At 38.4% G+C, this 61,747-nt stretch overlaps 1 protein-coding gene and 1 long non-coding RNA gene across 2 annotated transcripts; both read left to right on the top strand.

The window, feature by feature from the left end:
* Window positions 1-18,022: 18,022 nt before the first annotated feature.
* Window positions 18,023-55,159, top strand: HIKESHI (heat shock protein nuclear import factor hikeshi). Its single transcript, XM_019955099.2, has 5 exons — window positions 18,023-18,263; window positions 20,440-20,677; window positions 47,547-47,698; window positions 53,816-53,934; window positions 54,932-55,159. Exons 1-5 carry the CDS (start codon window positions 18,234-18,236, stop codon window positions 54,984-54,986), a joined length of 594 nt encoding a protein of 197 aa, XP_019810658.1. The 5' UTR covers window positions 18,023-18,233; the 3' UTR covers window positions 54,987-55,159.
* Window positions 47,705-53,551, top strand: LOC139180703 (uncharacterized). The gene is made up of 2 exons (XR_011564951.1): window positions 47,705-51,590; window positions 53,078-53,551. It is a non-coding gene; the product is annotated as an uncharacterized lncRNA (long non-coding RNA).
* Window positions 55,160-61,747: the final 6,588 nt, after the last annotated feature.

Below are 61,747 nucleotides of genomic sequence, written 5' to 3'. Positions count from 1 at the left end.
AGCTGCTCTGCAGCACGTGGAATATTCCCAGACCACAGATGGAACCCATGTCCCCTTATTGGCAGGCGAATTCTTAACCACTGGACCACCAGGGAAGTCCACAACGTCACTTTTTAAACTGCTAAAATTTTGCATAAAAAAATATTTATCTTTCTGAAAGACTAATTGCAAAGCAAGGTTTCATAATCCCAGCTCTGAGTAGCTTACCTATGTCACTGCATTGTTTGCCTCAAGTCCCGGAATAAAGCTGGTTGCCACAGTGATTGTTAACTCTTGCAAGTCAAAACCCTTTGTGAAGCACCCTCTAAAATAATAATTTATTACCTTTGCCTTAAAGTGTGAACTCCTAGTAGACAGGAGAGAATCACTTATGAATAACTTAAATGGCCAGGTGTGCAAAGCATTTCATTAATCAGGTCACTGTATTAACTTGTGCCCTGCGATGGTTGCCACATGCTGGTCTGTGGAAAGAGTGTGTGCACCAGACTCATTACAGAGTATATGACTTATCTCTGAGTCTCAACTTGAGAGAGTCAAATTCAGTATTTAAAAAAAAGAACAACTCACCCAGGTGATCCTGATACACAGATTGTGCTTACCTTAAGCCAGCCCCCCACAACTTTCCATAGTCATCTGAAACTTTCTCATGTGGCTAACCAGTACCTCCCAGACGCGTGTTCAGGGTTACTGGTGGGAATGGAGGGGAATTGTTAACAGTTCTGCTGTCTGCCGAGTCACCTCTGTGTCTGGGATTTAGCACTGTTTCTGTCCCAGGTCTCAGACTGGGACCTGACTCGGCTTCCTGCTAGGACTCCCCTCTTTCTATAGCCTTTCTCTCTAGCCTTATGGGCCACAGCCAAGATCAGGACATCCAAGAAAGCAGCTGTAAATAGGCTGGAGGTTGGCAGGGACAGTTCAAGGCCCCACGTAGACGGGTCTCTCTCTTCTCCGGGGCCAGGGTCCCCACTTAGCCAATGCCCTTTCTCTTTTCTTCTGGTGGCCTTGAAAGGCTTGGGCAGAGGCTTTCCAGGAAGTCAAGTTGTTTTCTGCATTCGATTAAATGTTTATAAAGAATTTCTACCTCCCTGAGTCACTGCCTGTCTTCTACTTCCCTTCATATTATCTCTTGTTGAAGCTCTCATTTTAGCATCCCACAGAAATGCATGCACTGTTGTGTTTCCCTATGTTATGAAATCAGTGCTAGAGAAAGAGCTATTGAAACACACAAGTGTTTCCTTAGTTTTTGAATCTCAATCTCAACACACTGGCTCATAGTAGACATTCAACAAAATTCGAAATGAATGAAAAATGAGCTAAACTTCTCTGGTGATCCAGTGGTAGAGAATCCACCTACCAATGCAGGGCACAGGGGTTTGATCTCTGGTCCAGGAAGACTCCACATGTCATGGGACAACTAAGCCTGTGAGCCACAAATACTGAGCCTATGCACTGCAAGTAATGGAGCTAGTTCACTGAGAGCCCCTGTTTCATAACCAGAGAAGCCACTGCAATGAGAAGCCCACGTACCACAGCTGGAGGGTGGCCCCCCTCACGCCAAGAAAGACCCAGTGCAGCCAAAAAATAAGAAGTAAAAAAATGTTTAATGTTGAAAGAAAAACCAAAACCCAAGAAAAATGAGCTAAGAAATCTTTGCTTAAGTGAATTTCTAATGGGTTTCAGGCATATGGGCTACAAACACACACACTCACAAACACACACTCAGTTTATGAACAGAGACATGAACACCACTAAGCCTTTGTAAAGCTGTCCTGGGGAAAAAAAAAAAAAAAGAAGATTTGTGCATCACTGGCCTTAATATTCTTAACCCCTAGCACATACAATGCCTGGCTTCTATTTTCTTTAGCAATGTTTTCCAAATTTTAACATGCATCAGAATCATCGGGAAGGTTTGGTAAATCCCACATTGCTGAGCCCCATCCCAGAGTGTCTTATTCGGTAGGTTTGGGGTGGGGGCCAGAGAGTTTGCATTTTTAAAAGGATCATGAGTCTGTTGATGCTGTTGGCCCAGGGACCACACTTTGAAAACCACTGAATTTTCCATCATAGTAGCTGTACTATTAGTTGAGTACTGACCATCTTATTCCCTACCATGTACTATGCTAAGTTCCTTATATGAATTATTTTACTTACCATTCAACAACTTCATGAAGAATAAACTATTGTCCCAATTTTACAAATGAGGAATCGGAGGAGTAACGTTGTTAAATGCTTTGCCGCAGTGTTGTAAGTGGCAGGCAGGGCTGAGATGTGAACTAATTTCTAACTCCAGGGCCCCTGGTTATAGGCATGATGACAGACAACATAGTTTATGTGTTTTAAGTAAATATCCGACAATGTGCAGACCAGTAATTCCTCAGACGGATGCCAAGTCATATCTACCCCTGGACAGCTACCAAACACCAGCTCTACTGGAGCAAGGGGCCTGATCACCCTTGTTCCTTTTTTCCTTTTTTATATCTAGAGCCTAGAAACAAACTCTCCCATTCTAAGTGCGCAATAAATCGATACGTGTTTAAAAATTAGTGCATATTTAAAGCATCTAGTTCTGGCAAAAAAATCCTTTTCTGAATAAAGGAGGAACATGTTCACCTGTACAGACTGAGTGTTCAGATTCTTGAGTAGTGGTGGTAGGCATTTACTTTACTCCAGCATTAAGACCTCTGAATGGGCTTCCCTGGTGGCTCAGTGGTGAAGAATCTGCCTGAGTGCAGGGAACACGGGTTTGATTCCTGGTCTGGAAAGATCCCACATACCATGAGACAGTTAAGCCCACACACCACAACTACTGAGCCGGGACTCTATAGCCTGACAGCCACAGCTACTGAAGCCCACGTGCCTAGAGCCTGTGCTCTGCAACAAGAGAAACCACTGGAATGAGTTGCGGTGAGCCGCACTAAAGAGGAGCCCCTGCTCACTGCAACTGGAGAAGGCCCGCATGTTGCCACAAAGACCCAGCACAGCCATAAAATAAATACATTTAAAAAGAAATTGTCATTTAAGAAAAAAAAAAAAAAGACCTCTGAACTAGAAAGCTCTAGTATGTATAAGATTACACAGGTTGGTGTTTCTCAAAGGGCAGTTCCCAGACCAGCAGCATTAGCATCACTTGGGAACTTGCCTAGGGGCTGCCAGACTTAGCAATAAGATACAGGATGCCAAATTAAGTTTGAATTTCAGATAAAACAATAAATAATGCAATACTTAGCAACAAGCGTGTGTGTGTTCAGTTTCTTGGTCATGTCCGACTCTGTGACCCCCACGGACTGTACAGACCACCAGGCTCCCCTGTCCCTGGGATTCTCCAGGCAAGAATACTGGAGTGTGTTGCCATTTCCTCCTCCAGGGGATCTTCCCTACCCAGGGATGGAACCCGTGTCTCTTGAGTCTCCTGCGTTGGCAGGTGGGTTCTCTACTACTGCGCCTCCTAGGAAGCCCCACTTACAACATACTTATAATTAAAAGTTATTCACGATTTATCTGAAATTCACATTAAAGATATTGGCAACTCTTAACTGGTTAGAAATTAAAATTGTCTAACTCCAGACCTGCTGAATCAAGTCTGGAAGCCCATCCATCAGTGTTTGAACAAACCCTACAGTTGATTCTGTCAAACTTGAGAGTGAAAACCACTGCTTTGTTGACCTAAAGCAGGCTCAGCCGAATCTGGCCAGCAGTCCTTGGGGTCAAGTTTTCAGGACACAGCCACACCCTTCATTTTACTTATTTTACTTACTGTCTTATGTATATACTTTTAAGTTCCCTGCCCTCTGGGAACTTATATTCTAGTTGTGGGTGGTTGTGTTAATTCTATCCTCAGCTTTAATTAACAACGAAGTCAGCTAAAATTGGGTTAAACAATAAAGGAATGTATTATCTTGCATAACCAGAAGCACAGAAGGAGGGTGTTCTCTGGGGCTGCTTGGTTCCACAAGTCTTGGTGTTACAAGGGCATGTCAGCACAAAGACCTTCCAGCTCAGGAAGCCCAAAACATTTGCTACCTGGCCTTTTACAGAAAAACATTTATTTGACCTTGACCTATTTATTGACCTTGTCAATTTTTCAGTTGACAGAAGCATGTCCTCAGCCTTCTCTAACAGGTGCTGGAAGCTGGGACAGCACAGATGCTGAGGTTCTGAATTTATGGAAAAGTCCCTTCTAAGCTCCCACGCAGGCATTGCTGTGGTCTTTAGCTCCTAGTGGGGAAGCTGGCAGAAGAGGGGTGAGTGAGCAGATAAAGGAGAGTGCCTAGTGCCAGAACACCTGGCTGTGTGCACCCTCTGCTGGAGAGTTGGCAGAATATTCTGGAACACAGACCATCTCAACAAACGTGCAGAGAATCTACTATCCGCACGGTACTGGGGAGCAAACAGTCCTTTTCCTGAAGGGTTCACAGCAGGAATAGTCAGGCTTGGGGACTTCCCTGGTGGTCCAGTGGCTACGCTCCCAATGCAAAGTGCTCGGGTTCGATCCCTGGTCAGGGAACTAGATCCCACATGCTGTGACTAAAGAGATTGCTTGTGCCACAACTAAGACCCAGCACAGCCAAACAAATAAGTAAATATTCAAAAGTATAGTCTCCCTAATTAGATCTTTATGACATCTAATCAAGTGTCAAATGCAGACATACTCAGTGATTATCAATATACTTCCATTTGTTCAGCAAATGAGATGCTTCAGTTCAGTTCAGTTCAGTTGCTCAGTTGTGTCCGACTCTTTGTGACCCCATGAACTGCAGCACACCAGGCCTCCCTGTCCATCACCAACTCCCGGAGTCCACCCAAACCCATGTCCATTGAGTTGGTGATGCCACCCAGCCATCTCATCCTCTGTCATCCCCTTCTCCTCCTGCCCTCAATCTTTCCCAGCATCAGGGTCTTTTCAAATGAGTCAGTTCTTCACATCAGGTGGCCAAAGTATTGGAGTTTCAGCTTCAACATCAGTCTTTCCAAAGAACACCCAGGACTGATCTCCTTTAGGATGGACTGGTTGGATCTCCTTGCTGTCCAAGGGATTCTCAAGAGTCTTCTCCAACACCACGGTTCAAAAGCATCAATTCTTTGGCATGTACTAGAGGGTAGATGCTGAGCTTGTCACCAGAGATACAGCAGCAGGCAAACCAGACACGTGCTCTGCCCTCTTGGAGCTTATATCCTAGTGAGAGTTGTGTTCATTAGAACATCAGCTGTAACAACAAAGTTATTTTTATCTCTTTACTCTGCCTTCTTGATTGTGTTTTTTTCTCAGATTGTTCTTAGGTTGTTTCAAGATGATTGCTCCAACTCCAGGTGTCATTTTCAGATATATCAAACAGAGAGAGAAAGTGACCAACTTTTCGTGTGACTTTCTTAAGACCAAGAAATCTTTCTCAAAAGCTCGCAGCAGACTTCCTCTCAGGTGTTGCTGACCAGAATTGGGTTATAGGATTGACCCTAAAACAGTCACTGCCAAAGGAATGGAAATTTGTCAATTAGATTAAGCAGGGTCTTCTTCTGGGGCTCCTGAGTCTTACAGAGGAGGGGTTCCTGAACCAAACTGTGGTTAACAAGGAAGAAGGGGGGAAATGGATGTTAAACAGATAACTACCAGTATTCATTATAGGGAAGGAAAATTAATCAATAAAAGGTGATTACAGATAGTGACAGAACTCCATAGAAGTTACCTTTTGCTGCATAACAAAACATCTCAAATTTATTTATCTTATGATTCTGTTTGGGCTGAGCTCAGCTGAGTGATTCTTCTGGTCTTGACAGGGTTCACTCCTGTGTCTGATGAGCTTCAAGTCAGGTAGCTCTGCTCCTGGGGTTTGACTGGTTGTTGGCTAAGGTAATGAGGCCAGATGTCTCTTGTTATCCAGTGAGCTATCCTTGGGCTGTTCCTGCAGCAGACTGACAAAGTTCCAAGAACTAGAGCATCCGCTTGCAAATATTTTTTGAGGTGTGGGCATGGAAAGGGCATAACATCACTTCTGTTGTATTCTTTTGCTCAGATCAAGTAAGAAGGCTAAGAGGGTAAACAGACAGACTCTGTCTCTGGAAAGTCATACTGCACGATCATGGACACAGGAAGAGGAACAATTTGTGCTATTTTTGCAATCTACTTGGTTTGGGAAGATCCGCTGGAGGAGGGCATGGCAACCCACTCCAGCGTACTCGCCTGGCGAGTCCCATGGTCAGAGGAGCCTGGCAGGCTACAGTCCACGGCGCTGCAAAGAGTCAGACACAACTGAAGTGACTTAGCATGTACAGATTCACAGGTGAGAAGATGAGTAACAGCAGAAAGCCATTCAGATCTCCCTTCAGGACAGAACTATCACGTGGAAAGTTTTAAACCACCAATATATCTTTTTCTGAGCTGAACTTCTTGTACCATATGATTGGTATTAATGATTTGTTTTAGGCATCACAAGTTCAGAGGCTGTGAGGCTGTTACTGAAAACAATAATGTTAAAGAGGTAGAGGCTCACGGAATATTCACTGATGGTAATTTTAAAGATTATACAGTCCACTTCCTTTTCTCACTTTTATAAAATCAGATTTTGTTATTAATATAATATAGGCATATATACAATTTTAAAAAATCAAATATGGTAAAAACGTTTTTAAGCAAAATACTGTGGTTTTCTGCGCATGATCTATTCCCCAGAAGCAAGCACTTTCAACATTCTTAGCTGCTTCTTCTTGTATTTACCCTGTACCTATATGCAATTGTTGTTCTATCCTGATTCATTCATTAGTTTTGGCATATTTTGACTATGTTAGAAGAGGATTTTAGCTATCCACACGTCCTTTCTTTTTCTCTCATCTTTCTAAAAAATAAATTTACTTTATAAAGCATAATTGATTTACAATGCTGTGCTAATTTCTGTTGTATAGTAAAGTGATTCATATTCATATTATTTTTCCATTGTTCTCCTATCTTCTTAACGTTGTCTAGTTAACCCACATTTGGAGTTTTTATTAAGATAGTGGTAACAGGCTAAATAAGGCTCTCCCCAAATAGCCAGGTCCTAATCCCTAACCCTAAATAGTCAGGACCTGTGGATGTTACTTTATTTGGCAAAAGAGATTTTGCCAATGTGATTAAGCTAAGGATCTTGAGATGGGAGATTATGTTGAATTATTTCATTGGATATTAAATGCCATCACAAGTATCTTTTTAAAAGGGAAGCAGAGTGACATCTGACAGAAGAGGCAATGTGAGGGCTGAAGCAAGAAGCCCCTCTGCTGACTCTAAAAATGGAGAAAGCCAAGAACTCAGCTCAAGGATCTGGATGAGGCAAGAGAACAGATTCTCCCCTAGAGCCTCTGGATGACAACTACAGCCTCGGTGACAACTTGTTTTCAGCCAGGGGAAATTGATTTCAGCCTTCTGACCTCTGGAACAGTAAGAGAATGCTTGCTGCTTTAAGCCAGCAAATTTGTGGCATTTTGTTACAGCAGCCATACAGAACAAATACATTCACGTAGATATTGTTGGGTGCTAAGTCATTTTATTGGCATTGGCCTACATAACTGCCTCTTTTTCGGCTTTAGTATGACTATCTGACTTAGGCTAAGGCTTCCTCCATCCACCAACTCCAGGAAACACCTCTCTCTATAACTTTTCATGTTGTCAGACATGTGAAATAATTGATTCATTTTTTTTCTAACTGAAAAAAAAATCCCTTTCAAGAAATTCCTGAATTGGGTGCTCTGGGCTTTATCTACTGGAACTTATCTTGCCATCACTTTTGAAATTCTCTTTATCCTTCTCCTTAGTGGAATCTCTAGTGTTCTGAATCTGGATCTCGTCTCAGGTCTTCCTCTTTATTGTTTCTTCCCTTGTTTGGGAGGAGAACATCCAGTAACTTACTGAGAAAAGGATATATGGGAGGCAATTTTTTTTTTTTTTTAGATTTTACAGGTCTGAAAATATCTTTCCTTGCATCCATGCTCAGTCGGCTCAGTCATGTCTGGCTCTTTGTGATTCCATGGACCATTGCCTGCCAGGCTCCTCTGTCCATCTAATATTTCAGGCAAGAATACTGGGTGGGTTGCTATTTCCTTCTCCAGGACATCTTTCCTGGCCAGGGATGGAACCCGAAGCTCCTGTGTCTCCTGCATTGTCAGGTAGATTCTTTACCACCGTGCCATCTGGGAAGCCCAGTCTGTCCTATACTTGGATTGTGGTGTTGGAGAAGACTCTTGAGAGTCCCTTGGACTGCAAGGAGATCAACCAGTCCATTCTGAAGGAGATCAGCCCTGAGATTTCTTTGGAAGGAATGATGCTAAAGCTGAAACTCCAGTACTTTGGCCACCTCATGTGAAGAGTTGACTCATTGGAAAAGACTCTGATGCTGGGAGGGATTGGGGGCCGGAGGAGAAGGGGACGACAGAGGATGAGATGGCTGGATGGCATCACTGACTCGATGGACGTGAGTCTGGGTGAACTCCGGGAGTTGGTGATGGACAGGGAGGCCTGGTGTGCTGCGATTCATGGGGTTGCAAAGAGTCGGACAGGACTGAGCGACTGATCTGATCTGATTGAGTTCAATATAGGAAATAATTTGCACTCAGAATAATGAAGGCACTTTTAGCTTTTAGCTTTCAAGGTTGCTACACAGAGGTCAATTCACTTTGGCCTGCAATCATTGTATATAATTTTTTATTTTAGCTTCATGGAATCTCTATTTAGTTCCATGTTCTGAAATTTCATGAGGATGAGCCTTGGTGTGGGTTCTGTTTATATTGGTGGGTAGTCAATGAGCCTTTTTCCTTCTGGAGAGTCATATCCTACAGCTCTGGGATCTTAATAAATAGTATTTATTTGACAATTTACTGTCCAGTGTTTTTTTATTCTTTAAAGAATTCCCACTAAGTCAAATACTGAGCCTCCTATACTGATCTTCTAATTAGATCATTTCTCTCTTTATTTCCGTTTCTTTCATTTTCCTCTCTTCCCTGGATAAGTTCCTTGACCTTATCTTACAACCTTCTAAAATTGAAACACTGTCTTCTTAGCCCTCCTGTTTGTAAGTTCTATGGGGTTCTTTCTTGTTCTCTGACTTTCCTCTTTGATACATTCAGTTCCTGTTTCAGTGACACAGTCTGTTTCTCTCTCTGGATAATACCTACAGGGTTTTATTAAGGTCTTTTTGCTCCTTGTGCTATTTTGTTTCTACTGAACCTGCCCCCCTGCTCCCACTGCCCCAAATATTTATTTACCTTGGTCTTTCTCTTTCATGATAGGGAATTTCCTTATACGTGTGTTGATCCTTAGCGGCATGTTCTATTTATAAATAAAAAATGTGGACAGGCTGTTTACTGGAATGTTTCACTATTTTTAGGCAGTCTGTCAATTTTGTCATTGTAGATTTCAAGATAGCTGTGTCTCTGGGGTGTTCAGTTTTTCCTGAGAAAGATGCTTCAGTCTCCTACCTGGAGTATGTGAGCCTTGATGTCAGTATTTTAGAGTCAGGCAGGGGGAGACCTTCATGGAATCTCCCTGTCCCCACTCCAGGACTAACTTCTTGCTTATAGATACCTTTACATGAGGTTGTTGTTATTTTAATACTATTGTAAATGGTACTGATTTAAAAAATAGTTTTATTGAAATATAATTCACATACCATACAATTCATCTATTTAAGATGTATAATTCAGGGAATTCCCTGGTGGGCCAGAGATTAGACTCAACATTTTCACTGCCACGGGCTCAAGTTTAATCCCTGGTCGGGGAACTAAGATTCCACAAGCGGAGTAATGGGGTCAGAAACAAAAACAAATCCATTTTATCCAACTAACAGTGGTTTAATAAAGAGGAGTTTCTTTAAAATAAAAAAAGTATAATTCAACGGTCTTTAGTATATTCACAGATATATGCAAACATCACTAATGTCGATTTTATTAACAGATCATTTTCATCACCTCAAAAAGTCTAGGGGAGGGTGAACAGGGCAACTGTTCAACAGGCACAGTGTTCTAGTTTTGCGAGATGAGAAAATTCTACAGATCTGATGCAGGACAAGGTTATCAGTTAATACTACTGTAATGTACACTTAAAAATAGTTACGATTGTTTCCTGGTGATGCAGAGGGTAAAGCGTCTGCCTGCAATGCCGGAGACCTCGGTTCGATCTCTGAGTCAGAAAAATGCCCTGGAGAAGGGCATGGCAACCCACTCCAGTCCTCTTGCCAGGAATATTCCATGGACAGAGGAACCTACTAAGCTTTCCTGTTCATGGGAATCACAAAGAGTCGCATACGACTGAGCAACAAACCCATACGCCTTAGCTATTCACCACCATCTCCACATCCACACCTACCCCAGCCAAAAGGAACTGCTAATATACTGTCTTTGTAGATTTCTCTACATACTTCATATGGGTGGAATCATATTTACTATACGAATAATTTTCCGTTGTACAACATACCATATTCTGTTTATCCCTTTAGTCATTGGTGGACATTTGTTTCTACCTTTTGGGTATCATTAATAATGTTGCTATAAGCATTCACATACAAGTTATTTTGTGAACATCTGTTTTCATTTCTCTTGAGTATACACCTAGGAGCAGAATTAATGCTGGCTCTATGTCTAATCGCTTGAGGAACTGTCAATCTGTTTCCCAAAGCAGCTGCACCATCTCATATTCCCACTAGCACTGTATAAGGGTTCCAGATCTGTGCTTCTGACTTTCTGATTCTAGACTTTCAGAGTGTGTGAAGTGTATCTCCCGTGGTTTTTATTTGCATTACTCTAATTACGAGTGGTGTCCAGCATCTTTTCATATGCTCATTGGCTATTTGTATATCTTCCTTGGAGAAATGTCTGTTCAGATGTCTATAGTGAATTGAATAGAGTCCCCCCCACCCCGCCCCTGAATTTATGTCAGTCTGTTAACGGTGAATGTGATCTTTTTGGAACTAGGGTCTTTGCAGATGTAATCAATTTAAGTAAAGGCCATACTGGATTAGGGAGGATTCTAAATATAATGAATGAGGTCTGTATAAGAAGAGACACAAAGACACAGAAGGAGAAACACAATATGAAATGGAGGCAGAGTTTGGAATGAAGGCTTTTAAATCAAGGAATGCCAAAGACTAGTGGCAACTACTTGGCTTCACTCAAAGCTCAGTAAGTAAAGAATCTACCTGCAATGCAGGAGACCTGGGTTCGATTCCTGGGTCGGGGAGATCCCCTGGAGAAGGAAATGGCAATCCACTCCAGTATTCTTGCCTCGAGAATCCTATGGACAGAGGAGCCTGGCAGGCTACAGTCCCTGGGGTTGCAAGAGTCAGACAAGACTTAGCGACTAAATCAAAACCACCACTACTGGCAACCACTAGAAGTTAGAAGAGAGGCATGGAACTGATTCTTCCTCAAGCCTCCACAGGGCACATTGCTCTCCTGACACCCATCATGACTTTCAGACTCCAGAATTGTAAGAGAATACATTTCTGTTGCTTTAAGTTACCTATCTTGTGGTAATTTTTATGGCAGCCCTAGAAAATTAATACAAGATCCTTTGTCCATTTAAAAATTGGGTTGTCTTTTTAAACTGTAAAAGTCCTTTATCTGACCTAGATACAAGTCCCTTATCAGATATACAGTTTGCAAATACTTTATCCAGTTCTGTGGTGGTCTTTTCACATTTTTGATGATTTCTTTGGAAGCACCAGAGTTTTAATTTTTTTTTTTAATTAACTCAATTTTTATGAAATTCAGATGATCTATTTTTTGGCTTTTTGCTCATACTTTTGGTGTTATATCTAAGAATTCTTTGCCAAACCCAAATTAATGAAGATTTACCCCTGTTTTCTTCAAAGAGTTTGATAGTTTTAGTTTTTACATTTAGATCTTTGATCTATTTTGAATTAATTTTTATATATGGCATTAGGAAAGGGTTCAATTTCATTATTTTGCATGTGACTATCCAGTTGTCCCAGAATCTTTGTTGAAAAGACCTTCCTTCCCCAACTGAATGATCTTGGCACTTCTGTTGAAAATCAGTGGACCACAGACATAACCATTTATTTCTGGATGCTCTATTCTATTCCATTGTTTAACACACTGATTTTTGTCCCAATACTGCACTGTCTCCATTATCATTGCTTTGCTATAACTTACGAAATTGGAAAGTGTTAATTCTCCTTTCTCAGATGCTCAGTCATGTCTGACTCTTTGCGACCCCATGGTCTATAGCCCACCAGGCTCCTCTGTCCATGAGATTCTCCAGGCAAGAATACTGGAGCGGGTTGCCATTTTCTTCTCCAGGGGATCTTCCTGACACAGAGATCAAGCCCGCATATCTTACGTCTCCTGCATTGGCAGGTGGATTCTTTACCATTATTGCCATCTGGAAAGCCATTAATCTTCCTAGTTTGTTCTTTTTTGCAAGATAGTTCAGGCTATTCTGGGTCTCTTGCAATTCTTTATAAATTTTAGAATCAAATTGCTAATTTCTACAAAAATAGCTGAGATTCTGATAGAGACTGCATTGAATCTATAGACCAATTTAGGGAATATTGCCATCTTAATAATATTAACTCTGCAGATCCATGAAAATGGGATGTTTCCATTTACTTAGATATTTAATTTCTTATTTTGTTTTTTAGATAGCTTCTGGAATGTTTTACTCTTTTTTTTTTTTTTTTTCTTAGGCCTTTCGGTCACACATGGTTACCAAGAAGCAGGGGCTGGCCGACTGCAACGGTCTCCTGGGGGAGGGGCTGGCGAAGCTCACACCCGCGTAGAGAGGCGGTCGCTACCGAAGCCGTGGCGCATCTCTGTTTTACTCTTTTTGATGCTCCTGTAAGTGGAACTGTCTTATTTTTATGTTTGGATTGTTCATTGCAAGTGTTTATAAATATAATTGAATTTTGTATATTGATCTTATATCTTACAACTTTGTTGAACTTGCTTATTACGTCTAATTGTTTTTTAGTAGATTCCTTAGGATTTTCTATGTACAAAATCATGTCATAAATAGAGATAATTTTATTTCTTAATTCCCAGTCTGGATGCCTTTTATTTCTTTTTCTTGCTTCATTGCTTTAGGTAGAACCTCCAATACAATGTTGAACAGACATGGCTGGAGAAGCCATTTTTGTTTTGTTCCTGATCTTTGGAGGAAAGCATTCAACATTAACCATTAAGTATGATGTTAGCTGTGGGATTTCAAGCTCTTTATCGGCTTGAGGAAGCTGTCTTTTATTCCTAAAAGTTTGTTGAATTTTTATTTTAAGCATGAAAGGGTTTTGGATTGTTACATAAAATTTTAAAGTGACCCTCCTCCATGGGACTGTTAAGAGTTGGGCACGACTGAGTGATTTCACTTTCACTTTTCACTTTCATGTATTGGAGAAGGAAATGGCAACCCACTCCAGTGTTCTTGCCTGGAGAATCCCAGGGACAGAGGAGCCTGGTGGGCTGCCGTCTATTTGGGTCGCACAGAGTCAGACATGACTGAAGTGACTTAGCAGCAGCAGTAGCAGCCTCCCCTGTATGGATGACTTAGTAAGAGATACCCGTCCCTGCATGGCTGATACAGGGATGTATCACCCTCCAACTGGATGTTTTGGAAAGCCACCCCCACTGTGGGTGGCAATCCTACATTAGTGTGAGCTAAGTGCTCCTCTCCCATGGGGTACTCTATTTCAGGACCTAATCTGTACAAGGCAGCCTTGCCCCGCAATCTTTTTTTTTTTTCCAGTATCTGGTTTCCTAGTGCCTGGGGCCTCTCTGATTCAATTTCTTCCGGAGATTTCATACCAATGGCTGAGGTGTTGAAGAGGGTCAGATATAAAACCTGATGTCGATTTTAAGCAATCTACGTGTTTCAGTCTACTGCCTCATTGTTACCCTCTGTGGCCCCTGGTATCTACAATTCCTGAACTTCTTTTGTATTTATTATTATTATTTATCTTTCTCTATAGGTACTTGAGTTTGACCTTCTGCTTTGCTAAGTTACTTTCCACTGATATCTTTGTGACTTGGAGTTACACATGTCTCTTAGTTCAAAGGAGAAGAAGTTTGTGCTTTTATTTCTTGTTCTCCCTGCTTTAGAGAAGAAACTTTCCTTAGAAGAAGAGAAAAATATTTTTGCTCTTGAAATCAGAATTCATTGTCCTCATTCTTAGAAGTATGGAAACCTATCACCTAAAAAGATAAATTACTTCATCCCTAGGCTAGTTAATGGAAAAGGTAAAACCAGAATTCAGTTCCCGACACCCTGTCCAACACTCAATTATGATTTTGTTCTTGGTCCATAGAAGCACATGTAGTCTGAAAGCTGGTAGGTACCTTTGAGGTTCTAGGTCAGTTTTCCCAAGTTTTCTATGAATCTCCTTAACAATATAAGCGGATATCAGCATTGGTTAAAATATCAATGTGAATGGGAGAATTCACTATCCCATGCCTGCCTATTCTTATCTCAGAGAGTTCTGGTTATTGGAAAGATTTTTTTTCCCTCTGAAACACATTTCTTCACTTCTTCTTTCTTTAGTTACTAAGGACTGTTGTATTTAAAAAACAAGGGACTTCCCTGGTGGTTTAGTGGTTAAGACTCAGTGCCTCCATTCGAGGGGGCGTGGCTTCCACCCCTGGTCCAGGAACTAAGATACCCACAGGCTGCGCAGTTGTGACCAAAACATAACAAATAAAAATAATATAATATGGTGAACAGAAGGCTGATTTCATAGTCTGGAGAAAGGATACTAAACTCATTGCCTCTAATTCTTTGTCCAACCCAGAAGTAGACAGTTCACCAGCAAAATGGAGAAAAAGCTCAAATCCCAGATAACAAAGGTTGGGCCAATTAATAAACAGCAACTGTAGTTTACAAAAATCTAACTAGCTCTCAATCAATTAGATAAGATTGTCATGTACGAGAAGGAATGACTAATTACAGGTGAGTCATAGAACGATTTCTGAAGAAAATATTTGAGCCAATTGGAAGGGTCCATAAGAAATTTCCAAGGAAGTATTATAAAACAAGTCACATAAGCACATAAAGGTTAAAAACTACGAGTGGTTAAGAGAATCAAAATACACAGAATACATAGTTACAGTATGTAAAAGAAAAAACCTGGTCTCCTTCCATGCTTCTTCTTTACTTTCACACTACGACCACACTGTTTTTCCTACATCAGGCAGTTCTGTGACACCAGCTCAGTCCTACCATTCAACCCAATCCTGACACACTTGGAGACAGTATCACATCCCACAGGTAAGGGCTCAGCCCCTCAGGCCCCCCCTTCAGATGCCAATCACAAGTAGTTAGTCCCAGGTTACCCACAACTTCTGTTCAACATGGCTACAAAAAAAAAAAAAAAGGTTTCCATACCTTCCTCCCCTTGAATTTGATTATTGACTGGAACAACTCACAGAACTCAGGGAAACACTACTTACATTTACCAATTTACTAACAGGTATGATAAAGAATAAAGATGAACGGCCAGGTGAGTAGATGCCTAAGGCAAGGTTTAGGAGTACAGGATCTTCTGTCCTGGTGGAGTTGGGGTATATATAGCATCCTGGTACATGGACATATTCATCAACCTGGAAGTTCTCCAAACACCATACTACTGGAATTTTATGGAGGCTTCCTCATGTAAGCATGATCCATTAATTCCATTTCCAAACCCTCTCCCCTTTCTACAGAATGGGGGGAGGGGCTGAAAATTCCAAGCTTCTAATCAAGGTTCATGTTTCTGGTGATGAACCACAATCTAGGAGCCACCCAGGAACCTACCCAGAGTTCCTCATTAGAAAAAAAGATGCTCCTAGCACTCATTACTTGGGAATTATAGGAGCCCTGTGTAGGAAACATAAGGTAGAGACCAATATATTAATTTATTATTTCAAAGGGTACAAGATGGATATGAATGCATGAAAAATTAAGAAAAGTAATAACTGATTTTGGATGTGGTGCTTGAGAAGACTCTTTAGAGTCCCTTGGACTATAAGATCAAACTAGTCAATCCTAAAGGAAATCAACCCTGAATATTCATTGGAAGGACTGATGCTGAGGCTGAAGCTCCAATACTTTGGCCACCTGATGCAAAGAGCTGATTCACTGGAAAAGACCCTGATGCTGGAAAAGACTGGGGGGGGGGGGCGGTGACAGAGGATGAGGTGGTTGGATGGCATCACCCACTCAAGGAACATGGGTGTGAACAAACTCTGGAAGATAGAGAAGGACAGCGAAGCATGGCATGCTGCAGTTCATGGGACTGCAAAGAGTCAGACACAACTTGGCAACTGAACAACAACAAATAATCTGGCTGCTACTTTACATGTAATAACCTTTATACGAACCTTATTACTATCTCATTCTATACATGGTGAAAAGGAGGAAAAGGTAGTGTTAGGTTAGCTGGCCTAAGATTATAAACTAATTAATGACAGAGATGGGCTCTGAGTCCAGGCAGTTTGTCTGCCACTCATGAAATAGTCTCATATGAATATGGCCTTCTTATTCTGAAGATTCTGGGACTTCTTAGGTAGAAAGCTGGAGACACTGGTAGAAGGATCCTCTTCTATCTATTAATCTTTGGCTTGGCTATTCAAAGGAGTATCTGAGACAGACAGATGGTCCAAGTCTATGGTGCTGGAGTGTAGACCAGAGGACTACTGTTTCAAATACTCTGATCCTCCACATACAACCTGGGATGAACTTGCTGGTTCCTGGTGGACTAAGCTCAGATATTTCAAGTTGAGCAGAGACCTTCACAAAGGGGATACCTTATCTCCCTATTGGAGAGGAAAGGGAACTGAAGTTTTGAAACACAGAACAGTATTGGTGGCAGTCAGTACTCGACACCGGTTCTTCTGGCTGTGAACCTTTTCTGCAAATGCACAGACAAAACAAGACAAGACATTTTACAACAAAACAGCCTTTAGTTAAGTACTGCCAAGTTCTAAGGGCTTAAACTCATTTAACCCTCACAGCAATCCCAGGAGACAGACACAATTATTCTTATTTTACAAAGATGCCATTAAAGTACAAGGATATTACTATACAACTTGCTTACAATTTTTTTTTTACAGCAAATAAATGGAGAAGCCAAGTGAAGTTGTAAAGAACTACAAAAAAAAAAATGTCAATAAGTACAAAACAGCTGATTAAAAATCAGTAATTTTCAGCTAACATATAGCAGAAAGCTTTATCAAGAGGTTGCCAACAATGGTCCTTCTAGTCAAAGCTATGGTTTTTCCAGTAGTCATGCATGGATGTGAGAGTTGGACTATAAAGAAAGCTGAGCGCCGAAGAATTAATGCTTTTGAACTGCGGTGTTGGAGAAGACTCTTGAGAGTCCCTTGGACTGCAAGGAGATCCAACCAGACCATCCTAAAAGAAATCAGTCCTGAATATTCATTGGAAGGACTGATGCTGAAGCTGAAACTCCAATACTTTGGCCACTTGATGCGAAGAACTGACGCACTGGAAAAAACCCTGATGCTGGGAAAGACTGAAGGTGGGAGGAGAAGGGGATGACAGAGGATGAGATGGTTGGACGGCATCACTGACTCAATGGACGAGTCTGAGTAAGCTCCAGGAGTTGGTGATGGACAGGGAGGCCTGGCATGCTGCAGTCCATGGGGTCGCAAAGAGTCGGACACGACTGAGCAACTGAACTGACTGACTGACTGATAGCAGAAAGAAACTCGGATTTGAATCAGGACTTGGATTTAAATTCCGTCCCTGAGTGCTGTGTGAAGATTTGGGGCTGGTCACTCTGGGCAATTTCCTCGCCCACAAAATGCAGATAATAATAACCAACTCACACGGTTTTTGAAAAGATCCAGAGAAATGATTGTAAAAGCGCAATGTAATCGCTGAAATGTAACACAAACGTGAGCAACACCTCCAGCCTGCTTTGAAACCGCTCATTTGAGTGCGGACCATCAATCCAAAGGGCAAATACCGCGCGCCCCCTTCCCGGAAGCCGACGCAGGGCTTCCTGGGACTTGTAGTCTTAGCCGGAACCGGCCCACCTGTCTAAAGCCCCGGAAGTACTCGTCGCCTGAGAGGCGCTGGTTAGGAAACTGGGGGTTAGAGGTCGCGGAGGCAGAAGGCGTTCCTGCCCCTGTCCTCGTCACTATGTAGCTGAGGGGCAGGAGGCCTATTCCACGTTCTGGAAGGTTCTTGGGCTCGACCACGGCAGTAGCCCCAGGACTTCTAGTCCTTGGCCTCGGATCCTTGCCGGCCGAGGGGAGTCGCCGCCGCCATGTTCGGCTGCTTGGTGGCGGGCAGGCTGGTGAGGAAAGGGTCGGATGGTCTTAGGAAGGGGGCGACACCCCAAGGGCGAGGCCACTGGGAGTGGGGGTGGGGGTGCGCCGGGTTCGGGGAAGACCCCTTCCATCTGCTTTCCGGCGGAGAGCGTGAGCGTGGAGGCTGGGTTTGCGCCCTTCTTTGCCCCCAGCGCTCTTGACAGTAGTCCCAGTATTCACTGCCTCTTCTTGAGTGTGCCTTACTCTAGGCAGCGCACGCCTTTTGTTCACTGCGCTTCATTTCAGCTTTCTTCGTAGCGCTTTTTTGGCACCCCAAACTTAAGCGGTAACTAGTGAGGTGGTGCTTCTCGTTTTCTTTTGCAGTTGAGGAACTTAAGCTCAGTTGGCAGTATAAATACTCGCCTGAGCTCAGAAAGGGAATTCGAGGTAAATTTGATCTAGCCGGTAGTGTCCAGCCTGTCGAAGGTTAAGATGTTCGGTCAGTGTTTAACTTCTGGGTCCCTTTGGAAGGGTTCTAATAAAAAATAGGGTTAACGTAATTTGAAGTTGCTTGGTAGAAATTCGTGAAACTTAATCGGGAGCCGTGCCAGTGATGACTCCAAAATGATGTGAGCAGCGAGTTTCCTTATTGCGTAAAAAAGAGATTGCAAAAAAAAAAAAAAGAGAGAGAGAGAGAGAGAGAGATTGCCTTCCTTAATGAATTGTTAGGTAAATAAGATAAGTACCTGGAATTGTTGAGGAATAATCTGGAGGGTGAATCTTGCTTGCCTTCGTAGAAACCATTCAGATTCATTTCAGACCTGATTATTTTTTCACCAAGAGTTCTTTTTATGTTTTCTCCCTGCTTTGTTAAATGCTGCAGTTTCTTTGTTAAGTTTTTCATCAATTTGTTTTAAACAATGTAGACTGTACACAGTGTAAGGAACTAGAGAGAGAAATTGGACCTGGCTATCCTCAGAAAATTTGTCTGTCCCTTAAATGGCTGAGAGGTGCCTTTTGGCGCTGGTAGGAGATAACACTGGTGAAAAGTTTGGATTGCATCTGCCCTTGATAGGAAAAATGACCAGCCCACCCGCGGAATCTGAGGATGAATTTCATTAATGAATGACCTTTAAAATGTGTGTGATTTTTCCTGAAGAATAGAAAGGCCCTATGGAATTCGTGTTGTTAACTAATTTGCAGGGAATTTAGTTAGCGCAGTGCCTTTGTCTATTTACTTATTACCTCATCTCTGTAATGGATATCCAGGAGGGGTTCGTTGATGGCAACGTTTTTTCACAGCGTTTGACTCTTAATTCTGCAGTCTTTGAACATGTTAATCGAAATAAAGGGTAAAGAGACCTAGAGTACCTCAGCACTTAACAATATTATTCTTTTACTAAAAAAGTCCATCTAATCTAAAATTAGGAAGTCAATTTTCTTTCCTTGAAAACTTTTCTTAAGTAAAAGAGGTCCTTTTTTTTTTTACCTCGGCTTGAGGATTAGACTGTCATAATACATATTTACAGAATGTCTGGTGCTTTTGACAGAGTTGGCATTAAGAAATGTTTATTTTGCTTGAGGATTTGTACGTACCATAATTTTACATGCCTTTAAGATTGTGTGCATGCCAAAAACTGATAAAATTGAATTTAATACTAATATGGGCAGTTTGGTTTATGTTCTTTCTTCCTTTGTTTTATTCTCCGTATTTGAACTGAAGGTTAGTAATTTGGGGGTTACAAATATATTTTAGTGAGTAGGCAAAATGACAAATAGGGAATCTGCAAATAATGAGAATTGACAGTAACTACTTACGGATTGCTTACTCATTTTAATTACCTGGAGTTTCTTTACCTTCAAACTAGAAGATAAGGCTTTCATGGTGTGGTGTTTCATTTTTATAACATTTTGAAGCTGTAGTGATTTATTATTTAAATATAGTCTTTCCTAGGCTCTTCTCAAATAATTTAGTCATGTTTTTAAAAGATTGCATTCATTAAATCATTTTAAGCCTAGATATATATTTTTAGGTTTTCTATTAAAGTTAGCACTCTCTGGTGTATTTGGTAATTCCATAATTAGAGTATCAGATTCACCCAGTGTTAGGCTTGGCATGATGACAGTAGTCAACTGTATCTTTTAACAGGGCTTACAGCAACACTAAAAGGGCTATAGTAACTTATCAAACTATTGAACTAAGGTGAGTTTCTTATTTTCTAGGTGCAAACAGCTGCACAGCAAGTGGCAGAGGATAAATTTGTTTTTGACTTGCCTGATTATGAAAATATCAACCATGTGGTGGTTTTTATGCTGGGAACAGTCCCATTTCCTGAAGGAATGGGAGGCTCTGTCTACTTTTCCTATCCTGATTCAAATGGAATGCCAGTATGGCAACTCCTAGGATTTGTCACGAATGGGAAACCAAGTGCCATCTTCAAAATTTCAGGTCTTAAATCTGGTAAGAATAATACATTAAAGTAGTTGCATAGTTAAACTTTTTTCTTAAATAGCATAGCATAGAATATGGCTTTTTTCACTTTTCATTATATTTTTCTGATTGCTAAAATAATATGTAACATTGTTTAAAAAAAAATCAGATGATACACATTTGAAAAATGGTAAGTGAAGGGACCTCATACTCCCATCCTGTGCCCCTGGAGAGAACCAGTCACTGTGATTCTCTTTATATGGTGTATACCTTTATAAAGAGATGTTTTTGAGTGAGAGGGTGTTTAATGAATAATGAGAGGAATGTTCTCAAATTTGTAGTATATATACATCAGTGTTTAAACAGGTAAACCGAGTAGACTTGTGTAGGAAATACGAGAGTCCTTTTTTTCTATGAAGATTTTTGAATTCTTAGGTTTGATTACCCCTTCAATGTTGTGTTGGTTTTATTGACATTGCAGATGCTAGATCTTAGAGGGACAAATCTTGTTTACATGCTTGAGGTATTTTGTGTAGAAACTGAAAATAGAACTAGGTACATTTACTCCCAATGGATGTCTGGTTCCTTTGAAAGTCTAGATGAAAAGAAACATGGAAAGTCTTAGATTATAAATATATCTTCTCTTAGAAATAGTCTGTAGAGTCTAAGGAAAAGTCGTATTTTAGACAACATGTTTGGACCATTATTTAGACGGTTGAAAAGTAGTTGTGTATGTTTGTATAAAGTGCTTAGAGAATCGGTAAAGGGAGCAACCAAGTAGGCAACCCTTAGTAGGTTGGGGAAAATTTCTGGGCGGAGGTGATATTAAACCCTTTGACAAGATGAGTAGGTGTTTGTCAGGCCTATGAGAGGCCTATTGGGCATTCTTTTCTAGGTGGAGGTAATATGGATATAATGATAAAAGTTTGAAATCGTGGTGTGCTCAGAATGGCACAAGGCATGGGGCATAGGATGCAGGCATGGGTCATGAAAGGCTGAAAAGCTTTTGAATCACACTGACTCATTTGAATTTAATAGGTTAGCGAGTTTTAACATGCTTTGATCACAGACCTATTGGATAGTGTCAAAAAAGTGTGTAATATAAGCATAGTGAAACACTAAAAAAAATTGCATGTACTCTGAAGCCCATGTTTCTCTCCCTCATAAAGACTTGTCCCTGTAGTTGTAGAGGAGCCAGTGAACAATTGAGTAGGAGAATGATAGGGTCAAATTCTGTTTTTACCTTGAGGACTATGAATAATGAACTGGAGCATTTCTGGTCAGATAATGAACTGTTAGCTGCTGTTATTTATTTAGTTGGATTTCTGTGGGGAGAAATGGGAAAGGGTAATATTTACAGCTAAACATGGTTTAGATTGATGGTAAAGACTAACCTCTAGATTTAAGAAACAACGAATTCCTGCAGTCCTTCTGAGTAGGGGTTCCTTGAGATAATTATTCCTAATCCCTAAGGAAGTGGTTCTTAACATGATTCCCCTACCAGCAGCATCAGCCTGTAAACTTGTTGAAAATGGGGATACGTGATAGGACCCCAGACACACCGAATTAGAAGACTTGGCTGGAGTCCAAGTTTTTCAGTAGGTTTCAACCTTCTAAAGTTTGACAGTCATTGTCCTAGGACATCCGTTGTATGTAGTAATTAATGCCTCTTGTAATGTGGTATTGGTTCTGAAAACTCTTTGGGAAAATTAAGAAAATGGTCATTCTAAAATCACTTACTGTGACTGTGCATAAAAATAGACACTCTATAAGTAAGAAAAAATATGGACAACCTAGTACTCTGTAGTGAAATCACTGGATGGTAAATATATAGAGAAACTAATAAAGGAACCAGAGAGAGAAGACAAGTCACTTGTAACTGAACAGCAGTTAGTTTAGCAGATTTATCAACAGCATGAATGAAGGTAAAAGTTCTCTAGATTAGTATTTCAAAGTGCCAAGGAAAAATGACATAACCCTCATTGGTTATTGTCATTGTACAGTGAAGGAGAAATGAACGTTTTCAGGTGGAGATGGAGAGTTTGCTACTGACAGACCATTGCTGAAAGAAGTGCTGTAGGTAGTTGAACTTTGATGGAAGGGAACTTTGATGGAAGGAATCCAGAATGTAGAAGAGGATGAAAGACTCAAAGTTAGCAGAGAAATTGGTAAGCATAGACAAATTGGGACAGTTTGATTATATGAAACAATACAGTAAATAAATGCATAAGAATTGAAGGAGGTAGTAGTCTGAGTAAGCTTTCTGAGGTGCTGTTGTTTAGAAAGAGTAATAAAATTGATTCTACTTTTAAGTAGTTCTGTTAAAATTGTAAGGAAAACTTAAAAAAAGGAAAGAAAAAGAAAATGCATTGTATTGAAAACAAAGCTGTGGAAATAATTTCATATATATCAGTTATCAAAATAAATGTAAACAGAGTAAACTTACCAGAGAAAGCATGGAGACTCTGGGATGGGATTTCTTTTAAAGACAGCAAACAAATAATTATAGTGATGTTTATCAATAATGCATCTAAAATATTCTAATGCAAGGACCCCCACTCCCCTGAAGCTGTCATAGATGTGTTTAAGAAAAATGAGACTAACACAAAAACATTATCAAGGAATAAGAGGTTCATTCCTTAAGAATGAGATCATCACTAGGAAGGCTTAAATATTTCTAGGAAAAAGTATATTTCATGAATTTGTGTATAATATAAAAGACAACCTCAAATATAGAGAACTTTATAATCGGTATTTTTAACACACTTCTCAATACATCAAGTAAAATAGTAAGGAATGAAAATTTGAATGAAGAATTAACAATCTTGGGATGCTATAGAACCCTGAAACTACTAATTAGATCATACACATTTTTTAAGTACACAGAACATTTATGAAATTTGACCTTACAGCAAGTCATGAAGCAAGTTGTAGCTAATGGGAGATTATCACTGTGCAGCCCACAGTGCAGTCTAATTACAAATCAAAAGATAAAGCATTGTCATGTTTAGAAAAATAAAAATATTTTAAAGTAATTAGGTGGGTTGCAGAAGAAATAACTGTGGAAATTAAACTTCTACAGTCAGTCAGTCACTCTGTTGTGTCCGACTCTTTGCGACTCCATGGACTGTAGCACGCCAGGCCTCTACAGAATAAAACATCACATCCCTTGTGGCTCAGCTGGTGAATAATCCGCCTGCAATGTGGGAGACCTGGGTTCAGTCTCTGGGTTGGGAAGATCCCCTGGAGAAGGGAACGGCTACCCACTCCAGTATTCTGGCCTGGAGAATTCCACAGACTGTATAGTCCATGGGGTCGCAAAGAGTCGGACACAACTGGACGAGTCCTTCTTCTTCAAGGTAATACTGAAGAGATTAACTCATAGGCTTAAGTGAGAATATTTGAAAAGAAACGGAAATGAGTGGGCTAAGTGTTTAAGCAAACTAAGAAAGTAGATGCAAAAATGATAGTGCTAAAGAATAGAAATTAATAACAGAAAGCAAAGGAACAGTGGAGGGACTTAATGAAATACAAATCGGATCCTTTGAAAAGACAAATAATGAGCTACTGAAAGGTATATTTAGGGAAAAACACACAGTGTTTTTGAAAATGTGAAAATGGAGACGTAACTATAACTTTAATACAGTTTAGTAAAATTTACAAGAAATTTTATGCCAGTACATTTGAGAACAGTAAAGGAACATATAAAATTGGCTATATTCTAGAAAAATACACTAAACTGACTCAAATTTAAATCATGATGAGATAAAATATCAAAAAAAATTAAAATGAGCAATTAAAAATATACCTTTCCCTTCTACATACCACTATCAGACTGAAAGGGTTAAAAAGTTCAGTTACACCTTTATGAAACAGATTGTTTATATCTTATGTGTTAGAGAACAGGAGAAGAGGCAGTTACCCAGTTTAGATTTTGAAGCTAATAAAACCGCTTTATCAAAAAGGACAAGGAAAATATGAAAGAGGAAATTTGGCCTAAGCCAGTTTATTTATTTGGATATTTATATCTATGTACATATGAAAGTTACAAAGTGAATTCAATAAGGTATCTTTATTTTTAAAACTTGTCATTATGGCACATTTAAGATGTATAAAAACACTTCAGTATTCTTGCCAGGAGAATCCCGTGGACAGAGAAGCCTGGAGGGCTATAGTCTGGGGGGGTGCAAAGTGTTGGATATGACTGAGTGCACACACAGTTCAGCTAACCTGCATATATTTAAAGTGTACCTTTTGATCAATTTTGATATATGTTTACACCTGTAAAACCATTACCACAATCAAGATAATGAATATATCCATCACCCCTAAAAGTTTCCTAGTGCTCCTTTGTAATCCCCTCTCCTATCTCCCCTTCTACCCCAGGAAACTACTGATCTGCTTTCTGTCACTGTAATGTTTCATTTTCTAGAGTTTTCTTTCAGTCAGGACAAAGACTTTTTCAGTCATCCACATTGTAGAGTAACTTGTCACAATAGTAATTCGTTGCTATTTATTGCTGGGTAGTTGTCTGGTATACCACCATTGTGTATCCATTCACTTGTTGATGGACATTTGGATTGTTTCAGTTTTTGGCTTATAAAAGTAAAACTGCTGTGAACATTTGTGTGTAAGTCTGTATGGACATACGGTTTCATTTCTGTTAGCCAGGTAGCTCAGTGGTAAAGAATCTGCCTGCCAGTGCAGGAGATGCAAGAGGTGCAGGTTCGATCCCTGGGTCAGTAAGATCCCTTGGAATAGGAAAGGCAACCCACTCTGATATTCTTGACTGGAGAATTCCATGGAGAGAGGAGCCTGGTGGGCTACAGTCCATGGGGTGGTGAAGAGTTGGACACAACTGAGTGTGTACACACAATACAATACAGATAAATACCTAGGAGTGGAATGACTGGATCATAGGGTACTTCTGTGCTAACTTTTTAAGAAACTGCCAGACTATTTTGCAGCATGATTACTGTTTTACATTTTAGTCTGTAGTGTTTGAAAGTTCTAGTTCCTCCCTGGCCTTGTCCACACATGATCAGTGTTAGGCCTTCTATTTTTTCAGGCTCCAAAATCACTGCAGATGGTGATTGCAGCCATGAAATTAAAAGACACTTACTCCTTGGAAGCAAAGTTATGACTAACCTAGATAGCATATTCAAAAGCAGAGACATTACTTTGCCAACAAAGGTGCATCTAGTCAAGGCTATGGTTTTTCCTGTGGTCATGTACAGATGTGAGAGTTGGACTGTGAAGAAAGCTGAGCGCCGAAGAATTGATGCTTTTGAACTATGGTGCTGGAGAAGACTCTTGAGAGTCCCTTGGACTGCAAGGAGATCCAACCAGTCCATTCTAAAGGAGATCAGTCCTGGGTGTTCATTGGAAGGACTGATGCTGAAGCTGAAACTCCAATGCTTTGGCCACCTCATGCGAAGAGTTGACTCATTGGAAAAGACTCTGATGCTGGGAGGGATTGGGGGCCGGAGGAGAAGGGGACGACAGAGGATGAGATGGCTGGATGGCATCACCAACTCGATGGTCATGAGTTTGGGTGAACTCCGGGAGTTGGTGATGGACAGGGAGGCCTGGAGTGCTGCGATTCATGGGGTCGCAAAGAATCAGACACAACTGAGCGACTGAACTGAACTGAGCTGAATAGTTGTATAATGGTATCCCATTAGGTTTTAAGTTTGCATTTCCTTGATGACTAGTGATATGAGCATTTTTTCAAGTGCTTTGCTGTCTCTGTATCGTCCTTGAAGTGTTTATTCAAATCTGTTTTTGTTTTTTTATAGATGGGGTTGTTTTCATATTATTGAGTTTTGAGAGTTCTGTGTATATTCTTGACACAAGTTATTTATGAGATGTGATTTGAAATTTTTTTTCTGGTTTTTGGTTTGTCTCTTTACAGCATAAGTTGATGGGTTTTTTTGTTTTTGTTTTGTTTACAGATATCTTATTTAATGATTTGTTCCTTTGCATCTTTTTAAAAAATTTACTTGATTGATTTACATAGAGCATGTTTTTAATTTTGGTAAAGTTAGTTTTTTCAATTTTTTCTATTCTGGATTGTGGTTTTGGTGTTGCCTCTAAGAAATCTTTGCCTAATGTGAGGTTATAAAAATTTTGTCCTAGATGTTTTTAGTTTTAGATTTTACATTTATATCTGGGATCCAACTTGAATAAATTTCTGTATGTAGTGCAAAGTACAGATTGAAATTCAATTTTTTTTTATTTTGGCAAGTGCATATCTAACCATTCCAACACCTTTTGTTAAAAAGTGGAAGGAATGACATTTTTCTGCATTCATCTCACTTGGGAGCTCTCAAACTGCTCCATTTTAAGGTAAAGCATAAACTAGTGAATATTTATATTTGTTTGTACAAATATGTATTGATTTAAAAAGGAAAGAGAAATGGAAATAGATACTGTTATATAGTTTGTTTAAACAAATCACTAGTTGGAAAACATGCTAGAAGATTACATGGATACTGGTAAATGTTAATAGTAATAAGCAGCCTAAGTGGAGAAGCAGCTAACTTGGGGTAAGAGAGAGAGAACAGTTTCGGTTTGGGTGTGAAGAGTCTTTGGAACTTGATGCGTGTGTGTGTGTTTGTGCATGTGTGTGCGTGCGTGGTCAGTTGTGTACAGCTCTTTATGACCCCAGGGACTGTAGCCTCCCAGGCTCCTTTGTCCATGGGATTTCCCAGGCAAGAATATAGGAGTGGGTTGCCATTTCCTACATGGTAGCAATGCCTTAAACAAAGTGGTGGGTTTTGTTTGTATAGCAATAGGCTAGGAGAAGGCAATGGCACCCCACTCCAGTACTCTTGCCTGGAAAATCCCAAGGACGGAGGAGCCTGATAGGCTGTAGTTCAGGGGGTCGCTAAGAGTCGGACACGATTAAGTGACTTCACTTTCACTTTTCACTTTCCTGCATTGGAGAAGGAAATGGCAACCCACTCCAGTGTTCTTGCCTGGAGCATCCCAGGGACGGGGGAGCCTGGTGGGCTGCTGTCTATGGGATCGCACAGAGTCGGACACGACTGAGGTGACTTAGCAGTAGTGGTAGCAGTAGGCTAGTAGTCAACCAACTGTTAACCTTTGCATAGCTGGAAAATGCAGACTTACTTTATACCCAGATTCACGCATTGATTAAGGTTAATATTGGCCTTCATCTAGTACACCAGGACCCTTGGTTGTTTTTGAAGACATATTAATTATTAATGGTCAATTGTTGTCACCTTACCCTCACTTCTCTTTGCTCTGTGCCAGCATTTTGAGTTGGAAAGGGATTCAGTGTCTCTTTTTTGTTTATGATCATCACTATATTCCCTGAAGGAGATGCCTTGCGAATAGTGAAAATTGCTTTCTCCTGTCATGCTTTTATTGTCTTCGGCTATCTTTTCCCCTTTTCTCTTGTGACACACAAAAGGTTGAGGGGCAGTGGACATATATTCAGAGATCATAAAAACCCAGACATTTCCTTATTGTGTTATCTCATCCAGTGTAGAGAAAATTCAGCAATCAAAAATTAGTTAATATAATTGCTTTAACCAATTACAGTAATTAGTCAATAGTAATTAGTCAGTGATATTATGATTTCTGTTTGAAATTAAACAGTCCAAAACACAATCCCAAAATAATACCTAATCCATTTCAGGAAAATGGATTTATTTCCATTTTGATAATACAAATAGTTCTTTTACTCTCCTGTCTTTTAAAAAATACATTATTTCTCATCATTTCCAGAACTATAACATGGCTTTTGATAGTTTTAGTTATGAAAACAGAATGAAATTTCAAGGCAATATTTGTACTGAGTAAAGCAGAATGTTTTATTAAAGAGAAATAAAGCAGCTTAAAATACATAGAGACTTAGTGATTATCATAGTTTCATTGAGTTAGACAAGGCTGTGGTCACTGTGATCAGTTTGGTTAGTTTTCTGTGATTGTGGTTTTCATTCTGTCTGCCCTCTGATGGAGAAGGATAAGAGGCTTATGGAAGCTTCCTGATGGGAGAGACTGACTGAGGGGGAAACTGGGTCTTGTTCTGATTGGCGGGGCCATGCTCAGTAAATCTTTAATCCAATTTTCTGTTGATGGGTGGGGCTGTGTTCCCTTCCTGTTGTTTGACTTGAGACCAAACTATGGTGGAGGTAATGAAGATAATGGCAACCTCCTTCAAAAGGTTCCATGCACACACTGCCGCACTCAGCGCCCCCGACCCTGCAGCAGGCCACCGTCGACCCATGCCTCTGGGGAGACTCCTGGATACACGGGCAAGTCTGGGTCAGTCGTTTGTGAAAAGATCAGTTTTCATTCCAATTGCAAAGAAAGGAAATGCCAAAGAATGTTCAAACTACTGCACAATTGCACTCATCTCACACACTAGCAAAGTAATGCTCAAAATTCTCCAAGCCAGGCTTCAACAGTACATGAACTGTGAACTTCCAGATGTTCAAGCTGGATTTAGAAAAGGCAGAGGAACCAGAGATCAAATTGCCAACATCTGTTGGATCATCGAAAAAGCAAAGTGAGTTCCAGAGAAACAACTACTTTTGCTTTACTGACTATGCCAAAGCCTTTGACTGTGTGGATCACAACAAGCTGGAAAATTCTTAAAGAGATGGGAATACCAGACCACCTGACCTGTTTCCTGAGAAATCTGTATGCAGGTCAAGAAGGAACAGTTAGAACTGGACATGGAACAACAGACTGGTTCCAACAGTATTGGAAAGGAGTACATCAAAAGGCTGTATATTGTCACCCTGCTTATTTAACTTATTTGCAGAGTACATCATGTGAAATGCTGGGCTGGATGAAGCACAAGCTGGATTCAAGATTGCTGGGAGAAATATCAATCACCTCAGATATGCAGATGATACCACCCTTATGGCAGAAAATGAAGAAGAACTCAAAAGCCTCTTGATGGAAGTGAAAGAGGAGAGTGAAAAAGTTAGCTTAAAACTCAGCATACAGAAAACTAAGATGATGGCACCAGTCCCATCACTTGGCAAATAGATGGGGAAACAATGAAAACAGTGAGAGAAGACTGTTTTCTTGGGCTTCAAAATCACTGCAGATGGTGACTGCAGCCATGATATGAAAACACACTTGGTCCTTAGAAGAAAAGCTATGACCAACCTAGACAGTATATTAAAAAGCAGAGACATTACTTTGCCGACAAATGTCCATCTAGTCAAGGCTATGGTTTTTCCAGTAGTCATGTGGACATGAGAGTTGGACGGTAAAGAAAGCTGAGCACCGAAGAATTGATGCTTTTGAACTCTGGTATTGGAGAAGACTCTTGAGAGTCCCTTGGACTGCAAAGAGATCCAACCAATCCATCCTAAAGGAAATCAGTCCTGAATATTCATTGAAAGGACTGATGTTGAAGGTGAAACTCCAATACTTTGGGCACCTGATGTGAAGAACTGACTCATTGGAAAAGACCCAGATGCTGGGAAAGATTGAAGGTAGAAGGAGAAGGGTCCATCAGAGGATGAGATGGTTGGATGGCATCACTGACTAGATGGACATGAGTTTGGGTAAACTCCAGGAGTTGGTGATGGACAGGGAGGCCTGGCGTGCTGCTGTTCATGGGGTCACAAAGAGTCAGACACGACTGAGTGACTGAACTGAACTGAGTGATTATCAGCATTAGACAAATGATAAAATGCTGTGGTGGTTCTTTGCTAGTATGTTTGGAAAAGTACTTTTTGGGTGTTTAAAATATTAGAATTCTTAATTTATGCAGAAAAGATTAGACTTTTATATTTGGGAATTGTGTATTACTGCAATTTAAAAATAGGTAGACTTGTAATGGATTTATTTTTTTGAAGCTTTGAGATGCCTTTTATAAACTTTATTACATTGAGCAAATCTAGCTAATTAGCACAGCAGGGTGGAAGAGAGACTTGTTGAAGTAACTTTAGGCAATTGTGATTGAACTGAGAATTTATTAAAGAATCTAGCAGAATTTTTTGGAGTAAGGAGGATAGTTCAAATGAAGCAGATTTCATGTTAAACTTTGGTAGTGTTTGCGGTTCTCTTCTGGATGATGAACAGATTTCTTAATTTTGCATTGAAAGATTTTGGTTGGAGAATGTGAGGAGCAGAGGGCTCTGTTGAGAGAATTTCAGTGGATAGGGGATCTTAAAACCAGTTACTGTGAGTTTTATTTTGATAGAAGATTCTTTGTGACTCTTGGGTTCTGAAAAGGAGTTTACACAATGAATACATTTTTTAGGCTGATGCTGGAACAATCTGAGATAATGATTGAGAATTAGTATGGGACTAAACTCTTAAAATGTAGAAGGGAAGGTTTGATATTAAACGAGAAGAAACTGCCCTTCTTTCTTCTTTCATGGGATCTAGAAATCCTTAAAATAGTAAATAAATAAAAGGCACAAGCTTAGGAAATACAGTTTGGTGGTTAGAGAATTGGGAAAGTTTAAATCAGTCTTGCAATTTTTATCTTTAGATACACTGTGCTTGGTGTTTAGTGTGGAAGAGACATTGAATTAAAAACTTAGTAAAAATTAAGAAATACTGGGAGTATTACATAAAGAAATTGTTTGGTTTATAGGAATTATATGCAAACTCGGATCAGCACATAAAAGGGAGTATTGACAAAAATAAAATTTGTGTGGAACTTAGATTTTAAAAAGTAGTTAGCTATAGGCACTATAGGTCTTTTGCTGTATTATAATTTTTAATTATTAAAAAACTTGGGAAGTATACTAGAAATTGCTTTAGACATTTCCATTAAACAAATTACAGAAGAAAAATACTTGCTTTTGTAAAAACTCTGGTGTATATCTACTTCATCCTTAGCACATACACTTCAAATTGATGACTGCTTTCTTTTAGGTCTCCATATCTGTGTGTGAATATTAAAACCACTCCAAGACAGTATTCATAGGAAGCAGATTAGTGACCTGAGATAATTGAAAATGGCTCAGTGGAAGATTAGCCTGGAGCATGAGCTTGAAGCATGACTAGATTTGGTTGGGATGGAAGTGGGAGGATGGGAAGTTGATTGCATAAGGAGGTCAGCAAAGTTATGAAAGCAGTAGTGTACACCACACCTTCAAGTGACGGGAGGAGACTTTTAAAGGTAGCATGATAGACTTCTACTTGGGAAGTCTCAGATGGGGATGCAGTAAGGTTTAAAGGTAAAGTGAGGCTGTTGTGGGATGGTTATACCATGTGGGGTTTCATTTTTTTTTTTCCTCTGGTAGGAAAGTGTTTGAGCAGGAGAATGGTATTTTAAAAAATGATGTTTTAGGAAAATCATTGTCTGGGATGGCTTGGAAAATTTTGTTGAGATTAGAGCCAGAGCAGCCAATTAGGAAGATTTTATGATGTTGAAAGAATGAAGGAAAGGGTAACATTGAATATCTGCTCATGCAGTGCATTGTCCTGGGCTTTCGTGTGTATTATCTCATTATTCTTTAACAACAACATTTAGAGGTGGATATTATTAGCCTCTGGCTTTCAAGAGACTGGATGTCAGAGAAATTAAATATTTCACTTAGAAATACTGTTAACTTTTAGGCAACAATTGTATGTTATGCAGTACCAAAATAATATTTAACTAATCCACTTTGATTAGTTATGCAGTCCATGGGGTCACAAAGAGTTGGACACGACTGAGCGACTGAACTGAACTGAGTCCTCATTGATGGAAATTTGGATTATTTCCATTTTTTAAAAATTGTTTATAGCAATGCTACAATCAACATTCTTACATATATTTTTGTACATATTTTTTAGCACTATATTTCTGTAGAAGAAACACCTACAAGTGGAACTGAATTCCTGGATTAAAATGGCGTTTTAAATAAATATGTAGGAGGCCTGGAAAAAGTGTACTGGGTGTGGATAACGGATCATTATTGTCTTGGCGGTTGTTAGAGAATCATAAGAAAGGTAGTTGGTACTACAGAAAACTAATAGAGCATATCCTTGCCAAGTATAATAAAAGAATAAGCCATGGAATTTTAGAATAGAAGGTCCTAGAAATAATTTCATCCAATCCTTAAATTTACTGTTGAGACACTTGAGATCTAGAAAGTTTCAAGAGAGTTTCTAAAATTGAGCAGGGATTAGAATCAAAATACCCAGATTTTTATTCACTATTCTAAATGATATAGATCTTTTCACTTTCCAAAGTAAATTTAAGTAGAAACCTACATTCACATTCCTATGCATTGTTTTATATGTATATATAGTTCATATGTTTATAACTGCTGTTTTCTGCCATTTTCACTTAATATTATTTCATGTGGAATTAAATTTTTATGAAACTTTGATGTGCTAAAAAGTATTTACTGTTGAATCTTCTCCTCTCTCTCTTTTTTTTTTTTTTAACCCTCCTTTTCCACCAGTCAGGTACTATAGAGTGAGAAACAGACACACTCTGGTCTTTAGATGGGCTGAAGTGGAAACACAGGATGAGATTTTCATGTGTTTTAAAACAAAAGATGATATGCATTAAAAGGTTTTCAGAAACATGGATGTGAAGTGTATGGTCCTTTTTTCCCTATTTGTTTAAAATAGTAGTATAGAATTACATTTTGTTGATAGGTTATAGTTTACCTATTTATTGTTTACCTTTTTGGCTTTTTCTTGCCCCTCAAATTACTTTAGATTTCCAGTTATTATTGGTATGCTGTGCTGTGCTTAGTTGCTCAGTTGTGTCCGATTCTTTGCGACCCCACGGGCTTTAGCCTATATCCTGCCAGGCTCTTCTGTCCATGGGATTCTCCAGACAAGGATACTAGAGTGGGTTGCCATTCCCTCCTCCAGGGAATCTTTGCAACCCAGGGATTGAACCCAGGTCTCCCACATTGCGGGTGGATTCTTTACTGTCTGAGCCACCAGGGAAACCCAAAAATACTGGAGTGGGTGACCTATTCCTTCTCCAGGGAAACTTGCCAACACAGGAATTGAACCAGGGTCTGCTGCATTACAGGTGGATTCTTTACCAGCTGAGCCACTAGGGAAGCCCTTATTACTGATATATAGAAGTACAATTGTTTAAAAAAAAAAACAAAACAAACAAACAAAAAAAAAAACAGGCTTTTTTAAAGAGCAGTTTTAGGTTTATAACAAAATTGAGAGGGAGGTACATAGATTGCTCATATACCCCTGCTCCCACACATGCTTAGGTCTGTCCTATTATCAGCATCATTAACCAAAATGCTTTTTTCTTTTAACCTACACTGATGCATCATAATCACCCGAAGTCCACAGTTTACCTTAGAGTTCACTCTTCCAGGCTTGGACACATGTTTACGGATATATATCTATAATTATAATGTCATATAGAGTATTTTCACTGCTCTGAAAAATCTTTTGTGCTCTGCCTATGTACCACATTGCCTCACCTCCCCACCGGCAGCCACTGACTTTTTTAAATTGTCTCTAGGTTTGTCTGTTTCAGAATGTCATATAGTTGGCATTATACAAGTGAAATCTTTTCATGCAGATTGGCTTCTTTTGCTTAGTAATAGGCGTTTAAATATAGTTTTTTCATGTCTTTTCATCACTTGATAGCTTATTTTATTTTTAGTGCTAAGTAATACTGCATTAGGGCTTCCCAGGTGGCTAAGTGGTAAATAATCAGCTTGCCAGTGCAGGAGATGCAGGTTCAGTCCCTGGGTGGGGAAGAGCCCCTGGAGGAGTGCATGGAAACCCTCTCCAGTATTCTTGCCTGGAGAATGCCATAGACAGAGGAGCTTGGTGGGCTACAGTCCATGGGGTTGCAAAGAGTCAGACATGACTGAGCACGCATGCGATATTGTCTTGTCTGGATGTACTGTAGTTTATAGTTTCACCTCAGATCAGATCAGATCAGATCAGTCGCTCAGTCGTGTCCGACTCTTTGCGACCCCATGAATCGCAGCACGCCAGGCCTCCCTGTCCATCACCAACTCCTGGAGTTCACTCAGACTCAGGTCCATCAAGTCAGTGATGCCATCCAGCCATCTCATCCTCTGTCGTCCCCTTCTCCTCCGGCCCCCAATCCCTCCCAGCATCAGAGTCTTTTCCAATGAGTCAACTCTTCGCATGAGGTGGCCAAAGTACTGGAGTTCAGCTTTAGCATCATTCCCTCCAAAGAAATCCTAGGGCTGATCTCCTTCAGAATGGCCTGGTTGGATCTCCTTGCAGTCCAAGGGACTCTGAAGAGTCTTCTCCAACACCACAGTTCAAAAGCTTCAATTCTTCGGCGCTCAGCTTTCTTTACAGTCCAACTCTCACATCCATACATGACCACAGGAAAAACCATAGCCTTGACTAGACGAACCTTTGTTGGCAAAACAATGTCTCTGCTTTTGAATATGCTGTCTAGGTTGGTCATAACTTTCCTTCCAAGGACTAACCGTCTTTTAATTTCATGGCTGCAGTCACCATCTGTAGTGATTTTGGAGCCCAGAAAAATAAAGTCTGCCACTGTTTCCACTGTTTCCCCATCTATTTGCCATGAAGTGATGGAACCAGATGCCATGATCTTCGTTTTCTGAATGTTGAGCTTTAAGCCAACTTTTTCACTCTCCACTTTCACTTTCATCAAGAGGCTTTTGAGTTCCTCTTCACTTTCTGCCGTAAGGGTGGTGTCATCTGCATATCTGAGGTTATTGATATTTCTCCCGGCAATCTTGATTCCAGCTTGTGTTTCTTCCAGTCCAGTGTTTCTCATGATGTACTCTGCATATAAGTTAAATAAACAGGGTGACAATATACAGCCTTGATGAACTCCTTTTCCTATTTGGAACCAGTCTGTTGTTCCATGTCCAGTTCTAACTGTTGCTTCCTGACCTGCATACAAATTTCTCAAGAGGCAGATCAGGTGGTCTGGTATTCCCATCTCTTGAAGAATTTTCCACAGTTTATTGTGCTACTGAATGTTATTTTGATTGCTTTCAAATTTGGGCAGTTATGAACAAAGCTACTGTAAATATTCATGTGTAGATTTTTGTATGTTATTTTGATTGCTTTCAAATTTGGGCAGTTATGAATAAAGCTACTGTAAATATTCATGTGTAGATTTTTGTGTATATAGACATTTTCAACTCCTTTGAATACTAAGAAGCATGAATGCTGGATATTATGGTAAGAGTATGTTTGATTTTGTGAGAAACTGCCGCATTCTCTTCTACGTGGCTGCACCAGTTTTCATTTCCACCAGCAGTATATGAGTGCCTGTTGCTCCACGTACTTGCCAGCATTTGGTGGTGTCATATGGTTGGTTGTTTATTGACTTTGTATATTGAAGGATGAAGGAAAGGTTAGCACGTTGAGTATCTTGCTAAAATCCCTTTATTAATAGTTCTGGTTGTATCCTAAAATTTTCAATATAGATGATCGTAACATCAATGAAAAAGACTTTTTACTGCTAACTTTTATGCCTTTTACTTTCTTTTTGTTGGCTATTACATTGTCCAATCCTTTGAACACCATATTGAATAGGAGCAGTAAGAGGGCAGTGGGGCAAGAAAAAGAAAGAAAAGTTGTAACACTCTTCTCTATTCTTCCTCCTTTTGTTTTATGAGTGTCCAAGATTGATAATGAATCGATCCTCTAATCAATATGAAATACCCTGTCTCTCTGGTAATGCTTCTTAAAAAGTCTTCTTAAAGTAATGTCTTAATGTCTACTTTGTTTAAAATTTATAGTTTCTCCAGCTTTCTTAAGATTAGTGTTCACATGCAATGTTTTTCTGTATTTTTATCTTTGACATAAATCTTTGTCTCTTGTAAATAGTATATAGTTAGGCGTGCTTGTTTTTTAGCCTCTTACTATCTCTGCCTTTTAAATAAGGCGGTTAGACCATCAGTACTTAATGTTACTGATATGGTTAGGTTTAAATTTTTATCTGCTAGTTGTTTTTCCTCCTTTTTTGGGAAGGAGGTCTTTTGGATTGAGTATTCTTAAAATTCATATTTCTTCCACTGTTTTTGTTTATACCTTTGTATTTTCTCAGTGGTTCCTCTAGGAATTATGATACGTGTTGTTAACTTTTGACACTGTACCATGAGTTAATACTGACAAAATAAAATCTGTATTTGACAACTCTGAACCTGAATTTGGTCGTTTTCTTTAGGGTGTCATCTCCACTTTTCGTTGCTATGTTAGCCCACTTAGTGAAATTCTGAATATGACAACAAAAACTTTATGGCAAAAATCACATTTTGGAAAAAGCAAAATCACATTTTGGTGATTTATTTTAAATTAAGGATATTTACCTCCATTCTCATTATCTTCATACTGAAGTTCACCATTGCAACTCTTAGTAGCATGTGAGAAAGTCAGATATGGATAATAGGAAGCCAAAAGATCTATGATAAATACTCTACATTATATTTTTTCCCCAAAATTCAGAATTTTCACACCCTTAGAGTTGAATACAGAGACAAAGGATTATCTGCTCACCTTTGCTCTGGACTGAATCTGGTCCAGAGAAGCATTTCATGGTTGGGTCCAGGTTGTACTGGGGATTTTCTCACTGGGCTGCATCCCTGATTTTCTTAATGAGGTTTTTTGGGAGATAGACTACTTTGTCATGTGTGTCCATCTCCTTGACCCAAAAGGTATCTGTAATTAGAGTTAGAAATTTACTTACCACATACATGTAAGTATTTATAGTTGTACAGTATAATGATTATCAGATCTCACAGTACTTTTTGAATATTTTTTACGTTACTTTTGGAAAGCTTTTCTTAAAATGTCTTATATGAGTTCTGAAGTTGGTATCTAGCCTTAGTAGCGTTTATTAAACTGTAAGATGCACCAAAAAACTCAGCATTCATATAGTAGTCAACTGAGTGCTGGTGTTCACTTGTTGCAAACATCTGTTAAAACTTGTAATATATGAATAATGAAATCCATGTAATGTTGACTTTAAGAAGTTTTGGTTCATACTATATAAAGAACATGAGTACAGTATCTTTTAAGATTTAAAATTCTAGTTCTGAACTTGGAAGGTGAAAACAGTTTCTCTTACCAAAAATATGTAACTGAAAAATTTTATATTATGCATATTTATATGTGTTTATATGCATATGTCTGTCAAAGGTAAATATTTGTCGAGCTCTTATACTATTTGAAGAGTTTGTTTAAGCCACATCTACATATTCTTTCATACACATGCTTAAGTTCAACTTAAAACCTTCCTTTTTTCTGTAGGTTAACTATTTTAAAGTGTTTCGAGATACAATGAGGAAGTGGCTCAGTGCCTCAGTCAGGGAGAATCCCAGAGACATCTGCAGTGGAGAATGATGTGGAGAATGGGAAGCAGAAGAGGCCAAGATTGGAAGAGCAGGTGGGGAGCAGGGCACTAGGTCAGACAGAATAAGAACACTGATGTGGAGCTGAAATGTTTTACATTGTGTCTTTAGCACTTTAATATGTGATTGTACTTAACAGAATAAGAAATTGCTGATTAACTCACCTGTGGTATAAAGAGGAATTATATATTTATGTGAATAAAATAGAGTCATGAAGGTGTTAGAGCTTTTTAGAATACTCCGATGAGAGAGAAGGCTGGTATTTTGTGTTTCACACACCTCAACTAGGCACCTTATCATGGGGCTTTACCTTTTTTCTTTTTTGGCTAGGACCCTGCTGTGAGATAGTGTTTGGAATGAAATTCTGAAAGAATCATTTCTGATACTTAAAAAACATTTTTTTTTGCAGTAGGGATTTTTAAAATTTATTTTTAATTGGAGTATGATTGCTTTACAATGTTGTATTGGTTTGTGCCATTCATCAACATGAATCAGCCATAGGTATGTGCAGTAAGAGATTTAAAGCAACTGTATTTTGAAATAATTTCAAAATTAGAGAAAAATTATAAGAATAGTGTAAAGAATTTTTTACATTCTTCTTCTGTATTCATTTGGGCTTCCCTGGTGGTTCAGACAGTAAAGAATCTGTCTGCAGTGTACGAGACTTGGTTTTGATCCCGGGGTTGGGAAGATTCCCTGGAGAAGGAAACAACTACCAACTCTAGTATTCTGGCCTGGAGAATTCCATGGACAGAGGAGCCATATTCATTAATTTTGTTACATTTATGGTTCTCTGGATATTTTTTCCCTGAAAATTTTGAAAATGTTATAGATTTCATACCCCTTTACTCCTAAATACATCAGCATATGTTTCCTAGAGCAAGGATATTCTTTTATAATCACAGTATAATGATCAAATTCAGCAAATTTAACATTAATACAGTACTCTTGTCTGTATTCTGCATTAAAGTTTTGCCAGTTTTCCCAGTAATGCCTTTTATAACACTTTCCTCCTCCCTCTGTCTAGGGTTCAGTCAGTATTGTGCAGTCCATTTAATTGTCACACTTCTACACCATGCTCAGCCTTTGTCTTTAGGCTTAGCACCTAAGAATATCCATGAAAAAAGGCTTAGCATCCATGAAAAAAGGCTTAGCACCAAAGAATTTTCAAGGAATGTTAAAATTAGAGTTTGTTATAAATCATTTGACTTTCTTTATAGTTCTCTTTTGGGGCTTGCTGCTGTATTTTGTTACCGCTTTGGCTTCTTGCATCTAGCTCAGTTGCCAAGAAGAAACGTTTAAACTGATTCTAGTTTTCATTTTAAAATTGGATTGAGCTTGTTAAGGGGATTAGAAAGGACAACCCCGCCCCCCACCTCAAGATACCACTAGGATCAGTCTATTCATATGTAGTAGAACTAGAGCCAGAATGGGAACCTTTTACATCTTGACTTGCTATCTTGAATGCTTATTGGAAAGTAAGTAATGAGTAAAAATCAGTATAGAGTTCATAAGCTTCAGCCTTGGAGCTTACTAGATCTCTTTGAATCCCAGTGCATTACTAGCTGGGTAGTCTTGACCAGGTTCCTTAACCTTAGAGGAGAATTCAGGTCAAATGGGGATAATAACACCTACAGTGCATGTGTTTTGGGGAACATCAGAGATAATGCATAATAGTGCCTGTCCTGATTTTTATGTTTTTATTATACTATAGAAAGACAGCTCTAGGAGGTATCTTAAAAGTCACCCAGATAATGAAACCTGTTGAGAAAGGTTAAGTAATTGTGACTGCTTTATGAGAATGAAAGTGCCTTGAGAGTAGGGGATCTTTTACCGTATGTTCTTTAGAGTGTGTAGAGCACAGAGATGGACTTGGTAAATAGTGATTGTTTAAATACATTTCAGACATCCAAATTCTAGACATACTTCAATGTCAGGTAAATTAACATTTTTATCTGGTTTAAGAGATTTATTGTTGATAAACCTTTGGAAGTCACATAGCTCTTAAAATATGCATTCAGGAAAAATGGTATTTCAGACTTGTCAGACTATCCATAGAAATGAAGCAGAAGTTTTAGGAATATATATTTGTGATTTCTAAATATTTATATTTAATACTAAGATGATTTTCAACAAGCATAATTAGAATGTTTTTCTGTAGCTTTAGCGTATGTCAGATTTCAAATGTCACTTCATAGGAAATTGCTTGTTTCTGCCATAACAGTTTTCTTCAGTCCTCATCTCTTTGCACACCAAAAATACTGCAACTACTGGACTTTTAGTTTCTTTTAGGGGACACTTGTAACTCTTAAATGGATATTTCATGAGTTTTTTTTTTTTTTTTTTTTTTTTGTGGGGGTCTTTCAAAGAACAGAGAAAGCATTTATTTTACTTAATCTGTTTTTTAAGTTCATTCTATCTTACAGTTACCATATGGGTCCATTGGATCATTTTATAAATCTAATACGCATTTGGAGATATTACTGATCTTATTTTGTCTATATTTTGAAACATTTTGCTATTTCATCCAAGGAATTCATTATTCATTAGTTATTCTCAACTATGGGGGAAAAAGGCTGAAATGATAAGAAAAAGGAGGAATGATGGAATTACTTGAAGCTGAGTTTGGCAGACATTTTTGTAAAGCTTAAGATAGTATATATTCTAGGCTTTGTGCACTACAAATGGTCACTGTGACATATTCTTTAAACAGCCCTTTAAACATGTAAACACTCCTTGGGTCAGGAGCTCACATTAGCTGATGGGCTGGGTTTGCATGTGGGCCTTAGTGTGCTACTGCAGTGCCCCTCAGTCAGTCTCCATACCGTATTGCCCAGAGAATTACATCATCTTTCGTGAAGTATAAAGGGAGACTGGAGACACCGTCTTCATTGTCTGCTTTTTGCTTTTATTGGGCAGAATTAGGAATTAATAATTTTTTATGTTTTTAATGGCAAAGAGAAAATTGAAAAGGAACAAATTTTACATTTATTGCATGAATCGGACAGTAAATACAAAGAGGCAAATAGCAGCATTCTAGACTCTTATGATGGTGGTGTGGTTGATCATGTAAGTAAAATCTCAGGACTGAATCTTAAATAAAAGAATGATGATCTCAGTGAATTTTCTTAACTAAAAAATTGATGATTGAACAGTATATTTCCAAGGACCAAAAGAAAATATGATATTCTTACTCATTCAGTCATTCAGCAAGGAGGAATTAATCAGGTAGTATTTTGTGACAAAATCTTGGATGTGTGGTTTGAAGGATAGGTGCTGGTATTCTTTCATCTCTTACATTTGTGCTCCAAATTTGACTGAATACAGTTTGTAAGTGGACATTGCACCTGCTTTGGTTATGGTAATCACTTTGATGTTTGAGTTCCACACAAGTTAAATGAGAAAATCCTTCTTGACTTCATTTTTGCATGTGGTTCTCTACTGAGACATATGAAGATGTTCTGTTCTTAAACAAATTGTGCCAAGCGATGAAAAGTGGATACTGTATAATAATGTGGAACAGAAGAGATTGTGGGGCAAGTGAAATGAACCACCACCAAGCACATCAAAGGCCTACCTCCATCCAAAGGAGGTGATGTATATATAGTGGGATTGGAAGGGAGTCCTCTATTACGAGCTTCTTCAGGAAAACCAAACGATTAATTCCAATGAGTACTGCTCCCAGTTAGAACAACTGAAAACAACACTGGATGGAAAGTGTATGGAATCTGTCAACAGAGGATGCATAATCTTCCATCAGGATAATAAGACCTCGTATTTTTTTGTTGACCAGGCAAAAACTGTTACAGCTTGGCTGGGAAGTTCTGGTTTATCCACCGTGTTCACAGACATTGTTCCTTCAGATTTCCATTTATTTCTGTCTTTACAAAATTCTCTTAATGGAAAAAATTTCAGTCCCCCACCGAAAGACTGTAAAAGGCATCTGGAATAGTTCCTTGCTCAAAAAGATAAAAAATTTCAGGAAGATGGAACATGAAGTTGCCTGAAAAATGGTGGAAGGTACTGGGACAAAACAGTGAATACATGGTTCAATAAAGCTCTTGGTGAAAATGAAAAATATATCTTCTATGTTTACTTAAAAACCTAAAGGAATTTTTTTGCCAACGCAATGCAAAGATGATGAGAAGATAATAAATGTAGAAATGAAAAGTTAATTGGATTATTCTAAATGTTCATAAATCTAAAAATGACAGTGATTTGAAAATTAAAAATCAGAGAAGGTGGCTGTTCTTCAACAAATTATGAGCCATTAAAAATTTCAAGTATTGCACTTTGACAGTACAACTACTAGAAGTAATGATAAGCTTGAACCTAACAGAGGTGTGTTTAAAGTCAGGAGTCAGGTTTATAAATGGACATATTCCACATTTATTAGTGACACTTGATGAACAGTTGTATTCAAAGAATGTGGCTCATTTTGTTTTATTGTAACTTAAATACCAGGCACATGTGGGAAATCTGGAGTGTGTATTTGAGTTTGCTGTGCTTTGTTACTCATTGAAAATTCCAATAAAGTTGTTTTTTACTCTCTATTCTTCCAAACATTTTTTGTGAAATGACTTAAAATGTATGTATTTTTAAAAAGAGTCAATTAGATCCAGATGGTAAATGATGATGACTGTTTTTCCTTGTATACTAACAGTAAAACACTGGTTTCCTATATGATTTCTCCTCTTGAGTTATGCCTTGTTAGGTTAGTGAGGAGAATACTTTGAGAAACAGCCTTAAAAGATTTGTTGCTGCTTTTACTGTTGGAATGTTACTGAGGACTTTATGCAATGTATTTTTTTTTGAAGACCAGATGTTTTACTTTCCCTGCTGTTTTTGCTTTTTAATTTTTTATTATAAGACTCAGTGTCACTGATCATGTTTTTCTTTTGACTTTGGCTATCATGAATTCATACACAGAATTAAGCGCTCACTATTAGTTTGTATTTTATGTTCCAATGTTCTTCCCAGTATTTTATTTTATGGTTTGCAAACAAGAACTTTTGTACTTGGAGGGTATCAACTACTGTGTCAAACCCATTTTGAGAATAAAATCGACTAAAGGAATGGCTTAATTGCACAGTAGATTTCTTTGAAAATATTGATTAAAGATTATTGAAGACTTGGAGTTTTATTTTCCCCCCCTTACATTGTCTTGGTTCCAGAGAGCTTTAAAATGAAAAAGTCAGAATATTTCCTTGGCCCCAGTTTTTACGGTGGATCGTAGACAGCTTTACTTAGGACCCCACTCATTTGTCAAGAGCTTGTATATGATAAGAGATGGAGATTAGAGGTGACAAGGCTTTCTGCTTGGGCACATCACTCCCTGGGTGATTATAACTATGGCAAGTGTATTGAGTCATTTTCCTGAGCCTGATACACAGACAAATAGCAGTGCATTTTCTGGACTTAGCATGATTCTCATCTTAAAACAGTTAAAATGATGGAGAAGGGGATTCCAAAATTATCCCTCCATAAAAGCAACAACACCAATAACAACAAAAAACTGGAAGAAACTCTTAGAATCAACTTTTTCAGGCCCCTGGAAACTGAAACTAACCAAAGGCTTGTCACAACCAGAGGGACGTTTATTAAGAAAAAACACCAAATCTCTGTGAGAACAATAAGCTTTGTGGTGTTTTAATCCACCCTGATCTCAATGCTTTTTCCTCTGCTCAGTGGTAGCCTTGAAAGTAACAGACCATGTTCTTGGTACTGATACCAGAAGGAGCAGAATGGATGTCATTCACAATTAATTGTAATTAACTTATTTAGTTATGTGATTCTTTGAAAGGCAGAATCAAAAGGTTTGCCTTTATGTTGTTAAACTTGGAACTCTTCCACTGCTAGAATGATTTCTTGTAAGGGTTTGTCAAAAATGTTTACAGGTAAATGTAATATTTGCATATATATTACAAATATTTACAGGTCATTGATGCCTGAGGGAGTGTCAACAGTTGGGGCAAACATCAGACTAACCAAGAAGTTTGGAAGGGAAGGCTGTGAATAAGATACTTAGGAAACAAGGGCTTTGAAATTCTCTGACCTGGGAATTCCTAGGAATCTAAATGACCACATGGGTGTCCAGGGCTATGCACATGCTTGGGAAAGATCTAAGAAGGTCCTAAGGTCTCACTGCTGGCCGACCTTGAAGGCATGAGTTTAGAAGCCATGTCTCAACACGTGGAGCCCACCTGCAAAACATGGGGAGAATTTGGTTCCAGGCTTCTAAGGCAATCTCTTCCCATTCACTAGCTGATCATTAAGCTAATAAGGGACTTTAGTAGTCACAATGATAAAAAAGACTTTATAGTATTAGTTCAGAAAAATCATTAAACAAGGAAACAGCTACAACAAAGTGGCAATAAACCTTAAGAAGGAGTGAAACATCTAATTGCTAGAGTTGTCGATTATTCAATGTCTGGTTTTCAACAAAAAGCTATGAAGCATACAAGAAGCTAGCCCCTTTCACAGAAGAAATGACTAGAAACTACCTAGGAAATAGAGACATTGGATGTAATAGTCAAAGACTTTAAGGAAACTTCTCAGACATGCTCAGAGAGCTAAAGGAAATCAGGAGAATGATATATCATCAAGAAGTAAAAATTGAAAAAATTTTTAAAGGAAGTAAAATAAACTATGGAGTGTAAAAGTACAGTAATGGAAATGAAAAATTGACTAGAGGGTTTTAGTAGCAGATTTGAGTAGGCCCCCCAAAATCAGTGAATTTGAAAATAGGTAAAATACCAGTTTTGAAGAGCTGAAAGAAGAATGAAAAATGAACAAAGCTTTAGAGACCTGTGAGACACCGTCAAGCATGTCAGTGTTGGGAGTCCCTGAGGAGGAGGAGAGAAGGGGTGGAAAGAATATTTGAAGAAATATTGCCCTAAAACAGATTTGAGGAAAGCTTTAATCTACACTTACGTAGCTCAACAAACTCAAGTAGGCTTAGCTTTAGGACATGTTAAACTGACTAGAGAAGCAACTCATCATATACGGAGGTCCTTATTAAGTTACAGCTGATTTCTCATCAGAAACATTGAGTCCAGAGGAGTAGGCTGACATATTACAAGTACTGAAAAAAGGTCAATTGAGAATTCTGTAGCTATCAGAAATGAAGGCGAAATAAAGATATTCCCAGATAAACAAATTGAGAGAATCACGACTAGAGGACTAACCCTACAGGAATTGCTAAAGGGGGTCCTTCAAGCTGAAATGAGACCTGAGACATAAATCAGATACATGTTAAGTAAAAACACAGGTAAAGGTAACTAACTACACAGATAATTATAGAAGTCAGTATTAATACATACTTTGTAACTCTGCTCTTCCTGTTTGATATAAAAGACAGTGACATAAAACATTGTCTGCTTATTGATATAGTGGGCTTCTCTGGTAACTCTGGTAAGGAACCTACCTGCCAGTGCAGGAGAATGAGGATTCAATGCATGGGTTGGGAAGATCCCCTGGAGAAGGAAATGACGACCCACTCCAGTATTCTTGCCTGGGAAATCTCATGGATGGAGGAGCCTGATGGGCTGTAGTCCATGGGGTCACAAAAGAGTTGGACATGACTTAACTAACAACACCACAACATAGTCATACTATGTATGAAGATGTAATTAGTGACAATAAACAACATAAGGAAGAGAAGCAGTTACATAGGAGTGAAGTTTTTGTATACTGAATTTTGTATACTGAAATTAAACTATTTTGTATACTGAAATTTAAATTTTGTATACTGAAACTGATATTAATCCAAATTAGAGTTGTTATAAATTAAGATGTTAATTGTAATTGTAGTGCAATCATTTAAAGAATATAATAAAAATTATGATAAGTTAAAATGGTATACTGGCAAGTATCTATTTAACACAAAATTCAACTCTCCAACTAAAAGGCATAGATTTACAGAATGGATTAAAAGACATGATTCAGCTATTGATTCAGAGAGAGAAATGGGTTGGAAGTAAAGGATGAAAAAATATATATGCAAACCGAAATCAAAAAGGGTCAGTCTTTCAAAAAGATGTAACAGTTGCAAACTTGTGTGCACCTAAAAGAGCCTCGGAATATATAAATCAGATATTGACAGAGTGGAAAAGAGAAATAATCAGTTCAGCAGTAATTGAGAACGTCAGTACCTTACTTTAAATATGGACAGAACAGCTAGACAGATCATCAAAGAAATTGAAGACTTGAACAACACTATAAACTTGATTAGATGTAGCAGAACATTCTGTTCAATAGCAGCAGAACAGGCATTCTCAAGTGCCCATGGAACATTTCCTTGACACATTAGGCCACAAAACAAATCTTAGTATATTTTAAAAGATTGCGGAGTATGTTTTCAGACTACATCGATGGAAATAACAGAAGTAAACCTGGAAAATGTACAAATATGAGGAAATTAAGAAAAATACTGAAAATACCTTCAACCAGTCGCATTTAGTGAAGTGTGTGTATGTATTTTTAAAGCACAGAAACATATGGTTGCAAGTTTTTATATTCACATACCTGAAAATTTAAGAAGAGATTTGATACTTTGAGTGAGTGTTCTGGTTATTAGGAATGCGTGTTGTCCCAGATTTACGTTCTGTAGTATTAGTTTAGACATTTTATAGTCCTGTTAAAAGAGCAGATAAACCACTAATCTATTCATTGTATTTTTTTCTTCTCTCATGATTGTTTTATATGGACTAATAAAACTGACCTATATTTTTTCATGTTTAAGTTAGCTGACACTTAGAGGATCAGGTATATCAAATACACTCTGTTTTATGTATTTATGATATATTATATATATATACACACTTATAAATGATAATATTGTAAAGTGGAAAATTATTATTTTCTGAATAAGTTGCAAATTTTGTTATTGCCTATTTGATAATAGATCCTCAGGTGTTGAGTGGGGGAGAGTCATGACATGTAGTAAAATATGCCATGTCGTTGTTGATAATGGCAATTGAGAGCTCTTTGTATAATAATCAAAATATTAAAACTAATTCTAAAAATCTTTTAAGATATCCTTTCGTCACAGCATTGAGAATTTTTAATCTAATTCTCATTTATTTTTGTCTTACTCTCTTAATTTCCATTTCTAGCTGTAATAATTGTATAAGTTTTTAGAAAAATAAAAGCTATTTTTCTGGTGGGGAAAATCTCTGTTTTCTTAATATGGTAAGAACTAGGCATCCTTTTGGGCTTCCCTGGTGGCTCGAATGGTAGAGAATTTGCCTGCAGTGTAGGAGACCCAGGTTCTATTCTTAGGTGGAGAAGATCTCTTGAAGGAGGGCATGGCAACCCATTCCAGTATTCTTGCCTGGAGGATCCCATGTACAGAGGAGCCTGGTGTTGGTCTACGATCCATGGGGTTACAAAGAGTCGGATACAACTGAACAACTAACACACACACACTCACAAACACACACACAGGCATCCTTTTACATTTATCTGAGAAAAGACAAACTTTCAGGTGACAGAACTTCTTAGTGCATATAAATCAGCGGTTCTTTACATCTTTAGGAAGGAATTTATATATGTACAAGTTAAGTTTGAAACATGTGGCACATGTTAATTTCTTTCAGGAGAAGGAAGCCAACACCCGTTTGGAACCATGAATATTGTCCGAACTCCATCTGTTGCTCAGATTGGGATTTCAGTGGAATTGTTGGATAGTCTGGCTCAGCAGACTCCTGTGGGTAATGCTGCTGTGTCCTCAGTTGACTCATTCACTCAGGTAATGGAATGCACCTTTCATTTTCTAAAATAGTTTACAAAATCACATTCTGTACTTCATAAAACAGCCTGTGGTAGAATTCATGTAAAAATGAAGGTAAACACATATGACATAAATTACTGGCTTCCATGAATATTTTCAGTTTGTCTCCTTTCTATATAGGTATTTTAAAATTCATAAATGCTTTGATGATACTTATTTTTTACAGTGATAAAATAGCTCAAAGTGATTTTTTTTAATGAGTTTAAATATTAACTTTTCCCCCTGTTTCCTCTCAAAATTAATATGCTAGGCTGTGGGTATACAGTTTTGAACCTGATAATAAGCAAGATTCTGGTCCTCATGTTGCTTAAAATCACATAATTTCATAAGGGTTGACTTTTAATCTATAAGGCAAAGGCCTGAAGGGGAGAATGATTGAGGCAGAGTTACAGCTAATACAAAGGCCCAGTGGTAGAAGTCTGTTATATTTGAAAAATAAAGTGAAACTTTGTGGCTGGAGTAGAGTGAGCAAGGGAGAGAGATGGGAGATGAAGTTGGAGATTATGGGGAAACCGCTCCCCCATAATGAGATTCCATATATGAAATCTCATTGGCTTTTGTAGGGACTTTAGCTTGAGTTCTTTTTGGAGGACAAAACATAAAGTTTTGAGCAGGGGAGTAATATGATCTCACTTAACATTTTTAAAGGATCACTTTTGCATCTTTGGAGAGAAACTGTAATGAGGCAAAGATGGAAGGAGAAAGAGCGGTTAGGAGTCTCTTGTGAAAATCTCAGAGTTTAATGGGGGAGTACAAATGGAGGTGGTGAAAAGTAGTTGATATCTCTTATTGAGATAATTTGAATATGGAGCCAATGCTGTCTCACAGTGTAAATCACATGTAAAGTCTGAGATAGAGACATCAACTATGGCTCTAAGGATGCTGGTTCCAGGAGCTGGAACACAGGAATGTTGTGCAAAGAACAAGTATGGGCTGGGAGTGGAATCAGGAGTTGAGTTTTGGTTGTACTGTGTTTGGGATGCCTATTAGATAGATAGCTGGAGGTGGCAGGTTCATGAGATAAAAATTTGGGTGCCCTCAGTGTAGAGGTGGTATTTAAAGTTGTAGAGGAAATGTGATCACTGAGAAATAACTATAAACAGAAAAATTGGCCAGTGACAGAGCTTGAGGCCATTTCAAAGTTGAGATGCTTAAGAGATCAGGAGGAATAAAAGGAAAGGAACACCCAAAGTAGGAAGAAATCCCCCCAAAATGGTGTTTTGGAAGAGAAGTACTTTTTTTTTACCTCTTTAAATTATTAAGATATGATAGCACGTTTACAGAAGACTTGGAAAATACAAATAACAAAGTTATATATATTTCTACTATGTATTACAGTTATTTTTTTTAAGTAGATAAAAGATTTTTTTTTTTTTTGATAAAAGATTTTTAGTTGGGGTTTCAATATCAAACTCAAAACTTAGTAGAATGAATATACAGAGAAGTAGAAGGATACAGTAGACCTGAAAAACACAATGAACCAATTCAACGTAAGATATATACAATTTTCAAGACTGGTTTTTAAGAAGGAAGAAGTGATCAGTGGTATTGACTACTTACGGATGAGGTGGAAAGGGAGTTTGGAGTGAGGTTGAGTGGCTTGGAGAAGAGGAAATGGAGATAGTGACCGTAGATGACTCTTGGTGAGTGTTGTTACAGAGGACAGCAGATGGGTGGTCTGGTTGCTTGAGGGCTGTGGGGACAAGGAAATTTTTTTTTTTTCTGTTTTTAATAGGAGATACCATATCATGTTTGACAGCAGTAAAGCGTTTGTGAGAGAAAAATTGATGATGCAGGAGAGTGGGGAGACTTGTGAAAGTGGTATCCCTGAGTAGGAAGTAGACTGTATTAGGAAGTAATAGAAAGGATAACGGGCAATGTTTACAGTATGAAAAGAGAGCCGCAGCAGGTTAGTAAACGAGCTGAAGAGAACTTGTGCCGGTTCTCTCTCGACTCCTCCTCTAGTGAAATAGAAAGCAAGATCATCAGCTAAGATTGAGTTAGCTGGGTTGGGAAGATCTCCTGGAGGAGGGCATGGAAACCCACTCCACTACAGTCTAAACCAAAAGGATTGTTAAATAAGTCCTCTAGGAGAGGAGGAGCATGGATGGACTAGGGAAACCTCTGGGCTTGCTGGACAGCATACTTTTAAGAACTGTGGCTGTGAATTTAAGAGCCAGCTTGTCATGCACTCTCTGGACAATGGGCCAGATTAAGAATGACAGAGTCTGGGTTTTAAAATTTTTGTCAGTAATTTAAAAATAAACTGTGCTGAAAAAAGCAAGTTACGAAGCAATACTCAGCAGTTATTCCATATAGATTGTACGTGAAAAATGTCTGGAAAATATATGCCAAAGTGATGTTATCCCTGGAGAGGGGCAGGAAGACATTTTAACTCTATAATAAATTATTTGACCTTTTTATTAAACATAGGTATTTTTATGAAATATTTTAATATAAAGAAAACTACATCCCACAGATATTTATTGTGTACATTTTGTGTGCCAGGCATTTTTAAAGAACAAATAGATAAAAACAGGTATCAAAATAAAATAGTACCTGACCTTGTAGGGCTCACTTTATTGTGGGGCATATTTGAAGACTTCCATGTATCTTCCTCGGAGAAGGCAATGGCACCCCACTCCAGTACTCTTGCTTGGAAAATCCCATGGACGGAGGAGCCTGTTAGGCTGCAATCCATGGGGTTGCTAAAAGTCGGACACGACTGAGCAACTTCCCTTTCACTTTTCACTTTCATGCATTGGAGAAGGAAATGGCAACCCACTCCAGTGTTCTTGCCTGGGGAATCCCAGGGACGGGGGAGCCTGGTGGGCTGCCGTCTATGGGGTCGCACAGAGTCAGACACTACTGAAGTGACTTAGCATAGCATTAGCATGTATCTTCCTGGGCTTCCCTAATGGCTCAAAAGGTAAAGAATCTGCCTGCAATGCAGCAGACCCCGGTTCTTTACCTGGGTTGGGAAGATCCCCTGGAGAAGGAAACGGCCACCCACTCCAGTATTCTTGCCTGGGAAATCCCATGGACAGAGGAGCCTGGCGGGCTACAGTCCATGGGATCGCAGTCCGCCTAAGGGCTCACATGGCTCACACATGCACACAGTCTTCCACTTAGATTTAACTGATACGTTTTGCTATATTTTATACTAGTTAAAAAATTATATAAAGTGTTACAATACACTGCTCTCTGCTTCTCTTTTTCTCTGTCCAACTAGCTACTCTTCTAACTTTATGTATCCTATTTCAGTACTTAAAAAAATTTTTTTTTCACAAAATATGTATAGTACAATTGTATGTAATTTATGCCTTTAGTTGTTCTTACTTGATTTTAGTTTTTATCAGTAGCACATGATTGAAAAAGTCGGTTTTACATGCAAAACAGCTGTTCTCTATTGTACCTCTTAATATTCTGCTCTTATTCTGCTCCTCAGCAGCAGTCACTTTCAATGTCCCACTTTTTTCCCCCTCTTCTTGTATTTATGTCCATGTGTCAGAAGAAACTTGTTGAGTCTTTATTGATTTATTTGTTATAGGTATTTTCCATTGCCTTATCGGTACATAACATGATTTAAGGGCTTCCCTGGTAGCTCAGATGGCAAAGAATCCTCCTGCAATGCAGGAGACCTGGGTTTGATCCCTGGATTGGGAAGATCCCCTGGAGAAGGGAATGGCAACCCATTCCAGTATTCCTGCCTGGAGAATCCCAGGGACAGAGGAGCCTGGTTGTCTACAGTCCGTGGGGTCGCAGAGTCGGACACAACTGAGTGACTGAGGATAAGCACAAGCCCAACATGGTTTAGCTCTCTTAATCTTCTGCTCCCCAGCATATACAGGTATCTTTTCTCCCCTCCTTTCCAATATAGGTCTTCAGGATTCCAAATTTTCAGTATTATGACCTGGTAAATATTTTTCAGAGCTGAGCCATGTATTATGAGTTTATGGTTATATTTCTTGTTCTATAAAACTTTTTATTTTTCTTGGTTAATAAATTCCTCATTTTTTCGTTTGCATGGATTTATGTGTTTCCATTAATAATTTATGCCCAAACTCTTCCAAGTATAAATTCCCTTATCTTTATATATATTTATAGCAATTTAAAATTTGTCTTGGAAACATTCCTCTTGGAACTCTTTATTTTAAAGCAAATACATCTTTAAAATTTTTTTGTATTTATTCATCTTGGACTGTGCTGGATCTTTGTTGCTGAGCAGGCTTTTCTGTAGTTGCAGCTCGTGGGCTTCTTACTGTGGCGGCCTCTCGTTGCGGAGCACAGGCTCTAGGACTTGCAGGTTTCAGTGGTTGCAGATTGTGGGTTCAGTTGCCGCGTAGTTGCTCTGCGGCATGCGGCATCTTCCCGGATCAGGGATTGAACCCGTGTCACCTGCACTGGCAGGTGGACTCTTTACTACTGAACCAGGGAAGCCCATTCCCTATTTTTAAATTAATTAATTTGACTGTGTCTGGTCTTAGTTGTGGCCTGTGGGATCTTCCTTGCAACCTGTGGGATCTCCTGCTGAGACTTGCAGGCTCAGTAGTCGTGGTTCATGGGCTTAATTGCTTGGCATTGGGATCTTAGTTTCCCGGCCAGGGATTGAACCTGTGTCTCTTGCATTGCAAGGTGGATTCCTCACCACTGGACCTCCAGGGAAGTCCCCACATACATTTTTTTTTTAATTGAGTAATAGCATCTTTGTGGTATGTCATGTGTCACATATACTTACATTTGTTTCTGGGCTCTCCATTTTATTCCAGTTAATTTGCCTGTCCCTTTGCCGGTTATATCTGGTAGGCCAAGACCCTCCTCCTAATCATCAAAACAGGCCTGAGTATTTTTCATAATAATTTTAGCATCAGCTTGTCAAGTGCCATGAAATATCTTGTTGGAATGTAGTTGAAAATGACGTTGGATTTATAGGTTTAATGTGCCTTTATTACATTATGTCTTCCCATTCATGAACACATGATGTCTTTCCACTCAATGTGGTAAAAAAAAGTCCTTTCATTGGTTTTCTTTCTTGTCTGTCGATACACTCTTAAAATATTTCCCACAAATATCTTACTGTCAGCTTGTCTTAGCATTTCCTGTAGGTTTCTTACAGACTTTCTGTCATGAGTTGGCTCTTCTTAAAGTTACATTTAAAAATTTTTGTTGCTTGTGTGGAGGGTTGCTGTTGGTTTTATTTCTCTTGATACTGAATTTTTAGTCCATGCTCTTACTGAAGTCTCATATTAGTTCAAGTACCTTAACAGAGTCTCTTGGGTTAAATTATCTCTATATTATTAAATAAAAAACCGTGTTAACATGTTTCTTCTCATGTAGAAAAGAGACAGCAAGAATCTTCATGGCTAGTTTTGTGTTTCTGAGAAAGTGATGTTTGGAAGATTATTTTTGAGTGAATAAAAGGTATTATTATTGTTAGTAGTTCATTAATTTTGGGTTTAGTGCTTAAACCCATTTGATGCTCAAGAAATGTAAATCCATGTGCTTCTGGTTTCTACCAAGGAGACCTGGAGGGTGGTAATGGATTTGCCCATTTGAGGGTCAGTGAGAGCAAACAGGCCAGGAGATAGAAGTGGAATAGTATCGTCTTTGTGATTGATGGCAAGTAACCAGTTGCTCCTTTTTTATACTTTTAAAAAATTTTTCTGGGAAGAAAAAGACTTGTTAAATATGGTTACTATTTTGGATGAGGAAACAGGTTGATTTGACCAGGGTGGTATTTGAGGAGAAGGGAATCTCCAGAGGTGGAGATAAAAGAAGATATTTTGAAGGAAAAAATTTTCTTTTTTTTTTTTTAAATAAAATGAATTTGTTAGAAACTTAAAAATAGTTGAAAGTCATAGAAATTCTTTGAGATATAAAGATAGTACTAAAGGCAGATGGTTACGCTTTTGTGCCCTAATGTCATTTTATGACTTCCCTTAGTGGTCAGCATTAGACTTAGAACTCTTAGTTCTTAAACCGAGTGACTGCAACAACATTTCAATTAGAGTTTAGTATTTTAAAATATTTTGGTATTTAATACAACCCATTAATCTATTTATTATTAATTTTTAGTTCACACAAAAGATGCTGGACAACTTCTACAATTTTGCTTCATCATTTGCTGTCTCTCAGGCCCAGATGACACCAAGTCCATCTGAAATGTTCATTCCAGCAAATGTGGTTCTGAAATGGTATGGGGCATTAAGTAGCTCTCATATTAAGGCTTTGAGTAACCATATATATATTTTGCTTGTGAATGTATTTCTTATTTGATGTTTAAATATTTTCTTTTATAGTGGATATCAGCCTACATTAACATTTGCATGCCATTAAATAGTATGTACTTAGAGTTCAGATTAGGAACAATTTCTGCCCCAAATAATATTCTGTTATATAGTAGCCATCTTGGGTTTTTATAGACAAGGAAATACAGTTGCTTATGTTTTAGGGACCACAATCAAGGTCTGTATCTTTTATATATATATAATATATCTTTTATATATATATAATCTTTTATATATATATATAATATATATATATATATGCTTGAATTTTAAGTACCATATATGAGGCTTGAAATATCAATGAAAACTTTTTTTCCTAAATTTAGAAAGTCTTGATCTAAAATAAACATATATAAGACATCAGAGTGGTTTATACTGTACCCTGTACATGAATGATTAATAAATCTGTTTCTCCAGCTTTTCTCTGTTTCTCTTCTATAGATGTTTCTTTTCACTTTGAATATCCCGGTGTTAGGGAGGTACATAAGGAGACTGTTGAAAAGTGGTAGCATGGTGTAGCATGGACTGGTCTGGAATGTATTAGATTTGAGCTTTGTTATCATGTAGCTATGTGACCTTGAGCAAATCACTCATCTGTGAAATGAAGGTGGGGGAGTTAGATTTCATTTTTTCTTAGGTCACTTCTAGCTCTCAGATTTGCTGAAGATAATAAAATGTATTATGATGTGTGCTTTGTGATTACAGCCAGTTAAATCACTATGCTTGCTTGCTGTCTTCTTATACATTAATAATTAAGCTCCCAAATTAACGTTTTAACTTTCTAGGTTCTTAATCTTGACTTTTTAGAAGTGACATGTAAAGTTATATGCTTTTTGATGAGTTATTTGTCAGGTTATGAAAGATTCTAATTAAATTTCTTATAAAGATGTTTTTTCTTTTGTAGGTATGAAAACTTTCAAAGACGACTAGCACAGAACCCTCTCTTTTGGAAAACATAATTTGAATAAAATAATTTTTAATGGATTCTGAAATTTGTCATGTTTTGAAGATAATGACTGTTTGAAAGCATGAAGTCAAAAGGATCAATGAAGCCTAAGTTTAAAAACTGCTTAGTGACTATGAAGTTTAATTAAGATCTTTATAAAAAATTAAAAACATTAAAAAATGAAAACATGTTCATCATTAATGACTCTTTTCCCTTAAGCTTAAAATATTCAAGAGGTAAAACATTTTGTTTGGGCTATGATTCATGTTTTACTTAAAAATAAAGCATATTCACAATAGCGAACCAAATGCATTGCATTTATAATCTTTCATTTATATTTACAGTGGAATTTGCTAGAATAATGAAAATCAAACATATCAAAATTTGGAGATTTTTGGAAAAACATATCCATTATACATTTTTACATATGGAGAAATTATTTTCAGTTAGTATTTCTCAAAATTGTTTTTTCAGGGGAGTTCCCTGGCAGTTCAGTGGTTAGTACTAGGAGCCTTCACTTCTGTGGCCTGGAGTTCAATCCCTGGTCTGGGAACTAAGATCTTATAAGCCTCATGGTGCAGCCAAAAACAAAGTTTTCAGTTAACAAATTGGTTGTCACTTTTTATATCAGCAAATTCATACATTTTTAACAAAATTCCCATAATTATTGTTCAGGTTAGTATTGATAATGTTGTTAGGCACTTTTGTATAGAATATAGGATTTATTACTTTTATGAGACACAAAAGCCTTTGTGTCTCATTCAGAGGAAGACCTTTGACTTATACTGGTGATTCCCATTGACCAAGTACCACCAGGATCTCACCTGTCTGGTGATCTTTTTAGAGATATAACAGTAAGTATTAACTAAATACAAACTATCCCTTGGCTTTCCAAGAGGACATAGACTATGTGATCGTCTATGACAGCCCTGGGTAGTGTATTTAAACTGGTTTGTTGGGCTTCCACAGCAGAGCATTAGGCAAAACTTGGATTACTTTTCTGATTGTATTGTTCTTGCTGTTGGAGTAGGTAGTCATACCCAGTTTGGGTGTAGTGTTGTTATTTGCTCAGTTGTGTCCAATTCTTTGCGACCCCATGGACAGTAGCCTTTGTTCATGGGATTCTCCAGGCAGGAATACCGGAGTGGGTTGCCATTTCCTTCTCCACGGGATCTTCCCAACCCAAGGATCAAACCCAGATCTCCCACATTGCAGGCAGATTCTTACACCATCTGAGTCATCAGGGAAGCCCCAAAAGAATACTGGTGTGGGTTGCCATTTCCTCTTCCAGGAGATCTTCCCAACCGAGGGATCAAAACCTGTGTCTCATGTCTCCTGCATTGGCAGGTAAATTGTTTACCTGTAAGAGGTGGGCAAAAGCCTGGTATTGATGTTGCAATTCCTGGTGAGTTACAGATAATATCAGAAATATATTATCATAACGAGTAAGGCAATAATTGTTCCTTGAGGTGGACATATTCTTGGTGGAGCTTAGTTCCTGCACAGAAGTCTGGAAAATCCTGGAGAAAATGACCAGTACGGTGAGAATAAGTCCAGTGTTTGTTCCTGGTGCGCTTGGTTTAGCAGATAGTGCCGTAATGATTACAGCAGAAGTACTTTGTTGACTTGGAGTACAGTTTTTGCAATAGTGAAAATTGGGGCTAATACTACGAGGAAAGTTCAAATTCTAAGAAGGGGCCTTTGGGAGGAAATTGGTCTCAAGAGTTTAAAGGAACAGCTATTAAATCTTTCACAGTGGAATTTGACAGGTTTAGAGTCAAATTCCAAAGTAAAAGATTGAATAACTGTTCCTTTAAACTCCCAAGGAGACCAGTTTCCTCTGAAAAGTCCCTCCTGCCATGTGAGGATATATGGAGATGGCTGTGACCTGGAAGAGGGTCCTCAGCTGACTATGTTGGCATAATGATCACGGTCTTCCAGCCTCCAGCACAGTAAGGAACAAATTTCTGTTGATTACATGCTGTTGAGTCTGTGGTTATTTTGTTGTAGCAGCTTGAAGGAAGAAAGACACATTGAAACATTTTATTCATTTTTACTTACACACAGTTTAATATAGGAAAGCTGAACTCTTGATTTGTCAATTTTTTTGTTTGGTTTTTAAAAAGAGCTTTTAGAATAGTTATGAATTATTGAAAATTTGTAGAGTGCCACACAAACTTAATTTTGCCTATTACTGTTTTTTCCATAAAGCAACCAGAGTTTAGGTAAGAAAAAACATTATTTTTCTGCTTCAATATGGGAAAGGGAAAATCATAAGAGAGTTGTCAGAGGAGACAAGATACGAACTTGAGTTAAAAATATCCAAAGGCAAGAAATAGTCTAAGCCAATATCTATATCAGTTTACAGGGAAAACTAGTAATATCATTTACCATCTGTGCCCAATGGATCCATTTTTTAAAATGCGTGTAAGTCACTGAATAATTTACTGAATAAAAAATTTTAAAAGATAGCAAGGAGCTTTATTAGAATTTTAAATAGTTAGAAAATAGCAAACTCAAATATGTGTTTCATATTTTCATGCTTTGCTGATAACAGTGCCTGATGAACTATGGACGGAGGTTCGTGACATTGTACAGGAGACAGGGATCAAGACTATCTCCAAGAAAAAGAAATGCAAAAAAGGAAAATGGCTGTCTGAGGAGGCCTTACAAATAGCTGTAAAGAGAAGTGAAAAGCAAAGCAGAAAAGGAAAGATAAACCCTTTTGAATGCAGAGTTCCAAAGAACAGCAAGGAGAGATAACAAAGCCTTCCTCAGTGATCAATGCAAAGAAATAGAGGAAAACAGTAGAATGGGAAAGACTGGAGATTTCATCAAGAAAATTCGAGATACCAACGGAAAATTTCATGCAAAGATGGGCTCAATAAAGAACAGAAATGATATGGACCTGACAGAAACAGAAGATATTAACAAGAGGTGGCAAGAATACATAGAAGAACTGTACAAAAAAGATCTTCATGACCCAGATAATCATAATGGTGGGATCACTCCCCTACAGCCAGACATCCTGGAATGTGAAGCCAAGTGGGCCTTAGGAAGCATCACTACAAACAAAGCTAGTGGAGGTGATGGAATTCCAGTTCAGCTATTTCAAATTCTAAAAGATGATGCTGTGAAAATGCTGCACTCAGTATGTCAGCAAATTTGGAAAACTCAGCAGTGGCCACAGGACTGGAAAAGGTCAGCTTTCATTCCAATCCCAAAGAAAGGCAATGCCAAGGAATGCTCAAACTACCACACAATTGCACTCTTCTCACACACTAGTAAAGCTCAAAATTCTCCAAGCCACATTTCAGCAATACGTGAACCGTGAACTTCCAGATATTCAAGCTGGATTTAGAAAAGGCAGGAGAAACCAGAGATGAAATTGCCAACATCCACTGGATCATTGAAAAAGTAAGAGAGTTCCAGAAAAACATCTTTTTCTGCTGTATTGACTGCCAAAGCCTTTGACTATGTGAATCACAATAGACTATGGAAAATTCTGAAAGAGATGGGAATACCAGACCACCTGACCTGCCTCTTGAGAAATCGGTATTCAGGTCAGGAAGCAACAGTTAGAACTGGACATGGAACGATAGACTGGTTCCAAATAGGAAAAGGAGTATGTCAAGGCTGTATATTGTCACCCTGCTTATTTAGCTTACATGCAGAATACATCATGAGAAACACTGGGCTGGATGAAGCACAAGCGGGAATCAAGATTGCTGGGAGAAATATCAATAACCTCAGATATGCAGATGACACCACCCTTAGGGCAGAAGATGAAGAACTAAAGAGCCTCTTGATGAAAGTGAAAGAGGAGAGTGAAGAAGTTGGCTTAAAGCTCAACATTCAGAAAACAAAGATCATGGCATCTGGTCCCATCACTTCATGGGAAATAGATGGGGAACAGTGGCTGACTTTATTTTTTGGGCTCCCAAATCACTGCAGATGGTGACTGTAGCCATGAAATTAAAAGACACTTACTCCTTGGAAGGAAAGTTATGACCAACGTAGACAGCATATTAAAAAGCAGAGACATTACTTTGCTAACAAAGGTCCATCTAGTTAAGGCTATGGTTTTTCCAGTAGGCATGTATGTATGTGAGAGTTGGACTATGAAGAAAGCAGAGCACCAAAGAATTGATGCTTTTGAACTGTGGTGTTGGAGAAGACTTTTGAGAGTCCCTTGGACTGCAAGGAGATCAGTCCTGGGTGTTCACTGGAAAGAGTGATGTTGAAACTGAAACTCCAATACTTTCGCCACCTGATGGGAAGAGCTGACTCATTTGAAAAGACCCTGATGCTGGGAAAGGTTGAGGGCAGGAGGAGAAGGGGACGACAGAGGATGAGATGGTTGGATGGCATCATCGACTCAATGGAATGGGTTTGGGTAAACTCCGGGAGTTGGTGATGGACAGGGAGGCCTGGTGTGCTGCAATTCATGGGGTTGCAAAGAGTCGGACACGACTGAGCAACTGAACTGAACTGTACCCAATAAAGGCATTGTCTTCTGAATTTAACTAGCTGTACATGAGTTGTCATGTATGAACCTGGAGCATATCCATCTTGTAAATGCACATTCTAGATTTCAGGTATAGATCTAATAGGTTCTACTTTACTACCATCTGGTTTTGCATCATCAAAATGCAATACATGAAGTATTAATTGAAAACTGACAGTAATTTTGTTGGAGAATGGCTGTCTTTGTAGCTCCATAGTTGAGAGAGATTTTCATTTTTAGACTTATGGATTTATTGGAATGATAAAATATTGCTCATTTTTGCATTTTCTATATAACCTTTTTGTGTATACTTGATTTCAACATTTGCCTCCTTAAAAACCTTAATATATAATTCTCATAACATCAGATTCACTGAAAAGTGTATAATTCAATGTTTCTTTTAGTATATTAATGGTATTGTGCAACCATGATCATTATCTAATTTTAGAACATTTTCATCTCCCCCAAAGAAACTCCATGACCATTAGTGGTTAATCTCCAGCTTCCAGGATCCCCAGTGCTGTAAGCAACTATGAATCTACTTTCTTTCATCATGGATTTGCCTTTTCTGAATATTTTATATAAATGGAATCGTGTAGTGTGTGGTCTTTAGTGACTTATTTCCTCTAGCTAGCATAGTTTTTCAGAATTCATCCATATTATAGCATGTTTCAGAGCTTTATTCTTTCTTATTGTTGATAATATTACATTGTATGATTATACCACATTTTGTCCATATGTCAGGTGGCATTTGGGTTATTTCCGGTTTTTGGTGATTATGAGTAATGTTCATGTAAATATTCATGTATAATTGTTATGTGGATATTTGCTTTCAGTTACCTAAAAGAGGAATTACTGAGTTCTATGGTAACTATGTTTAACTTTTTGAAGAATTGCTAAAGTGTTTTCCAAAGCTTTTATTATACTTTGCCGTAAGCAGTATATATGTATGTGTGCTTAGTTGCTCAGTTATGTCCGACTCTTTGCAACTCCATGGACTGTAGCCCACCAGGCTCCTCTGTCCATGGGATTCTCAGGCAGGAATACTGGAGTGGGTAGCCATTCCCTTCTCCAGGGGATCTTCCCAACCCAGGAATTGAACTGGGATCTCCTGCATTGCAGGCAGCTGAGTTGTCAGGGAAGCCCCACTGAGTTACATGGTAACTATGTTTAACTTTATAAAGAATTGCTAAACTGTTTCCCAAAGCTTTTATTATACTTTCTCATGAGCAGTATATGAAGATTTCAATATCTCCATGTCCTTGACAACACTAATTATTGTGTCTTTTGACTGTAACCATTCTAATGGATGTGAAGTGATATCTCCTGTTTGATTTGCAGTTTTCTAACCCACCCCAGTACTCTTGCCTGGAAAATCCCATGGGTGGAGGAGCCTGGTAGGCTGTAGTCCATGGGGTCGCTAAGAGTCAGACACGACTGAGCGACTTCACTTTCACTTTTCACTTTCATGCATTGGAGAAGGAAATGGTAACGCACTCCAGTGTTCTTTGCACTGGAGAATCCCAGGGACGGGGGAGCCTGGTAGTAAAATTATATTTTCTACTTATCCAGGATTATCAATTAATACTTTAAAAAAAAAAATTATATTCCTTTATTTGGCTGCACTGGGTCTTCCTTGCAGTATGTGGGATCTAGTTCCCCAATCAGGGATCAAACCCAGGCCCCCTGTATTGGAGGCAAGGAGTCTTAGCTCCTGGATCACCAGGGAAATCCCTATACTTATTAATATTCTTAAAGATAACTAAGGCTCTGGAAATTAAAAATTAGGCTGATGCAGGAAGTCTTAATGGAACCATAAGAACTCCACAAATTTAATCTCTCTCAAAAGATACTTATTATAACCATTCCATTTTGTTAAGCACAATTTTAGATTTTTGTAGTAATAATTTGTGGAAAACAGTGTTAACCCATAAAACCTATACAAGATATTTAGAAACTTTAAGACATGGGGGGGAAAAAAAACACCCTAGTCTTGTACAAACTTGAATATTTTTACATTGTGATAAGGGAAAAAAGTGACATTAATTAACTCTAATTTGTGTAAAATTATCTGTGTTCAGGTGTATTTAATGAAGTTTTTCTTTTTTTTTAATTTATTTTTTTTAAATTTTATTTAATTTTTTAAACTTTACATAATTGTATTAGTTTTGCCAAATATCAAAATGAATCCACCACAGGTATACATTTGTTCCCCATCCTGAACCCTCCTCCCTCCTCCCTCCCCATACCATCCCTCTGGGTCGTCC

Source organism: Bos indicus, chromosome 29 (genome assembly GCF_029378745.1).
Source record: "Bos indicus isolate NIAB-ARS_2022 breed Sahiwal x Tharparkar chromosome 29, NIAB-ARS_B.indTharparkar_mat_pri_1.0, whole genome shotgun sequence".
Lineage (NCBI taxonomy): Eukaryota > Metazoa > Chordata > Mammalia > Artiodactyla > Bovidae > Bos > Bos indicus.
This window is presented reverse-complemented; position numbering and strand designations above follow the sequence as displayed.

Bases quoted from the DNA above. Each gene is read 5' to 3' on its own strand.
- HIKESHI (XM_019955099.2), top strand. From the start codon at position 18,234: ATGTTCGGCTGCTTGGTGGCGGGCAGGCTG. The intron at 20,678-47,546 runs GTAAGAATAATA...AATTTCTTTCAG, and splicing joins AATTTCAGGTCTTAAATCTG to GAGAAGGAAGCCAACACCCG. The intron at 53,935-54,931 runs GTATGGGGCATT...TTTCTTTTGTAG, and splicing joins GCAAATGTGGTTCTGAAATG to GTATGAAAACTTTCAAAGAC.